This window comes from Muntiacus reevesi, chromosome 3 (genome assembly GCF_963930625.1).
Source record: "Muntiacus reevesi chromosome 3, mMunRee1.1, whole genome shotgun sequence".
Lineage (NCBI taxonomy): Eukaryota > Metazoa > Chordata > Mammalia > Artiodactyla > Cervidae > Muntiacus > Muntiacus reevesi.
In genome coordinates this window covers 193,979,970-194,052,058 of record NC_089251.1, presented here as the reverse complement: position 1 = coordinate 194,052,058, position 72,089 = coordinate 193,979,970, and the positions used below count along the sequence as shown (strand labels likewise).

Sequence of the window (72,089 nt, the reverse complement as noted above, 5' to 3'; positions counted from 1 at the left end):
AGATTCTACATTGCTCAGCACCTATTTTTCTGCATTTGTTCTGTTTCTAGGTGGATTAGTTAAATTCTGGATAAATGTGTGTATCTGACATAAATACATCTGCATTTTATAATTTTCAAAGTAAACTTTCTCATCTAATTTAAGTCTCACAGTTATTTAAACAGGGCTGATCATCTCTCAGTTTTATTGAGAAGGAACTGATGATTTCAGCCCAATGAACAGTCCAGGACTACATAGCTTTGCAATCAAAGAACAGGTCCTGAGTTTGGACATTCTGTACACTGGACATTCTTCAATAAACACTACCTTCCCTGAAATTGAAATGTTAGAAATGGTGGAGCTTGGAAGGTTATTATAAATAATATAGTTATTTCCCCAAAATTCAATGTGCTCACCTGCCAGGGAAGTCCTTAGTCACTTTTTCTTTTTTCCTTTTATTTTAATTTCTTTAAACTTTTTGATTTGTATTGAGGTATATCTGATTAACAAACAATGTAGTGATAGTTTTAGGTGAACAGAGAAGGACTCAGCCATACACATGCAAGTATCCATTCCCCCTCAAACTCTCCTCTCATCCAGGCAGCCACATAACATTACACAGAGTTCCCAGTGCTATACAGTAGGTCCTTGCTGATAATCCATTTTAAATACAGCAGTGTGTACATGTTCATCCCCAAATCCCATTCTCCTTCCCCCTACTTTTTTCCACTGGTAACCATTAGTTCATTCTCTAAGTCTGTACATCTCTTTCTGTTTTTTATAAGTTCATTTGTGTTAATTCTTTTTCAATTCTGCACAAAAAGGATGCCATATGATATTTCTCCTTCTCTGTCTGAATTACTTCACTCAGCATGACACTGTCTAGGTCCATGCTTCTGCAAATGGCATTATTTCATTATTTATAATGGTTGAGTAATATCATTAATTTTTATTTATTTTTTTAGAGATGGTGATTAGTTTGATTTATTAATGAAAGAGGATAACTCATGTACAATTCTTTAGTTTTAACTGAATGATACATGCTCCAACTGATGTCATATTGACAAATACCCCAGAGGAAGTACCACCTAGAAGGAGGTATAGAACTTAAATCAGGTGAGAGGACATGGGGAGATACTACAGCAAAGTAACTCTTGAAGTCATGAAACATATGAATATTTTGATGGAAATAATATATAGCTGTGGTCTTCAAACTTTAGAACACATGAGAATTACTGGTAGAGATCTTTAGAAATTCAATTCCAGCATCCTTTCCCACTTCTATAATATCTCTTTTTTCCTGTTTTTTAGTCACTGAGTCATGTCTCTGCAAGCCCATGGACTGTGGCAGCCAGGCTTCCCTGTCCGTCACTATCTCCCTGAGCTTGCTTTGATTCACGTCCATTGAGTCGGTGATACTATCTAACCGTCTAATCCTCTGCCACCCTCTTCTCCTTTTTCCTTCAGTCTTTTCCAGTGTCTCAGTCTTTTCCAGTGTCTCAGTCTTTTCCAATGAGCCAGCTCTTCTCATAAGATGGCCAAAGTACTGGAATTTCAGCTTCAGCATCAGTCCTTCAATGAATATTCAGGGTTGATTTCCTTTAGAATTGACTGGTTTGGTCTCTTTGCTGTCCAAGGGATCCTCAAGAGTTTTTTTAAGCACCACAATTTGAAAGCATCAATTCTTTAGCACTCAGCCTTCTTTATGGTCCAACTTTCACATCTGTACATGAGTACTGGAAAAACCGTAACTTTGACTATGGATTTTTGTCAGCAAAGTAATTATTTTATTTTTTAATATGCTGTCTAGGTTTGTCATAGCTTTCCTTGCAAGGAGCAAGCATCTTTTAATTTTAATAATCTTTCTAGACATCAGGATATCGAGGTAAGAGCCTGAAAATCTTTCTTTTTTTTTTTCACAAATAATCTAGATGATTTTGATGCAGGTGGCCCAGGACACCCTTTGAGATCTTTCAGAGACTATAAGAAGAGCCTAGTATGAAGTCAGAGAAATACTTAGAACTCTAAGCAGTAGGAAGGACTGTGGATCAAATCCCCAAAATTGTTAGGAAATGCAAAAATAAGATTATAGCATAATCAGAGCTAAGGACTCTGGTCCAAGAGCAAGGGGCTGGTAAGTGAAGGGCTGGAAAAAAATATTTCAAGCAAACGGAGACCAAAAGAAAGCAGGAGTCGCAATACTCATATCAGATAAAATAGACTTTCAAATAAAGGATGTGAAAAGAGACAAAGAAGGACACTACATAATGATCAAAGGATCAATCCAAGAAGAAGATATAACAATTATAAATACATATGCACCCAACATAGGAGCACCGCAATATGTACGCCAAATGCTAACAAGTATGAAAGAGGAAATTAATAGTAACACAATAATAGTGGGAGACTTTAATACCCCACTCACAACTATGGATAGATCAACTAAACAGAAAATCAATAAGGAAACACAAACCTTAAATGATACAATGGACCAGCTAGACCTAGTTGATATCTATAGGACATTTCACCCCAAAACAATCAAATTCACCTTTTTCTCAAGCGCACACGGAACCTTCTCCAGAATAGATCACATCCTGGGCCATAAATCTGGTCTTGGAAAATTCAAAAAAATTGAAATCATTCCAGTCATCTTTTCTGACCACAGTGCAGTAAGATTAGATCTCAATTACAGGAAAAAAATTGTTAAAAATTCAAACATATGGAGGCTAAATAACACGCTTCTGAATAACCAACAAATCATAGAAGAAATCAAAAAATGGATCAGATCATTATTTTTTAAACATTATTTTTTCTTCTCCCTTAAAGTCAGCCCTCTTATCTGCCTGAGTCTTTTCACTTGTGTATTGATAGTTGTTGATATCAATGCATTACCATAAGATAGGACAAACACTATAATATAAAAATCAGTTCAGCTTTAATTGATTTAATTTAATTCATCCATTCTTTAAAAATAAATAATATATAATTGTGCAAAATGTAATTCTGATTCCTAAGCATAGTCCAGTAATGGTGAGCTTTGTTTTAAGGATTGCTGTTGTTGCTTAGTTGCAAAGTTTTGTCCTACTCTTTTGTGACCCCGTGGATTGTAGCCCACCAGGCTTCTCTGTCTTTGCAGTTTCCCAGGCAAGAATACTGCATTGGGTTGCCATTTCCTTCTCCAGGCGTTCTTCCTGACCCAGAGATCAAACCCAGGTCTTCTGCATTGTCAGGCAGATTCTTTAACACTATCATGTGTCAAACATTAAGTTTTTGTTTCTGCTGTTGTTTCTGTTAGATATATTTTCAGAATTTAAAACCTGTATTACCCTAAGTATGTTTATCCTCAAAACATCAGTTTCTATATATAAAATAAGTGAGCTTCCCCAGTGGCTCAGAGAAGAAAAGTCTGCCTGCAATACAGGAGACCTAGGTTCGATCTCTAGGTTGGGAAGTTCCCCTGGAGAAGGAAATAGCAGTATTCTTGCCTGGCCAAACCCATGGACCAAGGAGTCTGGCAGATTATAGTCCATGGGATCTCAAAGAGTCAGACATAACTGAGCTGTGAGTAAAAAAAAAAAAAAAAAAAAAAAGTAAGATAAGCACTTAAACTCCCATCAAGTTCTAATAGCCTAGGATTAATGTAAGAACACTTACCAGATTATTATCTATTTCGTTCACCTTCTTTCTACACTGTTGTCAGTATCAGTTCACTTTTCACTGGAAAAAATCAATTTTAGCACTTAAGTATTTAAAAGGAAAAATTGATCCATTGTCTAATTTTTACAACACTTCTGTGTTCATAGAAGAAATCTGTGCCTTCCTTGGGAAGGCTGAAGTTCCTTAGGGTAATGCAAAACCTTTTATATGTTTCTTTGGAGCTTTTGAGATTAGCTTTGTAATCTCAGATCTCAGGATCACACACTCTCATATCCAAATCCCAATGAGAAAACTTACCTGAGCAATTAGAGTTCTACTGAAGAGTTGAGTAAACACAAAGGGAATGATGTAGTGTGTTTTTCTATATCTTAAGAATATCTCACACAAAAATATATTATGACTTTCAAAATGTTAGATTATTATACATAAAACTGGAGGAAGATACCTACTATCTGATTTAACCTGTTCAAAGCAATTTATCAGTTAATAGTTCTATGTGACAGAACAGTGGGATGAACTGAAATGAAGCCAAATGTACCTATACAGGCATTGAGAATTAGAAGGTTTTTAAGTAAACACTGTCAACTAGAAAATAACATAGTCACAACCTGAAGGTAGACTTTTTGATATTAGCTTTCTATTCTCAGATCTCAGGATCACACACTCTGATATCCAAATCCCAATGGGAACACTTACCTGAGCAATTAGAGTTTTACTGAGGAGTCAGGTAAACACAAAAGAAATGATGTAATGTGTTTCTCTATTTCTTAAGAACATCTCAAGCAAAAATATATTATGACTTTCAAAATGGTAGATTAATACACATAAAATTGATGGGAATGTTAAGGACTTGATGGGAATGTTAAGGACTCTAAGACCAGGAGGCACCATCTCAGTAGTCATGAGAAAACTGCTTCAAGGTGGCAGGAGGGGGAGTCAGGCTTTATACAAGTTTGCAACAAAGGGGACAGAGAATCTGAACATCAGAGATTATTGTGAGGTAGAGAAAATCAGATATCAAGTTAAGGAGCTTATCCTTCTTCTGCATACAGAAAGATGCAAACCGATGTGGCAGATGGCTGCTGCTTGCATTCCCGGAGCTCCTTGGCGAACACCTGTAGGGGTGGCAGCGTCAGCTGGCTCTCGGTTTTGGGAGCCCTCAGTCACATTTGGAGGCCAGAAATCACAGATGGCTGTGACATTTCTTGTTTATCAGTATGACAACAGGCATGTCATTTCACCGCATGTAGGTAGAAAGTCAACAATGAATGACATTGACTCCAGTATGTGTTATCTGTGCCTCACGTTCAAGTGGAATTTTGGCTGTCCAAGGCCAGGATTGACCGAGAATTTTAACTCAATGAAAACACTTACTCTATGTAGGCATGCTAGCTGGTACTCTGGGTACAAAACAGAGAAAGGGAGGATTAATTGAATCCATATGAAGAATTTGGCAAGCAGAGAAGAGTGAATGAGAGACAATACAGAAAAAAAATAAATAAATAAGAAATTGCATAGAGATTGAAAAATTCATGGATTGATATACAAGGCTTTAAATGTGATTTAGAGCAATGATGCCTGTGTGTGTGTGGGGTGGGGGTGGCTCCTTGATGGTTTAACGGTAAAGAATCTACTTGCCAATATAGGAGCCACAGGAGACAGGGGTTCGATCCTTCGTTTGGAAAGATCCTCTGGAGGAGGAAATGGCAACCCACTCCAGTATCCAATGGACAGAGGAGCCTGGTGGGCTGCAGTCCATGGGATCACAATCAGACACAACTGAGTGAGCACACACATACAGCAAAATGAAGCACAATAAAATTATAAGGGAATGAGAAATTCACATAAATTCCTACAATTTGCAGGTAAGAGAGTGGCCAGATGATTTATGCAAAGCCACTTAAAGAAATACAGAAGAACCTTTTTGTGTTTGCTTTTCAGATGAGTTGGAGGAGCAGTCAGTGTGCCCCCATTACTCCAGATGGGGTAGAGGGGAGCCTTGTACAGTGGATGGTGCCCTGTCTCTAAAACCAAACCTCAGCTCACCCATGGCAGTGAAACTACACTACAGAGAGGGTTCTGTCCACACAGATCAGTGGTGACATAGGCTTGGCAAATGCGGGCTTCCAGTGGGAAAGAAGGAAATGACAGCCCGAGGGTGATGAGAACCAAACGCTTTGTCTTAAACAGCAGAAGATGGTGTTAGCAATGCAAGTGTGTGCTTAGTTAATTGTTTTTCTCCTGCACTGGCAGGTAGAGATTCTTTACCTCCTTAGTCACACCAATATACATATGTATGCATATATATGTATATATGGGCTTAGCAGGAAACACTGATTTAATCCCTGCATCAGAAAGATCTCCTGAAGAAGGAAACGGCAGCCCATTCCAGTATCCTTGCCTGGGAAATCCCATGGACAAAAACACATGGCTATAGTCCATAGGGTCACGAAAGAGTCACACACGATTTAGTGATTACATAACAGCAAACGTATACAAAAAAAGTGATATGAATCACTTTGCTGTATACCTGAAACTAATAGAGCATTATAGCTATATTTCAATAAAAATAAAAAGATTTCCAAGAACCTAAAATTGTGTTTTATTTTTACAGCTGGATTAATTGCTAATTGGATACCAGAAAAACAGAACATTACAATTGTGTTCAGAATATTATTCCAATTTATTTATTTCATGGTGATATAGAGAGATTGTATAAATCATGACACATGAATGTTAATATACCTACGAATTTGTTCTCCCCTGCCTGCATCTATCCCCCACCACAAGGGACATACATTTTAACAACTCTTCCTTTACAATTTAAATTACATCAACAGAACATTCAGTTTCTTTCTTTCTTTCTTTTATTATTTTTTTATTTATATATATATATATATTTATTTATTATTTTTACTTTATTTAACTAGCATAATGCTATGAACCTACTGGGGTGATGAAAAAAGGCACAAACTAAAAGTTGAGAGTTAAATTTTATTTGGCAGATATTCTGAGGGCTTCAAGTCTGGGACACAGCATCACAATGCTAAGAAACTGTTCTGCAGAGGCAAGTTCTGAAGAATCAAGGGGGAGCCAGGAGAGATAGAAGATTTTGCAACAAAAGATCAGATAATCAGAACACCAAAATATTATCATTAATAAAAGAAAACCAGATAAACTAAAGAATTTAGCACTTTTTCTGTTTATGGGAAGGTGCAACAGTTTGGACTCACTGATATTATTCCTTTGACATGCACCTTAGATATCTTGAGAGTCCCTTGGACTGCAAGGACATTCAAACAGTCCATTCTAAAGGAAATCAGTCCTGAATATTCATTGGAAGGACTGATGTTGAAGCTGAAACTCCCATATTTGGCCACCTGATGCGAAGGACTCACTCATTGGAAAAGACCATGATGCTGGGAAAGATTGAAGGCAGGAGGAGAAGGGGACAACAGAGGATGATATGGTTAGATGGCATCACCGACTCAATGGACATGAGTTTCAGTAAGCTCCAGGAGTTGGTGATGGACAGGGAGGCCTGGCGTGCTGCAGTCGGTCGAAAAGAGTTGGACACGACTGAGTGACTGAACTGAACTGAACTGAACTGGACTGAACTGAACTGATCTTAGCTATCTGGGGCCAGCCTATCTTGAGAAAGCCTATTCTGTGCTTTCTCATCCTGAGTGTCCTCAGGGCTCACTGACCAGGCAGCTGTGTTATGACAGCTTCATGATTGCAACCTCCTTTTTTTACTGATGTGGCAGGAGGTAGTTTTCATTAACAAAGTCCTCTCCAGTGACTTCTAGAAAATCAGGGTATGTTTGATGATAATAACTGAAGCAGAATGAAGAGAAACTGAGCAGATTTCTACATCAAATAATTCCTATCCCAGATTCTCATTTTTGATTAAGGCAAAAGAAAACAAATGCAGATGGATTTCACCTAAAGTGAACACACTAGAATGAAATGAAGGAAATGATGATTTTTTTTAAATAAATTTACAAAGGTTCAACTTTCCTATTAGTTTTACAGGCTAATTCATTCATCTATTCAATAAATATTTGTGAATTGCATCCCAAGGCTAAGCGTTGTAAATGAGTAGACAACAGTGAATTAGACAGGAAGGACCAAATTTTTATGGAATATTTAGACAAGGAAGAGAGATTTCTCATTCCATCTTACTTACAAATTATTTGCTTCTAAGTGTTATGATGGAGCTTTGTTAGGGTGATATAAATACATGAAAAAGATAAAAATAAACCTAATTTGACCCACTAACACTCCTATCCAGCTCAGCAAGATTATAAAGCCTATTGTTAAAAATAAATAAATAAATAAATAGGAGCCTTTAGGAAGGTAAGTCAAATTAACATGGGTGAGGGGTTGCTCTGTGCATGACATCTCAATGAGACTTCTCCAAGAAAAGAAAAAAGAGGTGTAAAAAAAAATCCTCTCTGCAAAACAGAAAAGTGATCCTATTACTACTCTTCCTTAGTTTGGAGAGTTTAGTGTAATGACTGTTCCCTAAACTGATTTAGGTGACAATGTAAGTAGTGGAAAATATTCAGAAGCTGTACTAGAAAGACTATAAGAATCTATGTCAAAGTTCCTGCGCTTCTTCTCTTAGAATCTTTAAATACTTTCAGATGAAAGTACTGTATCACCCAGAACATAATTTAGTGCTGATTGCTTTTTTTAGGGCACCTTTTACATCCTTATTCCTTAAGCTGTAGATCAGTGGGTTTAACATGGGGATGACAACTGTGTAAAAGACAGAGGCCGTTTTGTCTGTGCCCATGGAGTAACTGGAGCTGGGTCTGAAATACATGAACAGGAGTGTGCCATGAAATATAGCCACAGCGGTTAAGTGGGAGGCACATGTAGAGAAGGCTTTGTGTCTCCCCTCGGCTGAGTTCATCCTAAGGATGGTTGTTATGATGTAACTGTAGGAGAGGAGGACAGTGATAATGCTGGTCCCCACAACACAGCCAATAAAAGTGAACATCACAATCTCATTGATGGATGTATCTGAGGAGGAGAGGGCTAGTAATGGTGGGATGTCACAGAAAAAGTGATTGATGATATTGGAATTGCAGAATGACAACCGAAATGTACAACAGGTGTGGACTGCTGAATCAACCAAGCCTACGATGTAGGCAATAACCACAAGCTGGGTACAGATTCCCCTGGACATGGCAATTGTATAAAGAAGTGGATTGCAAATGGCTATATAGCGGTCATAAGCCATGACAGCCAACATGAGACATTCCACATCTGCAAAGGCTCCAAAAAAGTACATCTGGATGGCACATACATCATATGGAATCCTTTTTTGCTCAGATAAGAAATCAGCCAGCATCTTGGGAGAGATAGTAGAAGAATAGCAGATGTCACAAAAGGACAGATTGCTCAGGAAATAATACATGGGTGTGTGCAGTCTGGGGTCCACCTTGATCAGCAGGATCATCCCGACATTGGCAACCACAGTCACACCATAAACCAGCAGGAAGAGCAGGAAGAGCCCCTGCTGCACATCTTGTCTACTGGAAAGTCCTAAGAATATGAAGTCAGTAAACACAGTGCAGTTCTCAGCAGTCATCCCTCACACATGAAAATTCCTGGTTATGAAAAAGGAAATGGAAGTGGAGGGTTAATATCATCTTACTGTCTTAATTGCTAAATTGCTATTTGTTTATATATTTCAGTAATTAGAAGAAGAGATAATGCTAAGATGCCTTGAAGTTAAATTGACCCTTGGGGAAATATTTCCAATTTGATATAACTGATAAAATGATAATAATAATGATACAATTGTAGTGTTTGCAGCAGAAATTCATCTAAGCTAAATCAGGCTATTTCCACATCAATTTGTATAGCATTTATGACCATTTTTGCTACTTCAATCTAATATTAAGAACTTTATGTCCTCAGATTGAAGGCAAGATTCTCACAATTAGTTGGTTCAGGTAACCCAAGTCTTTTGACAAGATCTCTGCTTTGCTTTGTTTCAATGGCGTATGGATGCTGTCATATCCTGTAATAGAGAAATATAGCTAATGAGTGATGTAGATAATGAATATATTGCTTTGCAATTTCTTCATCTGCCATGAGCGTGGATCAGGAAGAGCTGTGCAAGTTTCTGAACATAACAAGAACTAATTTCCCCATTAAACTCTCAGGTCTGTTCAACTTTAGTATATGAGAGATAGAGAGTTTGTGAAGACCCACTGGAGCAGAAAGGTGATAGCTTTTGGATAAGAGGGTGGAAGGGCGCCTATGTATTAGATGTTAGAGTGGAGAGGCAGTCATATTCCAGGACTGATATTCTCGCCTCTGAGAGCTGCTGTTACATAGGGGGGATGATGAAGAACGTCTGGAACCCACTTATAGAGATGCTGATAGCACAGATGACAGAAAGGCAGTGTGGTTTACTGTGTGGATCCTTCTGTCCTAGTCCATTCTACTTAACATGATATATTCAACACAAGATCAGTTATGTAAGACACATGATAAAAATACTCATATGTTCACAGTCCCAGAATCCCAGAGACAACCATGCATGAACTGTGTCCCCATCCCAGTCTCTAAAAATGTTGATAGTTTCATTCTTTTAATTGATCCATGTTTCTCTTGTATATCTCTGAGGCCAGTCATCCTTGATTTAGGAGTCACTTGTCTTGGGGGGGGGGGGGATTGAATTTTATATCCTCTTGTAATACTTTACCCTAACCAACTGTGTGATACACCATATCATACCCAACCTCTTACATTCTGTGAGAATGTAAGAAAAGTGGAGTTGAACGTAGGGCTTCCCAGGTGGCTCAGTGACATAGAATCTGCCTGCCAGTGCAGGAGACGCAGAAGACATGAGTTTGATCCCTGGGTCAGGCAGATCCCCTGGAGGAGGAAATGACAACTCACTCAATATTCTTGCCTGGGAAATCCAATGGACAGAGGAACCTGGCAGGCTAGAGTCCATGGGATCCAAAAGAGTTGGACTATGTATATGTATCTGTGTATATCTGAAAAATTGATACTTTCAAATTGTGGTGCTGAAGAAGACTCTTGAGAGTCCCTTGGACTGCAATGAGATCAAACCAGTTAATCCTAAAGGAAATCAACCCTCAATATTTTCTGAAAGGGCTGAAGCTGAAGCTACAATACTTTGGCCACTTGGTGCATAGAACCAACTCATTGGGGAAAAACTCAACACATTGGAAAAGACCCTGATGCCGGGAAAAATCAGTTAGGAAAAAGGAGAAAGGTCCAGCAGAGGATGAAGTGGTTAGCATCACCAACACAAGTTGGTGCAAATAAATTTGAGCAAACTCAAGGAGAGAATGAAGGGCTGGGAAGCCTGGTGTGGTACAATCCATGGGTTTGCAGAGTCAGATATGACTTATCAAACTAAACAGCAATAATAAATACATTGATTTGAAATAAACAGACTGGGAAAAGTAAGTAAAATAAAATTTTGTGTATATTTCATATTTCCCTTTGTTTATATAACATGCTTTCTATCAAAAAAGGCTTAAAAACCTAAAGAAATCTCAAACACATATCAAAGAAACAAGAAAGATATCAGTACCTGTCCCAGAACTCCTGACTTGCTTGTTGCATGCAGTTCTATCTGCTGGAGGATTCAGGATTGTCTCCTGCCTGACCTAGATCATATAACCATCTCTATGTCTGGTCCCTGGGTGGTGAACCCTTGGTCTCTCAGGAATAATTAACAGACATCAAGATGTAGTTTATCATCTGGCAGTTCATACAAGTAAGTTGATTGTGAATGGAATACCAATTAAAGTTAAATGATAACAATCAACAAGCATTCCTTATTTCCAGTCCACAAATCCCTATTCAGGCACTTTATTTCCATTTGATAAATTACAAAAGAAATGCACAGCCATTCACTCTCACATAATTACACAGACACACAGGCATCCCATTAAATACATCCACAAAGTAAAGATTTTGTAAAAACAGCAAAAATTGGAATGTATTTACACTACCTACAGAAAACTAGATTTTGTTTTCTACACTACTTGGCTTTTAATTTTTAAATAAAAATGATGTTACAATGAATTATGTAATGAATTATACATATACATATATATAACACCACTTAGTGTATATTCAGTCATTAATACCATAAAACCTATGATGTGAGGCAATTAAATATATATAGTTTATCATCTTTCTGCATTTTCATATTGTGTGGATCACAGCAAACTGTGGGAAATCCCTAAAGCGACGGGAATACCAGACTGCGTTACCTGCCTCAAAGGAAACTGTATGCATGTCAAGAGGCAACAGCTAGAACCAAACGTGGAGCAACAGACTAGTTCAAAATTGGGAAAGGAGTTATGTCAAGGCTATATATTATCACTGTGCTTATTAAGCTTATATACAGAGTACCTCATGTGAAATGCTGGGCTGGATGAAGCACAAGCTGGAATCAAGATTTCTGGTAGAAATATAAACAACCTTAGATATGAAGATGACCCCATCCTTCTGGCAGAAAGTGAAGAGGAACTAAAGGGCCTTTTGATGAAGGTGAAAGATCAAAGGGAAAAAGCTGATTTTCAACTTAACATTCAAAACACTAAGATCATGGCATACAGTCCCATAATTTCATGTCAAATAGATGGGGAAACAATGGAAAAAGTGACAGACTTTATTTTCTTGGGCTCTGAAATCACTGTAGTTGGTGACTGCAGCCATGAAATCAAAAGATGCTTTCTCCTTGAGAGAAAAGATATGACCAACCTAGGCAAAATATTAAAAAGCAGAGACATCACTTTGCTGACAAATGTCAGTATAGACAAAGCTATAGGTTTCCCAATAGTTACATATGAACGTGAGAGTTGGACCATAAAGAAAGCTGAGCATCAAAGAATTGATGCTTTTGAACCGTGATGTTGAAGACTCTTGAGAGTCCTTTGAACAGCAAGGAAATCAATCAGTCCATCCTAAAGGAAATCAGTCCTGAATATTCATTGAAAGGATTGATGCTGAGCCTGAAGCTTCAATATTTTGGCCACCTGATGGGAAGAGATGACTCATTAGAAATGACCCTGATGCTGAGAAAGATTGAAAGCAGGAGGAGAAGGGGATGACAGAGGATGAGATGATTGGATAGCATCACCGATTCGATGGACATGAGTTTGAGCAAACCCCAGGAGATGGTGAAGGACAGGGAAGCCTGGCACGCTGCAGCCCATGGGGTTGCGAAGAGTTGGACATGACTTAGCAACTGAACAACAACAACATAGTTTCTCAAAGTCGGGTATTTTTTATTTTTTCATTTATTTTTATTTATTTATTTATTTATTTTTCCCAATTATTTTTATTAGTTGGAAGCTAATTACTTTACAATATTGTAGTGGTTTTTGCCATACATTGACATGAATCAGCCATGGGTGTACATGTGCTCCCCATCCTGGACCCCCCTCCCACCTCCCTCCCCATCCCATCCCTCTGGGTCTTCCCAGTGCACCAGGCCCGAGCACTTGTCTCATGCATCCAACCTGGACTGGTGATCTGTTTCACACTTAATAATATACATGTTTCAATGTTGTTCTCTCAGATCATCCTACCCTCGCCTTCTCCCATAGAGTCCAAAAGTCCGTTCTATACATCTGTGTCTCTTTTTCTGTCTTGCATAGAGGGTTATTGTTACCATCTTTCTAAATTCCATATATGTGCATTAGTATACTGTATTGATGTTTATCTTTCTGGCTTACTTCACTCTGTATAATGGGCTCCAGTTTTATCTATCTCATTAGAACTGATTCAAATGTATTCTTTTTAATGGTTGAGTAATATTCCATTGTGTATATGTACCACAGCTTTCTTATCCATTCGTCTGCTGATGGGCATCTAGGTTGCTTCCATGTCCTGGCTATTATAAACAGTGCTGTGATGAACATTGGGGTACATGTGTCTCTTTCAAATCTTGTTTCCTCAGTGTGTATGCCCAGGAGTGGAATTGCTGGGTCATATGGCAGTCCTATTTCCATTTTTTAAGGAATTTCCACACTGTTCTCCATAGTGGCTGTACTAGTTTGCATTCCCACCAGAAGTGTAAGAGGGGTCCTCTCCAGCATTTATTACTTGTAGACTTTTGGATAGCAGCCATTCAAAGTCAGATATTTTTTAAAACAAATTCTATGTGGGAGCTTCCCTGGGGGTCCAGTAGTTAGTGCTCTGCACTTCCAACACAGAGGGTGAGGGTTCCAATTGGCACCCTGAGTGTGGGTTAAAATCCCTCATACCACATGGCAGGCCAATAAATAAATAAATAAAAATAAAATTATAGAAATAAATAAATTCTATAAATGATGTTTAGGGCAAAGAATATTAAAATGACTTAAAACTTACAATTTTTGCTTTTTCACCTATACTCATTTTATATTATCTAATTTTCACTGCATGTTATTATAGATTTGACATATTACCACATATGTCATGACCTAATAGCGTCATAATAAGAAACAGAAATTGAAGCCCAGAGGGAATAATATCCTGAAATTCTGTAGAAATTGTTTCTTTACTTCCATAGAAATATCTCAAAAATAGATTCCTGAATACAGCATAATGAAACAAATTTGTCTTTAATGCATAAGACAGGGTGCTCGGGGCTGGTGCACTGGGATGACCCAGAGGGATGGGATGGGGAGGGAGGTGGGAGGGGGGTTCAGGATGGGGAACACATGTACACCCATGGTGGATTCATGTCAATGTATGGGAAAACCAATACAATATTGTAAAGAAAATAAATAAATAAAACTGAAAAAAACAAAAAAAGACAGAAAACAAAAACAAAAACATAGCCCTGACCAACACCCTGACCACAGAGTTGTGAAACCCTGAGCAGAAAACACAGTTAAACTGTGCCTGAACTCTCAACCATAGAAACTGTGAGATAATAAATGGGTATTGTTTTATGCTGATAATTATATATATATGTATTATACACACACACACACACATACACACATAACTCCAAGTAGTCTCACAGATATTATGAGTTTTTTATGTTAAAGTGACACTTGAAAACTCAAAAAACAATGACGTATGGCTCCTAGATTTCTGAGAGAACAGATGGATCATACAAATCCCATTTCTAAACTAAGGAGAGATCTAGCCATGACCGAGAGCAGAGGAGGGCAACTAGGAAGCGCTGTCACACTGGGAGGGCGTCTGTTTTAGTTATATCACATGGACTCGAACATAATCAATGTTGGAGTGAAGAGAAAGTGATGTGGGGGACCACTTGGTTGCAGTTTCAGGAAGGAATAAGAAGTAAAGAAAGTTGTGTCCCTTGACATTGTACAACCTGACAGTTTTGAGGAGGTGATCTCTGCATTATCCATCTATTGCAATATTCTATCACATGTGTGAGTCATTACGGTATACTTTTGAGCACAGGTCGCTATTTGTTCTTTAGACACCTATAGTTGATAAATATTCTCCCCAAATGTATTATAATCATGTGTATTCCCTCTACAATTTCAGTCTTAATGCAGTTAATTTAATTGCCACAGATGTGTAAATGCAAAATGTGAACAAACAAGAGAAGATGTGCAAGGCATGTACCAGTTTATGCATTCCAGTAATTCAGTAAGTTTCAAATTTTTCTGAATCCTCAGTTCAGTTCAGTCGCTCAGTCGTGTCTGGCTCTGTGACCCCATGAACCACAGCACGCCAGGCCTCCCTGTCCATCACCAACTCCTAGAGTCCACCCAAACCTCTGTCCATTGAGTCGGTGATGCCATCCAACCATCTCATCCTCTGTCGTCCCCTTCTCATCCTCTGTCGTCCCCTTCTCCTCCTGCCCTCAATCAAAAAGACCTCAGGGTCGTTTCCAATGAGTCAGTTCTTTGCATGATGTGGCCAGAGTATTGGAGTTTCAGCTTCAACATCATCCCTTCCGATGAACACCCAGGACTGATCTCCTTTAGGATAGTCTGGTTGGATCACCTTGCAGTCCAATGAACTCTCAAGAGTCTTCTCCGACCCCACAGCTCAAAAACATCAATTTTTGGCACTCAACTTTCTTTATAGTCCAACTCTCACATCCATACATGACCACTGGAAAAACCACAGCTTTGACTAGACAGACCTTTGTTGGCAAAGTAATGTTTCTGCTTTTTAATAAGCTGTTCTAGGTTGGTCATAACATTCCTTCCAATGAATGCATATCTTTTAATTTCATGGCTGCAATCACTATCTGCAGTGATTTTGGAGCCCAGAAAAATAAAGTCAGCCACTGTTTCCACTGTTTCCCCATCTATTTGCCATGAAGTGATGGAACCAGATGCCATGATCTGAGTTTTCTGAATGTTCTGAATTCTAACTTGGAATAATACAAAACAAATGATTTTCAGTTATTTGTGTTTATGTCTTCATATTATTTACTGTTATAGCATTCCCCATTGGTGTTTATAAAGCTAGAATATTCTTCAGACAAAATTCAATTAAATTAATAATTTTCATAAAAGAGATTTCTGTTACTATTATTAATGCCTTTCATTAATGTATTTCTCTTCTTTCTGTGATGACCTCAATAACAAAATATCAAATGTACTTTTGTGGCAGATATCGGCAAGAAAAATCTCAAAAACCCTATATATTTACTAAAAGGATTTCAGCATGTTTGTACAGGAAAATGATATATTTGTGGTCATTAAGAATTTATTTCCATTTTCTATTTCTCTGGTGTGTATTTGGAGGGAGGGAAGTCAACCATCATCACCATAATCTGTTTTCTTTCCAGACATATTTTTCTCAGACGCTTCTCTTTCTCTAAAAATACTACATTCCCTCAGGTTACACTGTTTAGACAGAACTCCATCTTATCTTCATAAACCTGACTGCCCATCTGGGCCATGATGACTAATTCTTCCTAAATCTGTAACATGGATAGCAGTATGCTACTGACAATTAAATAATCTAAATTGCTTCCCCAAAGGTTTAGACATTAATAGAGAGTATCTTTTTGAATCATGAGGGCATGGAGAGAGAGATTGGAGGTGGGATATAAAGTGCAAGACTTTGAAGACAAACAATTGAGATAAAAATCTGTATCTAAACAAACTTCCTTGATGCCAATGATGTCCCTAAACATAATATTGCATAGGTATCTAGCTACTTAAAATTTTAAAATAAAACTTAGATTTAGTAAATATTCATATGGTTTTCTATAAAGTATGTCAATTCACACCTCACTATGACTATTGCACTCATAACTCTCTTTTGACCAGTGGAAAATGAGGCCCATGGTATAAGTGATTTGTAGAAGGTGACAGTTACTATGAGTTGAGTATTCTTACAGACACAATGTTGTTGAAACTGCTCCTCTAGTTCATAGCTTATTTCTAGAGAGGTTTTCAAGCTAAGCTAAATTTGCTGCCTCTGAAGAAGAAGCCACATACTTATCAATGATAGCTATTACACTTTGATTCAACACGCTCTGCTAACCAGCCTTTTACCAGTATGAGCTCATGGCTTCTATCATTCTGTATATGACCTAACTACCATTCCTGGTTATGGTTATTTGTGGTGATACCAATTGCAGAGTAGAAATAAGGAACTGTGAAAAAAGAACTGACCTAAGTTACAATCTCATTATGCATGGTTACTGAAGAAGGCCATGTAATGGGAGTCAGAGATGGTAAATTAAGCCTACAGTTGTTGGGATGATACCTTGATGAGAGGCTGACAAATTTCCTCAGAGAGGAAATAGGACTGGGCAATATAAAGAAAGTATTAAACTCAAAGTTGAGGTTGAGTAGTCAGGGAGACAGTGAACTAGCAAGAGAGAAGAAAGACTCCGGTAGTAAAAATGTATGCTGTATTATAAATTACATGAGAGTTGCATTTATTGCAGTGGAAACTATCTTTAACAGTAGTTTTTTCAGAGAAGGTGATAAGTTAGAAGGTTGAAATCAACATAAACACACTACTATATTTAAAATAGATAATCAACAAGGTCTTACTCTATAGTATAGGGAGCTAAATACTCTGTAATAACCTATATGGGATAATAATCTGAAAAAGAATAGATACATGGACTTGTATTACAAATCACTTTGCTGTACGACTGAAAATTGTTAATCAACTCTAATCCAAAATAAAATAGAAATTAAAAGGTAGAATTTTGTCAATTACAGATCATTATGAAGGTAAGGTGTGGGCAATGCTTGCTTCCGGTGGGGAAGAATGGAATGGTAGCCTGAAGGTGATGAGAATCAAGTGTCTTGTCGTAAATATGGGACAGGAAATGTCCTAAGTGCACGAGTTCATCACAGAAGATAGATATTGTTTCCTTTACAGTTAAATGTGCCATTTCAACCATGACCCTTGGGACAGGGCCTGGGAATTACATAAGAAAAGTACTCTGGGATTAATTAGCCAAATTACTTCTTGGCAAGGTGCAAGCAGGGAATTGCATCATTAGGGTTGTTTCAGGCATTTGGACTGATTTGGGAGTGGTGTGTCCAACATAGATCAGTGTGAAGTAACCTCTGCTCATCTCAGACAATGAATGAATGCAGGGTCTGGAAAAACCAGTCCTATGGGCAAAGAACTCCAAACATAATGTGATGATGGGATGTGTAGTGAGATCTGAGACATTGGATGACCTGCCTCTGAAGTGGATAAAGATGGATTCTGAAGATGCCCCCTCATGACCTGGTGTTGTGAATGATACCATCTCTTTTCAGGGCTCTTCCCTGAGGGACTTATTAATCTTTATATGATTGTGCAACCTTATGTAAAACAGGTAGTGAGTGGCAGGCTGCCACACAGCACAGGGAGCTCAATGTGGTACCTGTGGTGACCTAGAGGGGTGCAGTGCCAGAGCGGAGGGTGAGAGGGAGGGGGTGTATGCACACACGTAGGTGATTTGTTTAATGCACAGCAGAGTTAACACAGCATTGTAAAGCAACTGTACCCCACTTAAAAAAAAAAAATCCAGATTGAATACTCACCTCTCTCACATCTTAATCATTATGTTAAAACAAAAATTAGCATAAAAATGCAAAAAAATCCTGGTTCCTTTATCATATGTAGAGGCATTAATACAGTGTCACTAGATAAAAAGCTAAAGGAACAAAGCAAAGTCTATCTTTTTTTCCTTAAACATAGAGTGTGTAGATGGTAAAGAATCCATCTGAAATGAAGAAGACTAAGGTTCAGTCCCTGGTTAGAAAGATCTCCTGAAGAAGGAAATCCAGTATTTTACCCTGGAGAATTACATCGACAGAAGAAGCTCGTGGGCTATAGCCCATGGGCTCAGCAAAAGTCAGACACTACTGAGTGATTAAGCACATCAACACCTTATATGTAAATAATGGCCAGAGAATCCAATTTTACATAACACAAATTATTGTTAATAGGCATGGCTATCTTTAATAGGTTTTTAACAAAGTACATTGAATGTGGAAAGAATTTGGACAATAATTAAGAGGTACTGATATATAAGATATACTGAGAAAAAAAAATCCATTATTTGAGGTTGTGGGTCATGGAGAAAGCAAGGGAATTTCCAAAAAAACATCTGCTTCTGCTTCACTGGCTGTGCTATGGTCTTTGACTGTGTGGATCACAAAAATCTGTGGAAAAATGTTAGAAGTGATGGTGTTTTGCCAAAAGTTTTCACTTCTGTCTCAGGATCAAAGGATTTGTTAACAAAGCAAGCCACTTGTTATATACAAATAAATAATGCAGATATTTATTAGAGAATTATCTAGCTTACTTTCAAGACACTAACATTAAAAAAAAAGAAAAATAGAAGAGCAGAGAATACATCACCAAACTAGGTTTTGACCAACATCCAGACTTACACAAGGCTGGGAAGTCCCATGTCACAGTACATCTGGAGTCCCAATTGGGAAAAGTTCCCAGGCAGCACCTCCGCTCTGCTCTGTGGGTGAGAATTCAAAGACTGTCCTTCTGGTTTTGATTTACAATCCCAGGACAGACTCCCAGATACATTCATCAACCTGGGACCAAAATGCAAGCCTGGTTTCAAGATAATGCTGTTGACTTTGCCATGGAAAATTTGGAATGTGGTGAAGCCTGGGGCTTGGTTGGCCAGGCCCCCTCCAGGGGCTCAAATGTCTCAGGATTCCTCCCCCATCTTATCTATGATGCTGCAAGTCTTGCATTCACAGCAGTCAATCCCAGTCACTCCCAGTCAAGGCTGTGCCCAGGTAAGTTAGAAGCAAGGTCACAGGCCTGCTCTGCTTTGTCTCTGAAGCCTAAACAAGACTATTTATTTACTTTCTTTAACAGATGGGAGTACCAGATCACTTGACCTGTCTCCTGAGAAAACTGCCTGTGAGTCAAGAAGCAACAGTTAGAACTGGACATAGAACAAGTGACTGGTTCAAAATTGGGAAAGGGTTATGACAAGGCTGTATATTGTCATCCTGTTTATTTAACTTATATGCCGAGTACACCATAAGAAATGCTGGGCTGGATGAATCACAAGCTGGAATCAAAATTGCCAGGAGAAATATAAACAACCTTAGATGTACAGATGATAACACTCTGATGGCAGAAAGAGAAGAGGAACTAAAGAGCTTCTTAATGAAGATGAAAGAGGAGAGTGAAAAAGCTGGCTTACAACTCAACATTCAAAACACTAAGATCATGGCATCTAGTCCCAACGTTTCATGGCAAATTTTGTTGTTCACTCACTAAGTCATGTCTAACTCTTTGCAGCCCCATAGACTGCAGCACACCAGGCTTCCCTGTCCTTCATCATCTCCCAGAGTTTTCTCAAACTCATGTCTATTGAGTCAGCAAAGCCATCCAGCCATCTCATTCTCTGTTGTACCGTTTTCCTCCTGCCTTCAGTCATTCTGAAATTCAAGGTCTTTTCCAAACATTTGACTCTTTGGATCAGGTAACCAACATATTGGAGCTTCAGCTTCAGCATCGGTCTTTCAAATGAATATTCAGGGTTGATTTCTTTTAGGATTGACTGGTTTGATCTCCTTGTTGTTCAAGGAACTCTCAAGAGTCTTCTCCAGCACCACAGTTCAAAACCATCGATTCTTTGGACTCAGCCTTCTTTATGGTACAATTCTTACCTCTGTACATGATGACTGGAAAAGCCATATTTTGACTACACAGAACTTTGTAGGAAAAGTTATGTCACTGCTTTTTAATACTCTAAGATTGTCATAGCTTTTATTCCAAGGGGCAACCATCTTTTAATTTCATGACAGCAGTCACCATCCACAGTGGTTTTGGAACCCAATAAAATAAAGTCTGTCAGTTTCCATTTTTTCCCCATCTATTTGCCATGAAGTGATGGGGCCAGATGCCATGATCTTAGTTTTTTGAATGTTGAGTTTTCAGTTATTTGTTTCACTCTCTTCCTTCACCTTCATCAAGAGGCTCTTTAGCTCCTTGTCACTTTCTGCCATTAGGGGGATATTATCTGCATCTTCGAGGTTGTTGATATTTCTGCCAGCAATCTTGATTTCAGCTTATGATTTATCCAGCCCATCATTTAACATGATGTACACTGCATATAAGTTAAATAAGTGGGGTGACAATATACAGCCTTGACATACTCCTTGCCCAATTTTGAATCAATCCATTTTTCTATGTCTGGCTCTAACTGTTGCTGCTTGACCTGCATACAAACTTCTTAGGAGGCAGGTACGGTGATCTGCTATTTCCATCTCTTTAAGAATTTTCCACAGTTTGTTGTGATCCACACAGTCAAAGGCTTTAGTGTAGTCATTTAAGCAGATGTTTTTTGTTTGTTTGTTTGTTTTCTGAAATTCTCTTGTTTTTCCTGTGATGAAACAGATGTTGGGAATTTAATTTCTGGTTCCTCTGCATTTTCTAAATGCAGCTTGTACATCTGGACACTCTGTTCATGTACTGTTGAGACCTAGGTGAAACATTTTTAACATCACCTTGCTAGCATGTGAAATGAGTGCAGTTGTGTGGCAATTTGAAAATTATTTGGATTGCCCTTCCTTGGGATTGGAATATAAACTGCCCTTCATGACAAATAGAAGGGGATAAAGTGGAAGCAATGGCAGATTTTATTTTCCAGGGCTCCAAAATCACTGGGGACAGTGACTGCCGCCATGAAATCAAGAGATGCTTTTTCTTTGGAAGGAAAGTGATGACAAACCTGGACAGAGTATTAAAAAGCAGATACATCACTTTGTTGACAGAGACCTGTGTAGCCAAAGCTCTGGATTTTCCATTTGTCATGTATGGATATAAGAGTTGGACCATAAAGGAGGCTGAGTGATGAAGAATTGATGCTTTTGAACTGTGGTGCTGGAGAAGACTCTTGAGAGTTCCTTGGAAAGCAAGGGGATCAAAACAGTCAATACTAAAGGAAATCAACTCTGAATATTCATTGGAAGGACTGATGCTGAAGCTGAAGCTCCAAACCTTTGCCAACTTGACACAAAGAACTGACTCATTGTAAACAAAACAGAACAAAAACGTTGGTGCTGGGAAAGACTGTAAGCAGGAGTAGAAGAGGACGACAGAGGATGAGATGGTTAGACAGTGTCTCACTAAACGGACATGGATTTGAGCAAACTCTGAGAGATAGTAAAGGAAAGAGGAGCCTGGTGTGCTGTAGTTCTTGGGGTTCCAAAGAGTCAGACACAACTTAGCCACTGAACAACATGTTGCTCAGTGTTCCAGTACATGTCACAGATATACAGAGAGCCATTATCAATCATTGCAAATATAATACAATTCTTAACATTACCTTGTGTTTGTTTCTTATTTTCCTGTATACTTAAGATGATAACTTTCTCTTTCATTTAAAAGATAACATTTTTTTTTTAATATTAACTGAGATAATGGCTCACTGGTAAAGAATCAGCCTAATAATACAAATGATGAGGGTTTAATCCCTCAGTCAGGAATATCCCCTGGATTAGGAAATGGCAACCCACTCCAATACTCTTGCTTGGGAAATCCCATGGACAGAGCTGCCTGGTAGTCTATAATAGAGTCAGATACGACTTTGTGACTAAAAGCAATGACAGCAAAAGGCTAATGCTAGGAATACCTCATGAGGTGGAGTTGTCTTTTCCAGTGACCTTTAAAGAAGACCCAGGTTCTTCATCCCCCAACTTCCAATCATGAGTTTCTGTACCTCTGTGAAGAATACAGTATCTGTTCTCTGCAATATTGGGAGGAGAGAATAGGCACAGGATGATAACCAGTCTCTGGGGTGCAATAGCGATCTAGTACATATGATTCTAGGGTTACTTAGTGACATAATTGGGACAGAAATATAAGGAATAGGCTATTCAAGAAGTTCTGTCAATCCCTGTGATCCCTGTATCTGTTACTCATTCAACTGTGTCTGGAGGCATGAAACAGAGACATATTTCTTTTACAGTGAATGCACGTGTGTGTTAAGTCTCTTCAGTTGTGTCTGACTCATAATGACCCCATGGACTAAATCTCATCAGACGTGACTGCCTATCGGATTCTCCAGGCAATAATACTAGAGTGGGTTGCCATGTCCTCCTCTAGGGAATCTTCTCCACTAAGGGATCAAGCCCACATCTCTTATTTCTCCTGCACTGGCAGGTAGGTTCTTTACCATCTAGAAGACACAGTAAATATACTAGAATAAAGTGAAATAAAGGGAGGGGTTCTTGCTAGTGTATTTGGTAAATTTACAAGGACTCCTTTGCTTAACAATGCAAGGAGTCCTCATTCATTTATTCAATAAGTGTTTTTGAATGGCATTCTGAAGTCCAGCAAAATAAATATCAAAGTAGATAACGGGTGGACAAGAAAGGAAAGGAACTTGCATCTATCGAGGTTTGAATTACAACACATGGTTTTATGTTTATTTTTATTTATTTCTGAATTTATTTGTATATGAAAGTATTCACTGCCTCTGTAATTTTACATGCTATGATGACACAGTTATAGAGTGCTACAAGTACATAAAAAGTGTACAAAAAACTATTTGAATCACTAATATTCCCTTATTGCTGAGCAATTTTACTAAACCTATTGTTTAAATAATGTACTGGAATCATAGAATGGGAAGTTGAATTGACATAGGTGGAGGAATAGCTTGGTGAATGTTATCTCACAGGAGGCTTACCCAAGGAAGGAGGTATAAAAAAGACTCTCTCTGCAAAACGGCATATTGCTCCCCTTTTCTTAGTCTGGAGACAAATTGAGATCACCAATGATTACTTTCAACACTCAATTTAGGCACAAAAGTAAGTAATGGGTAATATCCAGAAGACTGTAATGATGAGACTACAAGAATCTATCAGTACCTGAACTTCAGCTTTCAGAATCTTTACATATGTAGTTTTGGTTGAAAACACTGTATCACTCAGAACACAATTTAGTACTGATTGCTTTTTCTATGGCAAATTTTACATCCTTATTCCTTAAGCTGCAGATGAGTGGGTTTAACATGGGGATGACAACTGTGTAGAAGACAGAGGCTATTTTGTCTGTGGCCATGGAGTAACTTGAGCTGGGTCTGAAATACATGAACAGTAGTGTGCCATGAAATACAGCCACAGCGGTTAAATGAGACATACACATAGAGAAAGCTTTGTCTCCCCTCGGCTGAGTTCATCCTAAGGATGGTTGCTATGATGTAGCTCTAGGAGAAGAGGACCATGATAATGCTGGTCCCCACAACACAGCTACTGGATATGAACAGCATTATCTCATGGATGGATGTATCTGAGGACAAGATGGGCTAGCAAGGCTGGGATGTCACAGATAAAGGGATTGGTGACTTTAGAACTGCAAAATGATAATTGAAATGTACAACAGGTGTGGATTGCTGAATTTACCAAATCTTCCAGGTAGATAACAGATATTAGCTGGGTACACAGTCTTCTGGACATGGAGACTGTATAGAGAAGTGGATTGCAAGAATATACAATGGAAAAAAGACAACCTCTTTAACAAGTGGTGCTGGGAAAACCGGTCAACCACTTGTAAAAGAATGAAACTAGAACACTTTCTAACACCATACACAAAAATAAACAAAATGGATTAAAGATCTAAATGTAAGACCAGAAACTATAAAACTCTTAGAGAGGAGAACATAGGCAAAACACTCTCCAACATAAATCACAGCAGAATCCTCTATGATCCACCTCCCAGAATATTGGAAATAAAAGCAAAAATAAACAAATGGGACCTAATGAAACTTAAAAGCTTTTGCACAACAAAGGAAACTATAAGCAAGGTGAAAAGACAGCCCTCAGATTGAGAGAAAATAATAGCAAACGAAGCAATAGACAAAGGATTAATCTCAAAAATATACAAGCAACTCCTGCAGCTCAATTCCAGGAAAGTAAATGACCCAATCAAAAAATGGGCCAAAGAACTAAACAGACATTTCTCCAAAGAAGACATACAGATGGCTAACAAACACATGAAAAGATGCTCAACATCACTCATTATCAGAGAAATGCAAACCAAAACCACAATGAGGTACCATTACACACCAGTCAGGATGGCTGCTATCCAAAAGTCTACAAGCAATAAATGCTGGAGAGGGTGTGGAGAAAAGGGAACCCTCTCACACTGTTGTTGGGAATGCAAACTAGGACAGCCGCTATGGAGAACAGTGTGGAGATTTCTTAAAAAACTGGAATTAGAACTGCCATATGACCCAGCAATCCCACTTCTGGGCACACACACCAAGGAAACCAGATCTGAAAGAGACACGTGTACCCCAGTGTTCATCGTAGCACTGTTTATAATAGCCAGGACATGGAAGCAACCTAGATGCCCATCAGCAGATGAATGGATAAGGAAGCTGTGGTACATATACACCATGGAATATTACTCAGCCATTAAAAACAATTCCTTTGAATCAGTTCTAATGAGATGGATGAAACTGGAGGCCATTATACAGAGTGAAGTAAGCCAGAAAGATAAAGTACCAATACATTATACTAACACATATATATGGAATTTAGAAAGATGGTAATGATAACCCTATATGCAAAACAGAAAAAGAGACACAGATGTACAGAACAGAATTTTGGACTCTATGGGAGAAGGCGAGGGTGGGATGTTTCGAGAGAACAGCATCAAAACATGTATATTATCTAGGGTGAAACAGATCACCAGCCCAGGCTGGATGCATGAGACAAGTGCTCGGGCCTGGTGCACTGGGAAGACCCAGAGGAATCAGGTGGAGAGGAAGGTGGGAGGGGAGATCGGGATGGGGAATACATGTAAATCCATGGCTGATTCATGTCAATGTATGGCAAAAACCACTACAATATTGTAAAGTAATTAGCCTCCAACTAATAAAAATAAAGGGGAAAAAAAAAGAAGTGGATTGCATAACGATCATAAGCCGTGACAGCCAACATGAGACATTCCACATCTGCAAATGTCCCCCAGAAAAACATCCGTATAGCACACAAGTCAAATGGAATCCTTTTATGCTCAGATAGGAAATCAGCCAGCATCTTGGGAGAGACAGCAGCGGAGTAATAAACATCACAGAAGGAAAGACTGCTCAGGAAATGATACATGGGTGTATTCAGTCTTGGGTTCACCTTGATCAGCAGGCTCATCCTTACATTGGCAACCACAGTTATGCCTTAGACCAGCAGGAAGAGCAGGAAAAGCCTCTGTTGCATGTCCCTTCTGCCTGAACGTCCTAGGAATGTGAAGTCAGTAGCCACACTGCAGTTCTCAACAGTCCTCATTCAGATCTGTTGGGAAATTCCTGATTGTGAAAGAGGAATTGGAAATGGAGGGTAAATATATCAATTTACTATCTTTATAGTTAAACCTCTGGTCCTTTTTAAGATTTCAGTAATCAGGAAAAGAAACAGACCTTCCCAGGACTACATGAGGCCAACAGACTCAGAAATATTCTCCAATTTTATATAAATGGAAAAAAAAAATGTTGACAACAATACATTTGCAAAGCACTGTATAGTTTTGCCGGAGAAGGCAATGGCACCCCACTTTGATACTCTTGCCTGGAAAATCCCATGGACGGAGGAGCCTGGTAGGCTGCAGTCCATGGGGTCGCTAAGAGTCAGACACGACTGAGCGACTTCACTTTCACTTTCCACTTTCATGCGCTGGAGAAGCAAATGGCAACCCACTCCAGTGTTCTTGCTTGGAGAATCCCAGGGTCGGGGGGACCTGGTGGGCTGCTATCTTTGGAGTCACACAGAGTCAGACACGACTGAAATGACAGCAGCAGCAGTATATTTTTGCAGCACCCTTTCATTCGAACTAAATCAGACTGTTTCCAATCCAACTTGTGTAGTATTTGCGGCCAGGTTTGTGGCTTTCCTGATGTCTGAGATGGTAGGGAATTTGCCTGCAATGCAGGAGACCTGGGTTTGATCCCTGGGTCGGGAGGATACCCTGGAGAAGGAAATGGCTATCCACTCCAGTATTCTTGCCTGGAGAATTCCATGAACAGAGGATCCTGGTGGGCCCTACAGTCCATGGGGTTGCAGAGTCAGACACGACTGAGTGACTAACACTTTGCTATTCTGTCTAATACTAATGAAAAGATATGCTCTGAGTAAAGCAAGGGTCTGACAATTGGGTGGTTCACATAACTTGTCTTTTGAGAAGACTGATGGGTTTTTTGGTTTGTTTTGTTTCTCAATGATGTAGAAACGTTGTTATACCCTGTGTTAGAGAAGAATGGTAAGTAAGAAGCAAAAGTGATTAATATATTGCTTTCTTATTCCCCTTATGGAGAGGGCGGAATTATAGCCAGTTTCTGAATATAAAAAGTCCTCACTTCCCCATTAACCTCTCAAGTCCATCAAACCTCAGCATAGGAGGGATAGATGATTCATGGTTCAGGACCCGCTGGGATAGAGAGGGTGGTGATATTTGGATAAGAGGGTGGAAGGGTCTCTATGAACTAGATGATGAATTGCACATAGAGTAACATGCCAGTGTGGACCATTCTCCTGTTTGGAAGTTTCAGTTATACTGGGAAGATGATGAGCGTTTGAGATCCAGTTGCAGAGATGCTGGTAGCAAGGGTCATAGAGGCAAGAAAGAAGGCTTGGTTTGCTGCGTGAGTCTTTTCTGCCCTAACCTACTCCTTCCACACTTTGTATTCTGCCATAATGGTTTCATAAGACACATAACATAAATATTCTCATGATCACACTTCTGTAACCTCAGAGACATTCACATCTGAGCTGAGGCCCCACTCCAATTCCCTAAAAATTTTAATATTGTTTGATTATTTTATTTGAGCCAGATTTCTCTTCAGTATCTCTGAGTTCTGCCTTTCTTTGGTTTAAGAATTACTTGTCTTTGGAAGGACAATGGAATTCTATGTCCCACTGTTATATTTTACCCAAACTAATTATGTGATATATAATGTCAACAGTTAGTCAATTCAGTCACTCAGTTGGGTCTGACTCTTTGGGACCCCATGGACTGCAGCATGCCAGGCTTCCCTGTCCATCACCAGCTCCCAGAGTTTGCTCAAACTCATGTCCACTGAGTCGAAGATGTCATCTAACCATCTCATTGTCTGTCATCCCCTTCTCCTCCACTTATCCTCTTATGTTCTAGGAGAATTTAAAAAACAGGAGTTGAATGTAGATGAGGGATAGAGAAGAGCATTGGAACAGTGGTCTAGTGATCACTGTGCAGGTTTTCAACCCTAAGACTTAACCTGTATATCTGCTTAGAAAGACATAATTAAGCAAAAATAATTTCCTTTAAAACTTAAAGCATTTATAGAAATATAATATGTATGTTATACATAATGTATAATATAACAGATACATTTTTAAAATAGTAAAAACATCTGACCATTTCCATAATGCATGTTTGCTCCTTTTATATTCCCTATTTATATGTATTTAAAATAAACAAGTTGTACAACTAACTAAAATAATAATGTGTGTATTATTCCATATGTTCCTTTGTTTATATATAATACCTTCTCTTTCAAAAAAGCATTAAAAAATAAGGAAATCTCAAATATAAATCAAAAAAACAACTAAGATATCAGTACTGTCCCAGAGCTCCTGACTTGTTTGTTGCATGCAGTTCTGTCTGCAGGAACATTCAGCATTGCCTCTTGCCTGACCCAGATTATATAATTATCTCTGAGTCTGGTCCCTGGGTGGTGGACACTTGGTCTCTCAGGAATAAGTAACAGATATGATGTAATTTATCATCTGATATTCATACAAGTAAGCTGACTGCAAATGAATATAGACCTTTAGAATAGTTTGCCATTGGTCCCCCTCTACCTTAATGCCCAATATTACACTTATTCAGAACAGTGAATGCCTCTCATCCGCAAGCATTCCTAATTCCCAGTTCACCAATCCTTATGTGGCCACTTTGTTTTCATTCAATATATTAGAAAACAAATGCATCCCTATTCACCCTCACACACTTACACAGACACACAAACACACTCTCCATTAAACATACTCATGAAACAAAGATTTTGTAAAAAACAGCAAAAACCTCAACATATTTATATTCCATAGGGATAACTAGATGTTTTCTATACAATTTGGCTTTTAGTTTTTAAATAAAAATGATGTTAGGATTATGTGTGTGTACAGGGAAGCCTGACGTGCTTAAATTCATGGGGTCGCAAAGAGTTGGACACCTTGACTAAACAACAGCAAGGCTTTTTATATTATGTCATAATTACAGTCTCTTAGAAATAATTTGAATAATTATTTAATTGACATTGGTCACTTCCATTATATGGCAAGATTCATTAGTAAATAAGCAGATGGGTTCACCATGAAATAAAGCCCACATAGAGGGCAACGGCAACTTAGAAAACACTAACTTTCAGAAAATTTAAAAAACAAAATTAACACATATAAATACTGAAGAAACACAAATTTGACAAATGAAGTGTCTGAAAACTTTCCACAAATAAGGAGTATTAAACAAAAGTTTAAGATATGAAAGGAAACCTGTGGCATTTAGGAAATCATACATACTGCTAGGAATGGAAGATAGTATAAATACAAACAGAATCATACAACATTAGTCACACCAATTTTGATTTTCATAAATTATTGTGTAATATTGGGAGGAAAATGTATACAAAAAAATTTTCAATGGAACCACTTTTTATTTTTACATTTCATCAGAGCCTCTTTCACATCTTTGTTCCGTAGGCTGTAAATTAGAGGGTTTAACATGGGAATCACAAGGGTATAAAACAAGGAGGTCATTTTATCTTCATCCAGAGAGTAGGAAGCACTTGGCCTGAAATACATGAAGAGCAGAGTTCCTTGGAAAATTGCCACAGCAGTTAGGTGGGAGGTGCAGGTGGAGAAAGCCTTGAACCTCCCTTCAGCAGAGCGAATCTTTATCACTGCTAGGATGATGTAACAGTAAGACACAAAAAGACCTGAAAGTGTAATCAGTTCAATGAAGCCAAAAATGATAAATATCACTAACTCATTGACCTGTGTATCTGAGCAAGATAGCAAGAGGAGAGGAGGAACATCACAGAAGAAATGGTTAATTTCATTTGACCCACAGAAACATAAGTGGAAAGTTAATATTGTAACTGTCAAAGCATCCGTAATTCCCACCATATAAACCCCAGCCATCAGCAGCGAGCACACCTTGCCAGACATCTTGACTGTATAAAGCAAGGGGTTGCTAATAGCCATGTACCGATCATAGGCCATGACTGCCAACAGTAGACATTCAGAATCTGCAAAGGTACAGAAGATCAGGAATTGCAGAGCACAGCCATAGAAGGAGATTGATTTGTTCTTGATGAGGAAGCCTACCAGCATCCTGGGTCCAATGGCTGTGGAACAGCAGAGGTCACTGAAGGAGAGGTGGCTGAGGAAAAAGTACATGGGTGTGTGCAGCTGGGGGTCTGTTCTAACTAAAATGATCATTCCAAGATTTGCAACGAGAATAATGATATAAACAACCAGAAACGTGGTAAATAGAGTCACTTTGATTACCGGGCTACTACTAATTCCCAAGAGAAGGAATTCTTTCAAGGAAGTGCAATTTTCCCCATCCATTCTTCTTTATTCTTCTCATAAAAATGCTCCAGAAATGACTGAGACAATGACAAATCAATGTTTTCACTCTTTTTGAGACAAACTATTATCTGTAAATCAGATATAATTCATTCCAGTACATTTTATTCTGAGAAAATAGCCCATACACATTTCTTCACTATTTGATTTTAAAAGGTTAAGTGTGGGATAGGAGTTTTGAGAAAGTCTGACTCTAAATTTGGATGTCATCTATGATGTATGTGACTAGTTGGAACCTTCACTGCTTTATCGCAGCAATCAGTTCTTTACTGAAAGCTCATTGCATGTCAAACATAATATGAAAGTAACACTTTTAATTAAAGACAAGGTTGGAGTATTCAACCTTATATTTTAGAGATACTTATCCAACTAAGAATACAAGTGATTACACCTCTTGAGTACTTAAGAATCATGATGTGTTTATTTCTCCATTTTCTTGTTCAATCGCTAAGACATGTGTGGCTCTTTCAACTCAATGTTGAAGCTTACCAGGCTCCTCTGTCCATGGGATTTACCAGGCAAGGACACTGGAGTGGGTTGCCATTCCCTTCTCCAGGGCATCTTCCCGAATCAGGGATAGAATCCCCATCTCCTGAACTGCAGGTGGATTCCTTACCACTGACCCACCTAGGGAGCCCAGTTTGCTTATTATTAAATAATAATAATTGCTTATTTGTTATTTATTAACAAATTATTTGTTGTTTATTAAATAATGACAGAATAAAATTCTGCTCTACTTTTTAATGTAGATGTTGAGCATTAGATATATTTTAGCAAAATTTTCTCTAGAAATATTTTACTGCTTTGTCACATTATTATTACTTACATGCAGGAGAAGTCTGGTGCCAAAGGACATGTCTCTTGACCAGATAAAGAAAAATTCTAGAAACAAGCAGAAACAAGAAACTTTAGCTAATGCATTTTCAGCCCTTTAGATTTTAACCTGGCTTGTTCATTAAAAATAGATGGGACAAAAGTAACAAACATATATTTGATATAAGCTTCTATTTGTGTGTATGTTTATATGTATGTGCATGTATGTGTTTGTGTGTGCATGCACTCTGTTGATATATGAGAATTGGAGTATGAATGATCAACTGATTTTCCTTTAGATGAGTAAATATGGTATGTGTTTTTTATGGATTGAATTTGCACAAATTATTAATAGCATTAGTATTGTAATAAGTCATTATGCACAGCAGCAAAGAATTTGCCTGCAATGCAGGAGACATGGGTTCAATTTGGGGCTCAGAAAGATCCCCTGGAGAAGGAAATAGCTCACTCTAGTGTTCTTGCTGGGAAAATCCCATGGACAGAGGAGCCTGTTGGGCTACAGTCCTTGCAGTTTCAAAAAGTCAGACATGACTGAGTAATTGAGCACACACAGCACAAACAACATGACACTTTTTACTGTTAAAATATTCCAAAAAAATCTTAAATCTTGGTTATACCTTTTCACAGTGCTTTAAAAAAATCCAACTTTCACCCTTAATTTTGTTTAAAATATACATATGTAAAATTGTTTGCTAATCAAAATAATCTGATTTGTCCTGCTTTAATAAGAAATACAATGGGGGACAGATATACACCCATGGTTGATTCATGTCAGTGTATGGCAAAACCACCACAATATTGCAAAGTAATTTAAAAAACTAGAAATACAATGTTTTTTCCATTAGATTACAAATTATTAACCAAAGGAAATAAGTAAATAAAGTGTTCATTTACAAGTCTCTAAATATTTGCTTCCTTAGTTTTTGAAATTTAAAGTTCTTATTCTTCATTCTTCAAATTTGGCAACTCAGAAACTCACCTGCGATGAGCAAGTTCTCCTGTGCTTGCCTCTGGAAGGTGAACAATATAGACAGATCACACTTAAGTTTTACTTAGTGACAGTTGGGAGTTAAATCTCTGAGGCATTTGCCCTCACTCTTCTGTGTTATGCAATCCTGTGATTAATTAGATTTCTAGTTTTGTATTTTCCCCCATGAATGTTGTAACAACTTTAGAAAAGGCCGAACTTTAATTATTCACACTTGAAGCAAATTGATCATATGAGATGGTTTTTATTTTTTAACTTGTTAATATGATGTATCACACTAATTTGCATCCTTATGATGGTTGCTTTGAAATTTTGTCAGATAATTGCTTATCACCACTTAAGTTAGTTATTCTTCAGAGGTTTTGTTGTTTTTTTTTTAATTTCTGTTTTATTATATATATTTTTTAATTATTTTTATTAGTTGGAGGCTAATTACTTCACAACATTGCAGTGGGTTTTGTCATACATTGACATGAATCAGCCATGGAGTTACACGTATTCCCCAACCCGATCCCCCCTCCCAACTCCCTCTCCACCCGATTCCTCTGGGTCTTCCCAGTGCACCAGGCCCGAGCAATTGTCTCATGCATCCCACCTGGGCTGCTGATCTGTTTCACCATAGATAATATACATGCTGTTCTCTCGAAACATCCCACCCTTGCCTTCTCCCACAGAGTCCAAAATTCTGTTCTGTACATCTGTGTCTCTTTTTCTGTTTTGCATATAGGGTTATCATTGCCATCTTTCTAAATTCCATATATATGTGTTAGTATGTTGTAATGATCTTTATCTTTCTGGCTTACTTCACTCTGTATAATGGGCTCCAGTTTCATCCATCTCATTAGAACTGATTCAAATGAATTCTTTTTAAAGGCTAAAAATATGGAACGCTTCACGAATTTGCATGTCATCCTTGCGCAGGGGCCATGCTAATCTTCTCTATATCGTTCCAATTTTAATAAATGTGCTGCCGAAGCGAGCACTCTTCTGAGGTTTTATTTTGTCCATTTGTTTGGAATTTATTTCTCGGCTTCCTCACTTTACCTGGAGTGAAGTGAAGTGAAAGTCACTCAATCATGTCTGACTCTTTGCGACCCGATGGATATACAGTCATGGGATTCTCCAGGCCAGAATACTGGAGTGGATAGCCATTCCATTCTACAGAGGATCTTCCCAACCCAGGGATTGAACCCAGGCCTCCCACATTGCAGGTGGATTCTTTACCAGCTGAGCCACCAGGGAAGCCCAAGAATGCTGGAGTGGATAGCCTATCCCTTCTCCAGGGTACCTTTCCGACCCAGGAATTGAACCGGGGTCTCCTAAAGTTCAGGCAGCTTCTTTACCCACTGAGTTATTTATATGTATTAGGTAAATCAGTTATGTTTCCTATCTCTCCCCCACATAGGGTTCCCTGTATGTGAGCTGCATGAGCCTTTCTGTTGTGATGGGGCCAGCTACTGCAGGAGCAGTCCTAGGCGAATTGCCCTCTGGCCAGTTTGGCTAAAAGGTTCTGCCTGATACAGTGGCTGCTGGCCCACTGTTGGGCAGGCTTATGTCCCAAGGTAACTGGCCACAGGCGTGGAGGGGCTAGGACTGTTCCAGGCCTGCTACTGGGACTGGACTGGGGTCCCTGTGGCTGGTCAGGGACTTGGAGAGGCTGGAGTTCATTTCAGCCCTTTGCTGGGAGAGCTCTGGTCCCTGGGTATCCAGCTGCAGCACCTGGGGCTCCTAGGTCTGATGGCAAGGATCTAGCGGATGAGTAAGCCCTTCGCACTAACAGACCAGAGCGAGGACTGGGCAATGCTGGCTGCCATGAGTGTCCTAGTGCCCAAATGAGCCTCAGAAGTGGCTGCTGCCAGCATCTGTGTTACCAAAGGAGTTCCACTTGGTTCCTGCTTCTACAAGAGGCTCTCCAAGACCAGCAAATGGATTTGATCTGGGCTCCCTTAAAATTAAGGCCTTTACACTCAGACTCAGAGTGCATGAGATTATGCATGCACCCTTTAAGAGCTGAAACAAGAAACTGCTGTTTCCTGCAGCCATCCAGCTCTCTCACAGGCAAACCTTTCCAGCTTTCAAAGCCAGACCTTCTGGGCTTGTTTTCCAGGGGAGGAGTCCTGGGCTAGGGAGTCCAGTGGGAGCTCAGACCCTTCACTCCTCTGGGGAGAGACCCTGCAGTTGTCTTCATCCTTCCATTTGTGAGTTGCCCACCTGGGCGTGTGGGTTTTGACCATACCATATCTCTACCCCTCCTACCCATTTCACAGTTGTCCTTCTTTTTATCCTTAGGTGTGGAAATCTTTTCTTCTAGTCTTCAGGTGTTATCATAAATAGTTTTTCTGTAAATAACCATCAACAGTGCTTGATATTTATATCATCATATAATTTTCTATGACATATGTCAATCCACACCTCCACTAACACTCTATCATTGTGAATCCTCTGGTTATTAAACATCAATACCAGTGATGTCTTTCATTTTAATTTTAGCTACTATGTATTTTTTTTTCCTCATGGCTAATATACTTTATTACCCATTTAAAAAAATGTAGGATGAAATAATGGTTTAATGGGTCCATCAAGGCATTAGGACTCCTGAAACACATGCTAACTATCTTATGATTGCCACTTTATCCAAGGTCTAACTGGCATGGGGATATCACATATTCTATTGTTATGAATATGCTTAAAAAGAAAAAAGCATGCACACCAATAGAATTGGCTATTGTCTTGAGAGGTTCATACCAATGTAGTTACAGAATGTGGTAGCAGGAATAGACAAGAAACATTAGTCAGACTAAGCCCATCTTTTAGCAGAGTAGACACTATGTCCCAAAGAGAAAAAGTGATTTGCTGGAGGTCACATTGCTGGTGAGCTGAAATACAAATTCAGACCCAATTCTGTTACTGTTTCTTCAGTTCATAGAATGCTGAAGAAGATGACTTCAAACTAAGTTAAATTTGCTGCCACTTAAGACAAGCCACACACTTACTGATTTAGTGAGTATTAATATACACAGCAGAATCATCATACATACACAGGCACAGATATATTTTCATACTTTATACTTTCATACACACTATATTTTCAAACTTTAAAAATGTCATTCAAATATTTTTTAGAAAATTACATTATACTTGATCTGACAGAGCATTGAGTGCTTACTGCTTCATAATTTTCTTAAAATTAAAGGCAAACAGAACCAGCAAATCCCATTAAAGCAGTCTTTAAGGAAAAGAGTTTTAAAAAAGGGGGGTAAAGAGATTAAGGGATGTCTCTTTATCTTAAACACTTATGTGAAAGATAGTCATTGAATCTAATTTTATGCAACACAAAAAGATTTAATTTTTATAGACATGAATATCTTTAGTATGCTTTTATTAGTAAATTGAGTGTGGAAGGAATTGGACTGTAATTAATTTCCTGATATGTGAAATATTCTATGAACAGCAAATATATTATCTGTAATATAAAATAAAATATTTTAGAGTAATGTATACTTTTGTGTTAAAACTCAATTCAATCAGTAATTGAAAGCAAATAACCTGCTGATAATTATGTTTTAATGTGTTGCTTTACGAAATAAGTCAGAAAGATAAATACCAATACAGTATACTAACACATATATATGGAATTTATTTTTATTTTTTTCCATTTATTTTTATTAGTTGGAGGCTAATTACTTACAATATTGTAGTGGTTTTTGCCATACATTGACATGAATCAGCCATGGATTTACATGTGTTCCCCATCCCGATCCCCCCTCCCACCTCCCTCCCCATCCCATCCCTCTGGATCTTCCCAGTGCACCAGTCCCGAGCACTTGCCTCATGCATCCCACCTGGGCTGCTGATCTGTTTCACCCTAGATAATATACATGTTTCGATGCTGTTCTCTCGAAACATCCCACCCTCGCCCTCTCCTACAGAGTCCAAAAGTCTGTTCTGTACATCTGTGTCTCTTTTTCTGTTTTGCATATAGGGTTATTGTTACCATCTTTTTACATTCCATGTATATTCATTAGTATACAGTATTGGTATTTATCTTTCTGGCTTACTTCATTCTGTATAAAGGGCTCCAGTTTCATCCATCTCATGAGAACTGATTCAAATGTATTCTTTTTAATGGTTGAGTAATATTCCATTGTGTATATGTACCACAGCTTTCTTATCCATTCATCTGCTGATGGGCATCTAGGTTGCCTCCATGTCCTGACTACTATAAATAATAACCCTATATTCTTATGATATTTTAAAGTGCACGATGTTCAGTACTTTTTATGCCTAATGAGATATATAGAATTAGAAAAGAAGTTAAATTGAAAACCTTGTATAACTCATCATCCCATCCTCCTGGAATCAGAGAAGAGTGACTCCATGTTCATTTTTGATGATGTAAAGTAAAATGAGTGGTCATGACAGCCTGATATAATGTTATGTTTTTCATAAATGGATTAACTGATAATTTATTGCTGTGAGAACAACATAAGTACTTAATTTAGTGTTACAAAGTGAGGATTACTTAATATCCTTCTACTTGGCAATCACCACTATTTAAATTGTTAAGAATATAGTTCCTGTTTATTTCACAAATACACAGAGAAAGAATATAAGTACTTACAAATGGGATACTAATGCAAATACTACTTTTTCCCCTTTGAACACAAATTTGTTAATAACCATTCCTTTACAACTGCAACTGTATTAACCAGGTTTTTATTCCCTAATTTTAAGAAGAATAATGCTATCAGCACATGAAAAGAGCTGGAGTCTTCTTTTCTAGTGAGTTTTAGAGATGGTCCTGGTACAATGCCCCCAACCCCCATTCATGTAATTACTATAGAGTTGTCCCCACTGATGTAATCAGGGCAGAATTATGAAGAATAGAAGATTGAGAAATTCTCTACATCTGATGATCCCTGCCTCTGATACATATTTAACCTATGCCAAAAGATAGAAGCATAAGTGAATTTTGTCTAAAATAGATATTCTGTAATAAACTATTAAAAATAGAATTTTTTTTAAATGTCAAAAATTGACAAAGCTCATTTTTGCATCAGTTTTTCAAGGGACACTTGTTTACTTATTCACTAAATGTTTCTGAATGGCATCATGAAACCAAGCGTTTTAAGCAGCAAAGTAGAAGTTCTGTGAACAAGACAGGCTAGGGTCTTGTACTTATGAAACTTTGAGTTAAGGTAGGAGGTTTTTCTTTAATTAATTAATTTATTTGTATTATTTAGATACTACTAAGTGTCATGATGGAACATGTGTAGGGTGTTACTGTTACACAGGAAAGGCAAAAACCTTTTAACCCACCAACTCTCACTTTTGAGGGAGAAAGTTTATTAATCCCATTGTTTAAAAAAAACTGGAATATTTGGACCATAAGTTGAATTGGTGTGGGAAGAAGGATTATTCTGCCCATGATATCTCTCTGAAGCATACACATGAACAGAGAAGAGATATATCTTTTCTAAAAAATAGCAAAGTGAACCCATTACTATTCTTCCTTAGTTTAGAGATACAATGAAGATAAATAATTTCTGACCCCTACATTCAATTTAGGCATAAAGATAAGCAATGGAAAATATCTAGAAGTTGTATTGGTGAGATTACCAGACTTAGTCAAAGTACCTGAGCATAAGCTATCAGAATCTTTAAATAAATCATTTTGGGTAAAAATGTGATTTAGTGCCAATTGCCCTTTTCAGTACAGTTTTCACATCCTGTTTCTTAAACTGTAGATCAGTGAATTTAACACTGGGATTAAAACTGTGTGGAAGACATAGGACATTTTGTCTGTGTCCATAAAGTAATGAGCTGGATCTGAGATATATAAGCAGGAGTGTGCCAAACAATGTAGCCACAGTGGCTAGCTGGGAGGCACATGTAGAGAAGGCTTTGCATCTCCCCTTGGCTGAGTTCATTCTAAGGATGGTTGTTATGATGTGGCTGTAGGAGAGGAAGACAATGATGATACTGCAACCCGGAACACAGCTGCTATAAGGGAACATCACAATTTCATTGATGGTTGTATCTGAGGACAAGAGGGCTAATATGGGTAGGAAGTTACAGAAAAAGTGATTGATGACACTGGAATTGCAGAATGACAGCTGAATTGTGCAATAGGTAAAAACAACTGGATAGATCAAAGCTTCTAAGTACACAAAAACTACAAGCTGAGTACAGAATCTCCTGGACATGATAACTGTATAAAGAAGTGGATTGCAAATGGGTACATAAAGTTCATAAGCCATGATAGTCAACATGAGACATTCCACATCTGCAAAGGTCCCAAAACAATACATCTGAATGGCACACAAATTAAATGAAATCTTCTTTAGTTCATGAGAAATCAGCCAGCATGCTGGGAGAGACAGTGGAGGAGTAGCGAGCGTCACAGGACACATTGCTCAAGAACTAATACACGGGTGTGTGGGGTCTGGGGTCCACCTTGAGCAGCAGGACCATCCCTACAGTGACAATCACAGTTACGCTGTGAACTATCAGGGGAAGAATGAGGAGAACCTGCTGCACATCCCATCTGCCAGGAAGTCCTGGCAGTACGAACTCAGGAAGCAGTGCGGTTCTCAGCAGTCATCACTCACATCTGAGAATCCCTGGTTATGAAAGAGGAGATGGAAGAGGAAGATAACATCATCTTATTACCTCAGTATTTTAGTTGCTGATCCTTTCTGTATTTCAGTGATTAAGAAAAGAGATAGTGCTAGGACTATGTGATGCAAACTGACTCCCTGTAAATTTATTTAATTTAGTATAACAACAATAATAATAATGATATCACTTCTATTTGCATAGCACTGGACTGTTTGTTTCATTGAGTTAAATAAGGTTGTGGTCTGTGTGATCATACTGGCTAGTGTTCTATGATTATGGTTTCAGTCTGTCTGCCTTCTGATGCCCTCTCGCAATACCTACTGTCTTACTTGGGTTTCTCTTACCTTGGACGTGGGGTATCTCTTTACAGCTGCTCCAGCAAAGCGCAGTCGCTGCTCCTTATCTTGGATGAGGGGTATCTCCTCACAGCCGCCCCTCCTGACCTTGAACGTCAGGAGGGGTGGCCTATCGGCCCTCCTGCACCCATGCAGCCGCCGCACTTGGACGTGGGGTTGCTCCTTGGGGCAGCAGCCCCTGACCTCAGGCATGGGGTAGCTCCTCTCGGCCACAATCTCGGGCGTGTGGTAGCTCCTCTCGGCCACTGCCCCGACCTTGGAGGTGGGGTAACTCCTCTTGACTGCTGCCCCTGACCTCGGAGGTGGGGTAGCTCATCTCGGCCGTGGCACCTGACCTCCGACGTGGGGTAGCTCCTCTCAACCCAGACCACAACCTTGTCTAACTCAGTGAAACTAAGCCATGCCATGTGGGGCCACCAAAGACGGACGGGTCATGGTGGAGAGGTCTGACAGAATGTGGTCCACTGGAGAAGGGAATGACAAACCACTTCAGTATTCTTGCCTTGAGAACCCCATGAACAGGATGTAAAGGCAAAATGACAGGATACTGAAAGAGGAACTCCCCAGGTCGGTAGGTGCCCATCATGCTACTGGAGATCAGTGGAGAAATAACTCCAGAAAGAATGAAGGGATAGAGCCAAAACAAAAACAATACCCAGTTGTGAATGGGCTGGTGATAGAAGCAAGGTCCAATGCTGTAAAGAGCAATATTGCATAGGAACCTGGAATGTTAGGTCAATGAATCAAGGCAAATTAGAAGTGGTCAAACAGGAGATGGTAAGAATGAATGTTGACATTCTAGGAATCAGCGAACTAAAATGGACTGAAATGGGTGAATTTAACTCAGATGACGATTATATCTACTATTGTGGGCAGGAATCCCTTAGAAGAAATGGAGTAGCCATCACGATCAACAAAAGAGTCTGAAATGCAGTACTTGGATGCAATCGCAAAAATGACAGAATGATGTCTGTTCGTTTCCAAGGCAAACCATTCAATGTTACAGTCATCCAAACCTATGTCCCAACCTGTAATGCTGAAGAAGCTGAAGTTGAACGTTTCTATGAAGACATACAAGAGCTTTTAGAACTAACACCCAAAAAAGATGTCCTTTTCATTATAGGGGACTGGAATGCAAAAGTAGGAAGTCAAGAAACACCTGGAGTAACAGGCAAATTTGGCCTTGGAGTTCAGAATGAAGCAGGGCAAAGGCTAACAGAGTTTTGCCATGAGAACGCACTGGTCATAGAAAACGCCCTCTTCCAACAACACAAGAGAAGACTCTGCACATGGCCATCACCAGATGGTCAACATGGAAATCAGATTGATTATAATCTTTGCAGCCAAAGATGGAGAAACTCTATACAGTCAGCAAAAACAAGACCAGGAGCTGACAGTGGCTCAGATCATGAACTCCTTATTGCAAAATTCAGACTTAAATTGAAGAAAGTGGGGAAAACCACTAGACCATTCAGGTATGACTTAAATCAAATCCCTTATGACTATACAGTGGAAGTGAGAAATAGATTTAAGGGACTAGATCTGATAGACAGAATGCCTGATGAACTATGGATGCAGGTTCGTGACATTGTACAGGAGACAGGAATCAAGATCATCCCCGTGGGAAAGAAATGCAAAAAGGCAGAATGGTTGTCTGAGGAGGCCTTACAAATAGCTGTGGAAAGAAGAGAAGTGAAAAGCAAAGGAGAAAGGGAAAGATATTCCCATTTGAATGCAGAGTTCCAAAGAAGAGCAAGGAGAGATAAGAACGACTTCCTCAGTGACCAGTGCAAAGAAATAGAGGAAAACAAAGAACGGGAAAGACTAGAGATCTCTTCAAGAAAATTAGAGATACCAAGGGAATATTTTATGGAAAGATGGGTTTGATAAACGACAGAAATATTATGGACAGAAGATATTAAGAAGAGGTGGTAAGAATACACTGGAGAACTGTACAAAAAAGGCCTTCACGACCCAGATAATCATGATGGTGTGATCACTCACCTAGAGCCAGACATCCTGGAACGTGAATTCAAGTGGGTCTTAGAAAGCATCACTATGAATAAAGCTAGTGGAGGTGATGGAATTCCAGTTGAGCTATTTCGAATTCTGAAAGATGATGCTGTGAAAGTGCTGCACTCAATATGCCAGCAAATTTGGAAAACTCAGCAGTGGCCACAGGACTGGAAATGGTCCGTTTTCATTCGAATTCCAAAGAAAGGCAAACCAAAAGAATGCTCAAACTATGCACAATTGCACTCATCTCACACACTAGTAAAGTAATGCTCAAAATTCTCCAAGCCAGGCTTCAGCAGTACATGAACCATGAACTTCCAGATGTTCAAGCTGGATTAAGAAAAGGCAGAGGAACCAGGGATCAAATTACCAACATCTGCTGGATCATCGAAAAGGCAAGAGAGTTCGAGAAAAAGATCTATTTCTGTTTTATTGACTATGCCAAAGCCTTTGACTGTGTGGATCACAATAAACTGTGGAAAATTCTGAAAGAGATGGAATACCAGACCACTTGACCTGCCTCTTAAGAAACTTATAATAAAGGTCAGGGAGCAACAATTAGAGCTGGACATGGAACAACAGACTGGTTCCAAAAAGGAAAAGGAGTACATCATTTGTATATTGTCACCCTGCTTATTTACTTATATGCAGAGTACATCATGAGAAACGCTGGGCTGGAAGAAGCACAATCTGTAATCAAGCTGGGAAAAATAGCAATAACCTCAAATATGCAGATGACACCACGACTATGGCAGAAAGTGAAGAGGAATTAAAAAGCCTCTTGATGAAAGTGAAAGAGGAGAGTGAAAAAGTTCACTCGGCTTAAAGCTGAACATTCAGAAAATTAAGATCATGGCATCTGGTCCCATTACTTCATGGGGAATAGATGGGAAGACAGTGGAAACAGTGTCAGACTTTATAGTTTGGGGCTCCAAAATCACTGCAGATGGTGATTGCAGCCATGAAATTAAAAGACACTTACTCCTTGGAAGGAAAGTTTTGACCAATCTAAATAGAATATTAAAAATCAGAGACATTACTTTGCCAACAAAGGTCCGTCTAGTCAAGGCTATGGTTTTTCCAGTGGTCATGTATGGATGTGAGAGTTGGACTGTGAAGAAAATTGAGCGCCAAAGAACTGATGCTTTTGAACTGTGGTGTTGGAGAAGACTCTTGAGAGAGCCTTGGACTCCAAGGAGATCCAACGAGTCCATCCTAAAGGAGATCAGTCCTGGCTGTTCATTGCAAGGACTGATGTTGAATCTGAAACTCCAGTACTTTGGCCACCTGATGCGAAGAGTTGACTCATTGGAAAATGAGCCACCCTGATGCTGGGAGGTATTGGGGGCAGGATAAGAAGTGGATGACAGAGGATGAGATGGCTGGATGGTATCACCAACTTGATGGACATGAGTTTGAATAAACTCCAGGAGTTGATGGACAGGGAGGCCTGGCGTGCTGCGAATTATGGGGTCGCAAAGAGTTGGACATGACTGAGCCACTGAACTGAACTGTACTATTTGTGGCATTCTGTCATCTAAATTATTGCCACATCAACCTTATTAGTATGTATGTCCATTTTTGCTACTTTTACTCATATTAAGAAATTGATGTCCTCAGATCTGAGGCAGTAATTCTTAAATTAATTGGTCCAGATAACCCACATAATCTGACAAGATAGTGGCTCTTTTCAATATTGCAGAAATATTGTTTTATCCTGAAATAGAGATGCATAGTTAATGAGTGATATAAATAATGAATGTGTCCCTCTACTATTTCCTCATCATGAACAATTATGGAATAGGAAGACCTATTCAATTTTCCTGGCTATAACATGCTCCAGTATCCCATAAGTCTTTTATTTTCTCCCCACCCAGTATACATTCTTACTGTTATTGTTGTTTAGTCACTAAGTTATTTCTGACTCTTTTGTGATCCCATGGACCGTAAGCTGCCAGGATCCCTGTCCATGGGATTTTCCAGGGAAGAATACTGGAGTGGGCTGCCATTTCCTTCTCAGGGCATCTTCCCTATCCAGGCATTGAAACCCGGTCTCCTGCATTGGCAGGCAGATCCTTCACCACTGAACCACCAGAGAAGTCCAATATCCAGTAACAAGTATCAGTTAATTGGAGCAGGGAGGGAACTGAAGAGGGTCGAACTGTCTCCATATGTTATATGCTGGAGAGCGCAGGTAGGAATATCCCAGGGCTGACCCCACTCCCCTAAATGTGAGCTGTTGCTCAGGGGACATTATGAAGAATGTTTGGGACTTAGCATAGAGCTCCTGGTAAGACAGGTGACACTGAGGCAAGAAAGGCAGCATGGTTTCCTGCATGCGTCATTCTGCCGTAATTAGCTAGAATCTACGTGATCTACTCACCAACAGATCAGATATGTAAGATGTTTGGTAAAATTACTCCTATGTCTTCAGTTCCACATATGCAAAAAGATTCACATATTAGTGAGGCCTTCATCCCAATCCCCCAGACACTGTAATATTGGTTAATTGTTTTCTTTGATCCTTATTCTACCTCTCTCTGGTTTAAAGGAGTTGATGTTTCCTCAATTCCCTGCCCCAGTCTTACATTCTACACAATAAGTTATGTTATATACAAAGTCACAAATATCTCCTCTGTTCTTTTACAATATTCAAAGAGTGGAGTTGCATGTGTATGCAATGTTGATATATAAAAACTTGGGTGTGGTCTGACTTTTATTCTTTCTAGACTTAAGTATTATGGTGAATTTCCCAGGTGGTTCAGAGGTAAAAAATCTTGGGTGGGGAAGATCCCTTGGAAAAGAAAATGGCAACCCACTCCAGTGTTTTTGCCAGGAAAAGTGCATGAACAGAGGAGTCTGGGGGGCTACAACCCATGGGGTAGTGAAAGGTTGTTGCTGAACGATAAGACGCAGGATTCTTGGCCTCTGGAGGAGACGAATTCAATCCGCGGCCAGAGACGAGGCTGGATCGCTCAGACCTTTTGTGTAATAAAGTTTTATTAAAGTATAAAGGAGATAGAGAAAGCTTCTGACATAGGCATCAGAAGGGGGCAAAAGAGTACCCCCTTCCTTGTCTTTAGCTATATGTTATATAGTCACTCACAGTCTGTTAGTGAAACGAAAGAAATGTCATAAAATTTAGAATGGCACCAGATAATTCATCCCTGGCCATAAAACGATTGACTTGAATCTTGTAGAAGGGCAGAATACCAACAAATAGTTCCGTTTACATAGATTAGGGGAACAATACCTGAGTAAGTTAGGCCGTTTGGCGGAACCAACTTGAAGATAGAGTCTGGGGTTCATTAACATAGCTTAAGACAACATTTCCATAAGAAAAAGAAATGTATTGGTTAACACAAGGTTTGAGAGTAGTTAGCTTTAGGTGAGACCAGGTGTCAAGGCAACACAGCATGTTAAGAGAAACCTCCTTTTAAATTTGTATAGAGAAGGAAAAACAGATCACTGGTTTGCTTCTTCCTGCCTCTTAAGAGAGAAAAAAATGTCTGGCACTTGCAGCCTCTTTCCTCCGTTTGGAGACCCCTGGCCTTCCTGCCTGTTACCCTCTCAGTAGCAAAGAGTTGGATATGACTTAGAGACTAAATAACAATAAAGAATTATGGCATTTGGATATCATAATTATTGTGTTATGGACTTGAATTTATACATATTGGTAGTTGTAATATGTTATTCTACTATTATTTTAAAAAGACAAGAGCAAATTTACCTGTACAATGACATTATGTGCAACAGTGAAAAATGGCTTGTATATCAACCTTGATTAAAATAAAAAAGCTAAAATATTTAATGTTCTTCTACAAATTATAAATGAGCTTGTCAAATTCACACAAGTTTAACAAGTAAGTATCTTTGTTTAGTTATTGCATTTTAGTGTTTATATAACTGAGCAAGCAAGTATAGTACTTCTTCACTTTTCTACAAAAGTAAGTCTCTCTGCCACTTTCCATATCCATTTAGAAACGTACCTGCAATGAACAAGTCTTCCGTCTTTTCACTCTGGTACATGTACCAGGGCAGATTGCTTTTTATTTCTGCCTGGCAACTGTCGGGACTTAAGTCTCTAAATCAACTTTTATATTTTTATGTTTTAAGAACATGGTCAATTAGATTTCTAGTTCTGTATTTTCCCCTATGGATGCGCAACAGCTTTAGCAAGGGTTGAGCTTTTAATACTTCCTTCTTTTCACAAAATTGATCACTGTCAGAAATTTATCAGAATTTATTTTAATACTATGCTTTATGGATACCAAAATCTACATTCTCCTCCCATGTAAAGAGATGCCTAATGAAATTAAAAAAGATTTTTCCACTAACGATTTTCATGTCTTTCTCATTGCTGATTCAGTTTCTTCTGTTTTTAAAGATTGCCTTCATTTCTCATTTATAGATATGACAATCTTACATGTTGCTTTATTCATTAGTCAGGGTCTGAGACCTTTTCCTCAAGGACATGTCAGTCACCCATATTTCATTTTTTTTTTTGATTGTGTGACTTCAGAATAATTTTCCTTTCTTCTAAGTTATGACTAGCCTAATAGTTAAATGAACATAAGACAGAGTAATAGGAGAAAAACAAATTTACTTTTCTACATATGGATGTCCCATAAAAAATATTGAGAATCAAAGTAACCAAAGCAGAAAGCTTTTATTCATTTTAGGCAAGAAAGCAGTAATTTGTGAGAAATTGACAGGACAAAAGTGTTTAGGCTTAGGACAGTAATTAGTAAGCATCTGGTCCCACCACTTCATGACAAATAAATGGGGAAAAATGGAAACAGTGGCAGAATATATTGTCTTCGACTCCAAAATCAGTGTAGACAGTGACTAAAGCATGAAATCAAAATATGCTTGCTTCTTGGAAGGAAAGCTATGACAAACCTAGAAAGTGAAAGAAAAGTGATGTCTCTCAGTCATGTCTGACTCTGTGCGACCCCATGGACTGTAGCCATCTAGGATCCTCTGTCCATGGGATTTTCCAGGCAAAAGTACTGGAGTGGGTTGCCATTTCCTTCTCTGGGGGAATCTTCCTGACCCAGGGATCAAACCCAGATCTCCCACATAATAGACAGATATTCTAGACAGTGTGTTAAAAAGCAGAGACTTCACTTTGTTGACAAAGATCTATACATTCAAAGCTGTAGTTTTTCCAGAAGCCATGTATGGACGTGACAATTGGACTATAAAGGTTGAGTACCAAATTGATGCTTTAGAAATGTGGTGCTCAAGAAGATTCTTGAGAGACCCTTGGACAACAAAGAGATTAAACCAGTCAATCCTAAAGGAAATCAACCTTGAATATTCACTGGAAGGACTTATGTCAAAGCTGACCGACCCTCCAATACTTTGGCCACCTGATGTGAAGAGCCAACTCACTATAAAAAAAAAATAAAAATTAAAATTAAAAAAAAAAAAAAACTGATGCTGGGAAAGATTGAGGGCAGGAGAAGGGGGTGACAGAGGATGAGATGGTTGGATGGCATCACCAACTCTATGGACAAGAGTTTGAACAAACTGCGTGAGATGGTGAAGGACAGGGATGCCTGGCGTGCTTCAGTCCATGGGGTCGCAAGAAATTGGACAGGACTGAGAGGCTGAACAACAGCAACAAGCAGTCAATAAAGAAGTAACAACGTTTGGTCATGCAGCCTTCTTGGCCCATAAACTCCCTGTTTCTTGTGACATAATTGCCTTCTACCCTCTGGTACAGGGAGGGGAACTTTCACTTGAGAGATTTATTTCCTGCTTTCAGGGCTACAAAGGAGAATCAGAGTATCCTTTTTCCACTGCTCTTTCTTAAGTAACTTTAATTTAAAGAATTAAAATACCAAGTAGCATATTTTGGGGTGATATAGTCTGCTCTCCTTCAACGGCATAATATCTATCACACACAGTTCACTGTTTATTGAATTTCCTATTCTATCTATATACAGATAGATCTCATTTTATCATTCTTCATTTTGTTGTTTTTTCAGCTGGTTGTATTTTTTTTTTTTTATAAGCTGAAGGTTTGTGGTCAATCTGTATCAACCAAGTCTGTCAGCACAGGTTTTCCAACAGAATTTATTCACTTCATGTCTCCATGTCACATGTTAATAATTCTCACAGTTTTTGAACTGTCTCATCATTAATCTATTTGTTCTGTTGATCTGTGATCAGTGATTTTTGACATTACTTTTACAGCTCATTGAAAACTCAGATGATTATTATCATTTCTTCTTTTTTTTTAGTGATCAAGTACTTTTAAATTATGGTATTTGCATTTTTTAGACATAATGCAACTGAACATTTAATAGACTGTGATATTATGTGAATGTAACTTTAACATACACTGGGAAACCAAGCATTTCTTTTGACTCTCTTTACTGTGATACTCACTTTATTGTGGTATCTCCAAGGTCTGTTTGTAGGTGTACATTCTTACAATGCATAAGAAGATGTCCATAAGTAATTGTTCCATGAATGTGTGTTTTTAAATAGTTTCCTGTTGTTATGCTGGTGAATGTTCTTTATCTCTGGTGATATAAGGCTGGTAGATGTTCAACAACAATTAAAAATAAACAGCATTTGAAGGTTTTTTCCTACTAATACAGTTCATATGAACAAAGGTAATATTTATTAAAAACACATGCTGGGATACTTCTGTCAAAAAAAAAAAAAACTAATGCCCATTTGTTTCTAAAATAGCCTTTGTGTGTTACTCATAGGAACAGAGAGAGAATGATGGTTACCAGGAGATGGGAGTGGGGGACTGAGAATATGCTGGTTAAATTGTACACAATTGCATTGTAGGAGAAATTAGTTCTTCATTTTATGTACAGCATTGGGATTAAAGCTACAATAGTTATTGTATATTGTAAAGTGTCTAGGATACTAGATCATAATTATCCCTCAACAAAAATGAACAAGAATTATATGACTGATGCAGGTTTTAGTTAAAGGTATAATGGTAATCCTGTTCTAATACATAGATTACTAAATAAATACTGTACTACACAATTTCATGAAGCAAAGGAAATAACTAAAGTATTGTCCCTGAAGTTGTGCAGCATAGCAGCCTTAGAGGATATGCTCTTTATTTTTCATGTTCAGCATGATAATATATGAATCATTTCAGGATGCTGACAAGCATATATTCTTATGTATTCATTAAATTCTTCTCCTGAATGTAACATAAAATAAAGTCTTCTTACTGTGAGTTTTGCTTATCACAATTAATTTATTTCTTTACCACAAAAAAGGCAAATGCAAAATTTTTGTATATGGAAAGTAATTTATGAAGATAAATATAAGCCAGTATATGTTTACAAATACTCCAGGGGATTTTCTCCTCTGAAACCTCACTGAGAACTAGATAGAGACCTAGGTTTATTTTAGGGTCCTATAAACCTAGAACCCACTGTAAACTAAAATCATTAAAATAAAATATTATTGATATGTGATCAAGAGTGTCTGAATAATGTGTTAATTGTTACCTTATTGTAACTATTAGAGTGATGATGTCTATTTAAATATACTTAACTTACACTATAGGAGATATTGCTGAGGACAAGCATAAGCAAAGTACTTATAATAATTTGCTACATACTAAACTGAAGGTGTTTGCGTCACTCAAGAGCTTTACTACCATTATCTAGTTACATATTTGAAGGTTGGAGTTTGTCCTTGCTTACTTCATTATGATTCCTTTGCAAAATCACTTTTCCCGTCAGGCACTTCACTATCTCCTAGGATATAAAATCTCTTAGGATTTCACTCTGTTGAGATAGGACTTAAATTTAGCTTCCTAAACAAGGCTGTCTCTGCAGACCATTTAGTATAACTTCCTGCCATTATGAGGAAATGAGCTGTTGTGGCTACATTATTATTAAAAATTGGATAATTAGCTTAACAAAGGGTTTTACATTTAATTGAAGCTGACTTTCTTACATTACAGAAGAAAATCACAGTTAAAATTTAATACATCAGAGGCAAGCAATTGAGAAAGAAATATGAGTCCCCTGTGCCACTATACCTCTATTTGTAATACCCTATAGGAACAGTTTATTTATTAATACAAACACTTGCCTTTAGAAAATAATTGTGTACCACTGAGTCATGGGCCAATGCGTGTAAGTTCAGTGTACCAAAGAGGGTACCAAGAGGGGTACCAAGGAGTACAAGATTCATTAAGTCTCTTTGTTGCTGGGAAAAGTATTAGAAGTACACATGGATTTAAAAGGGGGCTAAATAAGACATTTTTGCATTACTAAATAATCTATGAAGATTGTACTCTTTATTTCACAAAAATATACTGCACTGTTATGTATATCAAGAATTTCTAGGGATACAAATTTATAATAATAATTCTGAAGTTTCTGGTAATGGTAAACAGGCTTTACTTTTGGAAAATGTTTTTGATGTGCAATGAACGAATCAGTTCAGTCAGTCTTTGCAACCCCATGGGCTGCAGCATGCCAGGCTTCCCTGTCCATCACCAATTCCAGGAGCTTGCTCAAACTCATGCTATATAGAGAACACTTAAATAATAACTATATAGATAAACATTTTTCCAAAAGGTTACCTGTTGACCTAGGTAAGTATAGACCAAGAATTAACAATTTCCACAATTAACAAAGCCTTTTATAAACTCCCTCCTAAATGGCTAATCTCTTACCTCCAAAGAGTAGATACTTTCTTGACTTTTACTGCGACAGATCAGTTTTGTTTTTTTTTTTAAACCGGACATAACTGGATGTCTATAGCATGCAGTATTTTGCTCAATTACATGCAATCTATCCATGCTGTTGCATGCAGTTTCAGTACATTCATTGCCATTGAAATATCTTAATTTTTTGTGCATATGCATCATTTATTTATCTATGTTAATGTTGATGAACAATCATATTTGCCACCAATTGGTAGTGACTATACTATGAAAGGCATACAAATTAAATATATAGAAAGTGAAGGAAATGATTAGAATTGGAATTAAATCATGTAAGACAAAATATTTTGATGCTAACTTTCCCTTTCTATGGAAAATCAAACCAGAAATCTCTTACAAGTCCTTAGCTCAAGCCCCTATTTGAATCATAAATTCTGTGGGGTGTTCACATTAAGTGACTATTTATCCTCCACATTCCAGAGATCTCACACATTGTACAAGTCAATCAATTTAAGACACCCTTTATTGAGGTTAAAATTCTTCATTTAATATGCAACATTTTATTTTCTTCAGTTCACTCATTAGCCTTAGATTTGCTCATAAGGGCTAAATGCAGATGAAATTTGATTTTAGACACATTAGCATTTCATGTTTTTTTTTTCTTTTTTAAGAGAGTAATGTGCTAACTGTATAATATTTATACTTCTGAGACTGACACCCATCTTTGTGTCAGGCTTCATTCTGAATCAATCTCACTTCTGCCATGCTGCTGTTCAATATAGTATCTAGAAGGTAGAGAAACATTCCAAGAGAAGGAAATGGCAACCCACTCCAGTATTCTTGCCTGGAATATCCCATGGACGGAGGAGCCTGGTAGGCTACAGTCTATGGGATCACGAAGAGTCAAACACAACTGAGCGACTTCACTTTCACTTTTCACTTTCATGCATTGAAGGAAATGGCAACCCACTCCAGAATTCTTGCCTGGAGAATCCCAGGGACAGAGGAGCCTGGTGGGCTGCCATCTATGGGGTCGCACAGAGTCAGACATGACTGAAGAGACTTAGCAGCAGCAGCAGATAAATATTTCAAAAGGTAATAACATTAAAAAAGGATTGAGAAAATATTATAAATACAAGAAACACCCCCTCATTTTTCTATACATCAACACATCCCCCTACCTGTCTCAGAATCCTAGAAAAGCTTTTAACCTGGAGTCTACTACCTATTCTCCTACTTGGGCTTTAATCTAAAATGTTTTCACTCAAAGGTGTCTTACAAAGGCACTTGGATACACTTAGGTATCAAATTATTTTTGGCTTGTTTTATTATAGAAAACACTCAAGAATCCACTTGATTCTTATAGGGTCCTTCAAATGAATGCTTATGTCTCCGTCTACTAAATAGGCCACTTTCAGCATTTCAATCAGCAGCAAACTAGAGTAGAGCTATGTGAAGTTTTCAAATATCTTCTAGCCAGAGAAGCATTCTTTGGTTTAATTATTTAAAAAAAATTCATCTGTATGTCTTTAACTTCCCATTACTTTTAGTATTCACAACCAGTTTATGTACTTAGATATAAGATGTGTGTATATATGTGTGAGTTTGTGCTCAGTCCTGTCTGACTCTTTGTGACCCCTAGGCTATAGCCTGCCAGTTCCTTTGTCCAGTGAATTATCCAGGTAGGAATACTGGAGTGAGTTCCCTTTCCCTTCTCGAGGGGATCTTCCTGACTCAGGGATCAAACCTGCACTTCCTGCATCTCCTGCATTGGCAGGTATATTCTTCACCACCATACCATCTGGGAAGCAGATATAAGGTACAAAACATGTGTTTAAGGCACATGCATTTAAAGCTATCAGTAATTTTTTTGCTTTATTATGAATAAATTTTCAATAAAATTAGCTTATTTCTTTCTCCTTTTCTCTCTTTCTCATTCTTTCATTTACCCACTTGCTATATATCTCCTGGGTAACAGTCCTTAAGATCAGAATGTTCATAACCCCACATTGAAGGAAATAATTTAGAAAACAGATACAGCAATGATCTGAAGCACAGGCTGGTGTGTGAATCAAGCTTAGAGCTTGCAGGAGAGACATAAAATTCCTGGAGGAGGTGACTGGCTTGTAAATTGCAGCCCTCCAACCTGGACACACTGTTTCCTTAAATGACACGGTCTTATCCACCTCACGGTCACCCTAACTGTCCAACCATCTTCACAAAATGTTTTCTCTGCTGACTTGCATCTCTCAGTTACTTCCTACTTATCTCTTAGATACCAAACTAGTTGTGTTTGTTTTCAGGGAGCAATTTTTAACTTTCTTCACTATATTTGAACAATGTGTTTTGAGTTTATGTTGTCCAGTCTTTACACTATTGTGCAAATATAGTTAATTATAAATACTGTGAATAATTATCTAATTAACACCTATCACTTCCATTAGAAAAGATTTATTTGTGTAAAAACTGCTAGATTTACCATTAAATTCAGAAGAAGCAAAAACTTGGCAAACTAACAGTTCAGAACTTTTCCACAAATAGGGAGCCTTAAATATAAGTTCAAGACATAAAATGGAAGTATGGAGTATATAAGAAACAACACATTTTGGAAAGACTTGAATATACTTATTGATCAAACCAGAGGAATCAAAACAATTTTGACTTAAATCGTAGTGTAAGAGTAGGAGAAAAACATATACCTACAGCTTTACAATGGAACCACTTTCCATTTTTAGGCTTCTTCAGAGCCTCTTTCACATGCTTGTTTCTTAAGCTATAAATCAGGGTGTTTAACATGGGAATCACAAGGGTATAAAACAAGGAGGTCATTTTGTCTTAGTCTAGAGAGTAGGATGAACTTGGCCGGAAATACATGAAGAGCAGAGTTCCCTGGAAAATTGCCACAGCAGTTAGGTGGGAGGTGCAGGTGGAGAAAGCCTTGAACCTGCCTTCAGCAGAGTGGCTCTTTATCACTGCTAGGATAATATAACAGCAAGACACAAAAAGACCTGAAAGCATAATCAGTTCAATGAAGCCCAAAATGATAAATATCACTAACTCATTGGCCTGTGCATGTGAGCAAAATAGTGAAAGTAGAGGAGGGACATCACAGAATAAATGATTAATCTCTTTTGACTCACAGAAACACAGGCAGAATATTAATATTGCATTAATTAAAGCATCCACAATGCTGGTCATGTAAATCTCAACCATGAGCAGGGAGCACGCCCTGCTGGACATGCTGACCGCATAGAGCAAGGGGCTGCTGACAGCCTTGTACCGGCCATGGGCCATCACTGCCAGCAGGAGACACTCCCAATCTATGAAGGTATAGAGCACCAATAATTGCAGAGCACAGCCATAGAAGGGAATTGACTTATTCTTAGCAAATAGGTCCACCAGCATCTTGGGGCCAACTGCTATGGAAATGCTGAGGTCACTGAAGGAGAGGTGGCTGAGGAAAAATTACATGGGTGTGTGCATCTGGGGATCCATTCTGATCAGGGTTATCATTCCAGGATTTGCCAGAAGAGTAATGAGATAAACAAGGAGAAATATGGTTAATAGGATCATTTTGTTCACAGCATTATCAGTAATTCCCAAGAAAATGAATTCAGTTATGGAGGAACAATTCCCTCTATCCATTCCTGTCAGTTCTTATGTAAACTTTTGAGACAATGATCAAGAAAAGGACACTTGCATGTGTAACACTTTTCGGCATCTACAAAATGTCATAAGACAGAATATATTTTTCTATAAATGCCTTTTTATACTTAGAAAAGTATTCAGTCATGCACCCACTCTTTAAAGAGGCATAGCTGTCAATTCTTCAATAATAAAAAAGTATCTGAGAAAGACCTTTGAGAAATTGGATGTAAACCTAGATGTTCATGAGGTTTGTTACTTTCTACAAGCTCTTCTCTGAGTGTTAGTTTCTTCATCCCAGGGAGTAGATTTAGAGAAATTTAACTCTTTACCTCTTGAGAAAAACCTAGAAGAGACACCTGTGTTAGACACAGACTGTAAGACATAGGACTGAGCATTTATGATGACTGAAAATAGTCACTTATATACAAAAAATGAAAGCAATTTTTATGTTTCTCAAAAAAGCATGATTGGTTTCAGAGAATTTGATTTTGTTCCAGAAACAGTCAGTATACCAACGACTAATAATAAATAAAAAAAAAAAAATTACATTTCTTGTTTTAGTTTATTTTATGGTCAGTATTTGCTGAGACATGAATTAAGTATTATTGACCTGATTTTCTAGAAATTTATTCTTGCTTTCCCACAATGCTCATTACCTCTTTGTGTAGCGGCAGTTGTCAAAAGGTGAATTTCTTAACGAGTGGAAAAAAAGAACTAAAAGGAAGTGAAAACAACAAAATTTATTGTATGATTTGCATCATTTTAGATTTTAAATGGCCTGTTAGTTATTAAATTGGCAATAAGATGAGGGACAATAATATTTCTAAAATTCATAGACTTTCCTCTATGTGTATAGGTGTTAATGTTTATAAGAATAGAATGTAAGCAATGAACTTTTTTTCCCTCAGAACTAAGTAAACATGGCATGTGGTTCATGAATTTGTACATGTTTTTATTTTAATTGTGGTACCTAATCTATTTTAATAGAACAAAACATGCTTTAAATTCATGTATACATTTTTCCAAAAATAAAAAGAGTAAATATTTCCTGTGAGTAAAGAGCAAAATAAAACAAACAGTTTCATTGTGGATATTAACAAGTTCAGATTCTTGTGATTCTGAGGTTGAAATATTTTTAGCCATTGATTTCAGATTTTAATGAGTAAACCAGCACAAAATGGCTCATTTACAATTTGTTTCCTCAAAATCTTAAGTATTCTCTTCCAAATTCTTTAAGTGGAACTGGAAACCTACCTGAGATGAGCAGGTCTTGGCTAGTTGAGCAACAAGCAGATGACCTCGTATTTTGCCAGGTACATTGGAACTTAAATCCCTGTGCTACTGCCCCTCTGCTTTGATGTTATGCAAACATTTCATTAATTATATTTCTGCTTCTGTATTTCCCCCTGAGAATTCAAAAGCTACTTAGCACAGGCTGAGTTTTCATGCTTTCCTACTGTCATCAAATTGAGCTAAGGTAAAAAGAAAACTACGATTTTTTTTGTTGTTGTTTTTGTATGATGTGCTTCACAGTTATCCTGAAATGGTTTTCTCCTTCTTTAGTTAAAGAGTAAACCTACTGAAACTCAAAAAAGATCCTCCCTCCATTATTTCCATTTCCTTAGATTTGTTCATAGTGTTTTAAAGTCTCCCTCACATCTCATTTAAGGATATTACCACACTTTGTTCATGTTTTGTTTTTTACTGAAATGTAATGTGTACATCATAGAATCCACCTTCTAATGTATACAGTTGTTTGTTTTTACTATATTTTTAAGGTTTTTAGGCTATCACCAGTATTTACTTCCACATTTTCATCACTATGATAAGAAATCCTTTAGTCTTATTTATGAGATATTTATTAGCTGCTGCTTTCCCTTCCTTCTTTCCTTCCTGAGCCCTGGTAACTACCAATTTACTTTCTGATTCTTTGTGCTTTCCAATTCTTGATCTCCTTTTAAATAGAATTATGCAACATACTTTTTTGCTTGTTTGTTTGTTTGGTTGGTTGCTACTGTTATTCTTTTAATCAGCCTTATCTTCACTGAAATATTTTCAAGGTTCATCTATATTGCATGCATTGTGTATTCATCCTTCTTTGAATTTTTGCCATACTTCTTTTGTTTTGACAAACAAAATTAGCAGAAATACTGTGAGTCATTTCTGGACCTTGTCTTGAAGAAGACAGTATGTAAAAGCCATGAATTACCATGTAGAAATTCCAACTAGTCATCTGAATTAACAATATGGCACATTCTGAGATTACATGAACTGAAAGGGGAGAATTTGGGTCCATCTTTCTAGACATTCTCATCTAGTGTCAATTATTAAAGAACTTGCAACCTAGCCTACCTTTCCACTGAATATTTCCTGCAATCTCAGTAAACACGAGAAAGAACAAAATAAGGAGTCAGTGGTCATTCTCTTAAGTTATCTAGTTTTGAAATACAGTTTATGTAGGAACAGATAACTAGAACAGTGTGCAAAAACAAATCAGACAAACAAGCTTTTGAGTATATATGATTGCGTGTATATTCAAGGGTTTCTCAGGTGGCTCAGTAGAAAAGAATCAGATTGTCTAGCAGGAGATATGAGTTCAATCCTTGGGTAGGGAAGAGCCCCTGGAGTGGAAAATGGCAACCCACTCCAGTATTCTTGCCTGGAAAATTTCTTGGAGAGAGGAGCCTGGCAGGTTACAGTCCATGGGGTCACAAAGAGCCAGACATTACTGAGCACACATGGTCAGTGGTCATTCTCTTAAGTTATCTAGTTTTGAAATGCAATTTATGTAGCAAGAGGTAAGTGGAACAGTGTGCAAAAAGAAATCAGAGAAGCAAGTTTTTGAATATATATATATATATATATATAAATGCATGTATATTCAAAGACTGAGGAAAAATGTTTGAAAACCATATATGTATAGATAGATAGATAGATAGATAGAAATATGACAAACAACTTGTAGCCAAAGTAAATGAAGAATCCTCACAGACAGTAAGACAGCAAACAACCTAATAAAAATTGAACAAAGAATTTGAACAAATTAAGTATCATCAAGAAGATATATACAAAGAAACCCACTTCAGACCCAGAGACACATACAGACTGAAAATGAGGGGATTTAAGAAAATATTCCATACAAATGAAAATCAAAAGAAAGCTGGAAAAATAATACTCATATCAGACAAGATAGACTTTAAAATAACGAATGTTAAAAGAGACAAGGAAAGACATTACACAATGACTAAGGGATCAGTCCATGAAGAAGACATAACAATTGTAAATATATATGGACCCAACACAGGAACACTTCAATATACAAGGCAAATGCTAATATCTATAAAAGGGGAAATTGGCAGTAACACAATAGTGGGGAACTTTAACACTCAAATTACAGTGGATGAGCCAATGGATAGCTCACCCAGACAGAAAATTAATAAGTAAACCAATCCTTAAATGACACAATAGACCAGATAGATTTGATATTTATAGGACATTCCATCTGAAAGAAGCAGAATACACTTTCATCTCAAGTAAACATGGAATATTTTCCACAACAGATCATATCATGGATCACAAACCAAGACCTGGTGAATTTTTAAAAGTTGAAATAGTAAGAAGCATCTGTTTCCAGTGACAATATGAGAAATCCATTACAAGATAAAGCTGTAAAAAACACAAACATATGGAGGCTAAATAATATGTGACTAAACAACCAGTATCACTGAAGAAAAGAAAGAGGAAATAAAAAAAGAAAATACCTAGAGACAAATGACAACAAAAACATGACAATCCAGAACCTAAGGTTCTCAGCAAAACAGCTCTAAGAAGGAATCTTATTGCAATAAAACTTACCTCAGGGAACAAGAAAAATCACAAAGAAACAACTGTACATTACACCGAGACCAACCAGAGAAAGAATAAACAAAACCCAAAGTTAATAGAAGGAACCAAAACATAAAGGTCAGAGCATAAATAAATGAAAAATATAAAGAAAATAATAGCACAGGCCAATGAATCTAAAAGCTGGTTCTTTGAGAATATAAAGTTGATAAGCCTTCAGTCAGACTCATCAAGAGAAGCAAAGAGAAGATTCAAGTCAATAAAATTAGAAATTAAAGATGAGAAGTAACAACTGACATTACAGATATTTTCCATCAGTCATCAGTGATGTGTAAGAAGGATGTGCTATGGAAAGAAAAAGGAAAGTTAGTGATGAGGACTGAAGTAGACAACCTAGAATACATCAGTCTTTTGATATGCTGTTCCCTATTTTTGTGGAATTTCAAGAATTTTTGTGGAATAGAAGAGTATCTTCATGCCATTGCTGCAGCTTTGATTTGAATTGCAAATTTCCTAAAAAAAATACTCAGTTCTTCTTTAAGTTATCCAATTCCAGATAAGGAAGCCTATTTTAATCAAATGTTGTCTGCTGCAGCACTATTTTTGACTTCCATTTAAGGGGCTTAATTTTTTTTCTTTCTTTTTCATATCATATTTATTAAATCCAATAAAATGGACTGATATGTAGGTCAAATCAGTCTTTAGATGCTTAATATACATCACACACTTGAATGGAGACAAATTAACTAGATTACATATTTATTTACTGCACAATACCTGCCAATCCACTGATGCCCTGTTTGTCTTAGACTTTAATTTTCAGACAATATTTTCAGTTAGGCTGCCTTTTATGAGCAACAGTTCCAAAAGAGTTTGGTGAATTGATAAAATATGGTAGAAATGGAAACCTATATATCTTTTGTGTAAAAATAATAATTTTATAAGTTTGTAGCTTTTTCCACAATGAAAAGTTTTCCAACATGCCATAATGTCTCACAAATGCCCTTAAATTTTTTTATCCCATGATGATTGTGTGGCTCATTTATTACTAAACTGCTTAGTTCATTTATGTCTTCTAGTAGTACCAGCTTAAATTCATTAGTATAGAATGTGTAAGATGTACTATAAAATATACAAAACCTGAGTTCTGAAAGATTGCTCAGTAAATCTTTGATTTACTTTAAGTCAAAACCTTTAAGACATTGTATAATGTTTTAGTGAGACTGAAATAGTGTTTGAATGACAAATGAACCAAAAATTAGCATAAGTAGAGAAGTCAAAATGTTCTTCAAAAACAGTAAGTGCCATATATAAATCCTGCCCACATACTAAGCATGATATCTGAGGAAACCTGCAATATTTCTTAACAGTGAAGCTGTGCTTAGTTACACAGTCATGTCTGACTCTTTGCGACCCCATGGATTGTAGCCCACCAGGCTCTTCTCTCTATAGGGATTCTCCAGCAAGAATACTGGAATGGGTAGCCATTTCCTCTTCCAGTCTTTACAGTGGAGTTTAATACAAATAATTATTCACTTAGGAACATGAGAAAATTGTTTCTCCTGTGTCATGCCATAAAATTTTAATCACACAATTACTATATGTGTGTGGTTGTGTGCATATATGCATAATACAGATATTTAAAGATATAGTTTAGCTTTCAATTTTACTAATGCCTCTTTTACATCTTTGTTCCATAGGCTAAATATTAGAGGATTTAGCAGGGGAATCACAAGAGTGTAAAGCAAAGAAATAATTTTGTCTTCATCTAGAGAGTAGGATGAACTTGGCCTGAAATACATAAAGAGCATAGCTCCCTGGAAAATTGACACTGCAGTTAAGTGGAAAGTGCAGGTGGTAAAATCTTCGACTTTCCCCTTAGCAAAGTGGATCTTCAGGATTGAAAAGATGATATAAAAATAAGAGCAAGGGCTCCTGAAATAGTGCTCAGTTCAATAAAATCCAAAGCAGTGAATATCACTAACTCAATGACCTGTGTTTCTGAGCAGGACAGGGAAAAAAAAAAAAAAAAACAGGTGTAAATCACAGAAAAAATGGTTAATCACATTTGACCCACAGAAGCATAAATGGAATGCTAAGGCCATGTGTATCTGAGAAACTGTTACCCCCATGAGGAAAACCCCAGCCATGAGCAGGGAGCACACCCTGCTGGACATGCTGACTGCATAGAGCAAGGGGCTGCTGACGTCCTTGTGTCAGTCATAGGCCATCACTGACAGCAGGAGACACTCACAATCTGCAAAGATAAAGAAGACCAAGAATGGCAGAGCACAACCATAGATAGAAATTGACTTGTTCTTGGCAAATAGGGAGAAATATCAATAACCTCAGATATGCAGATGACACCACCCTTATGGCAGAAAGTGAACTAGAAATAAAGAGCCTCTTGAGAAAAGTGAAAAATTTGGCTTAAAGCTCAACATTCAGAAAACTAAGATCATGGCATCTGGCCCCATCACTTCATGGCAAAGAGATGGGGAAACAGTGGCTGACTTTATTTTCTTGGGCTCCAAAATCACTGCAGATGGTGATTGCAGCCAAGAAATTAAAAGACCCTTGCTCCTTGGAAGAAAAGCTATGATCAACCTAGACAGCATATTAAAAAGCAGAGACATTACTTTGCCAACAAAGGTCTATCTAGTCAAGGCTATGGTTTTTCCAGTAGTCATGTATGGATGTGAGATTTGGACTATAAAGGAAGCTGAGAACCAAAGCGTTGATGCTTTTAACTGTGGTGTTGGAGAAGACTCTTGAGAGTCCCCTGGCCTGCATGGAGATCCAATCAGTCCATCCTAAAGGAAATCAATCCTGAGTGTTCATTGGAAGGACTGATGCTTAAGCTGAAACTCCAGTACTTTGGCCACATGACAGGAAGAATTGACTCATTAGAAAAGACTCATGCTGGGAAAGATTGAAGGCAGGAGGAGAAGAGATGACAAAGGATGAGATGGTTGGATGGCACTACTGACTCAATGGATATGTGTTTGGGTAAACTCTGGGAGTTGGTGATGGATATGGAGGCCTGGCATGCTGCAGTCCATGGGGTTTCAAAGAGTCAGACACAACTGAGTGACTGAACTGACCTGAACTGGCAAATAGGTCCACCAGCATCTTGGAGCCAATGGCTTTGGAAAACAGAGGTCAGAGAAGGAGAGGTGACTGAGGAAAAAGTACAAGGGTATATGCAGCTAGGGATCCATCCTAATTAAAATAATCTTTTCAAGATTTGCCAGAATGTTAATGAGATAAACAACAAAAAACATGATAAATAGGATCACTTTAATCCAAGACTTATCAGTAATTCCCCTAAATATGAATTCAGTTAAGAATGAGCAATTTTCTTTTTCCAATCTTTGGTGTTCTTGTCTAAAGTTTTGAAGAAATGACGGAGAAAATTATACATATATGTGAACCACTCCTGGACATTCACCACATATTTATAAGAAAGTATAATTTATTTGTTCTATTTTCTTTTTACATTCCAAAAAGTCTTGATTAAAAGGCACTCTTTGAAGAGATATTGCTATTTATCTGATTATAATAAAAATATCTGAGATAGGCAGTTGAAAAACGTCTGTCTGAATCTACATGCCATTCCTGAAGTATAATACTGTCTATAAACTCTTTCCCAATAACCTCAGATATGCAGATAACACCACCCTTATGGCATAAAGTGAAGAAGAACTAAAGAGCCTCTTGATGAAAATGAAAGAGAAGAGTAAAAAATTTGGCTTAAAATTCAACAGTCAAAAAACTAAGATCATGGCATCCTATCCCAACACTTCATGGCAAATAGATGTGGAAACAATGGAAACGTGTTGACAGGCATTACTTTCTTGGGCCCCAAAATCACTGTGGACAGTGACTGCAGTCATGAAATTAAAACACCCTTGCTCCTTGGAAGAAAAGCTATGACCAACCTAGACAGCATATTCAGAGACATTACTTTGTCTGCTGCTGCTGCTAAGTCACTTCAGTCGTGTCCGACTCTGTGCGACCCCATAGACGGCAGCCCACCAGGCTCCCCCTGTCCCTGGAATTCTCCGGGCAAGAACACTGGAGTGGGTTACCATTTCCTTTTCCAATGCATGAAAGTGAAAAGTGAAAGAGAAGTCGCTCAGTCATGTCCAACTCTTAGCGACCTGATGGACTGCAGTCTACCAGGCTCCTCCACCCATGGGATTCTCCAGGCAAGAGTACTGGAGTGGGGTGCCATGAACTTCTCCGCTACTTTGTCTACAATGGTCCATCTAGCCAAAGCTATGGTTTTTGCAGTAGTCATGTATGGATATGAGAGTTGGACAAAAAGAACGCTGAGCACCGAAGAATTGATGCTGTTGAAGTATGGTGTTGGGGAAGATTCTTGAGAGTTCCTTGGACAGCAAGAGACCCAACCAGTCAATCCTAAAGGAAATCAGTCCTGCATATTCATTGGAAGAACTTATGCTGAAGTGAAGCTCCAATAGTTTGGCCACCTGATGCAAAGAACTGACTCATTGGAAAAGACTCTGATGCTGTGAAAGATTAAAGGCAGGAGGAGAAGGGGACTGTAGAGGATGAGATGGTTGGATGACATCACCAACTCGATGCACATGAGTTTGAGCAAGCTTTGGGAGTTGGTGATGGACAGGGAAGCCTGGCGTGCTGCATCCATGGAGTCCCAAAGAGTCAGATGCGATTGAGCAACTGAACTGAACTGAATTTTGGACTAGTGTTTATGTAGCAAAAGATTGTCCTTCGCTGGTGACATAGATGGTAAAGAATTCTCCTGCAATGCGGGAGAGCTAGGTTCAATATCTGGGTCTGGAAGATCCCCTGTAGAAGGGAACGGCAATCCAATCCAGTGTACTGGCTTGGGAAATCCCATGGATAGAGGAGCTTGGGGGCTACAGTTATGGGTCACAAAGATTCAGACATGACTGAGCAACTTTCACTCACTCACAACAAAAAATAAATATAATCAGAGAGAAATATTTCCATAAAATAGAAAATATTTCAAAACCATTTATCCATATATATGACAAAGAACTTGTATCCACAATATACTAATAGCTCTCCTCATTGAAAAAAAAAAGAAAAAGACTTAAAAAATGCCCCCCCAAAAAATAAAAATTAACAGAAATGTTCAAAAAGAAAATACATAAGCAAGTATTTAATGCATGAGAGCTTGCTCAGAACCATTAGTTATTAAAGCAATGAGGATAAAGTCATAACACAATAACATAACACAAATGTCAAATGGACTGAAATTAATATACTCAGCATAACAAATTTCCTAATTCACCAGAAATCTCATCTGGGAACTATCAGAGACAGACCTTCTTATCAGTTTGGGTGTTTTTCTTTGTTCTTTTCATTTGTTTGTTTTTCTACTTCTATTTTCTACAAATCCAGGAAATCACTTAGCTTAAATCCATATAATTATTTAATATTTAATTTTGGAAATGTGATTTTTTTTTTTGAAATGAGATTCTTAATGGCAACTTTTGATGCCTTTTTATATGTCATTGTTATTCTTGGATGTGAGGATCTCAACACTGAAATACCAATTGTACTACTGTGGAACTATCAGTGAGGCAAAGTTCAAACCAAAATTATTGCTAATATTTTCCCAGTAAAATCAAGAAATTGATGGATTTGTGTTTCAGAAGAATTTTACTGTCATTGCACTTCTCTGTTGCACATATGGTGTATGTAGAATTGTTTTGGTCGCATAATTATGGTGGTTAGTCACTCAGTTCTGTCCGACTCTTTGCTACCCTGTGGACTCTATTTGCCAGGCTCCTCTGTCCATGGGATTCTCCAGGCAAGAATACTTGAGTGAGTTGCCATTCCCTTCTCCAGGGGATCTTCCTGACTCAGGGATCAAACCCAGGTCTCCTATATTACAGGAAAATTCTTTAATGTCTGAGCCACCAAGGAAGCTCTAATTATACTCCAATGCAAATTAATTTTTACCTCAGGAATCCCCGTTTTCTGGGATGTAACTATTTGTTGCAACAACTAGTTTGTTCAGCCAGAACCCAGTTTTAGCTTTGTAACAGGACTGCTCCTCAAACACATGCAGATTAACTTCCTTTCAATATTCCCCCACCTAACAATTTAACTGAGCATGGGTAACTACATTGTTCTTGCAAGTTGGGTAACCTAAGGGGGGAAAAATCTTCCAATGGGGTTTGTGTTTCATTAAAAACGGAGATCTTAAATAACTGTAAAACATCTCTTAAAGAGAAAGTGTATTCCTCAGATATAAGCAAGTGAGAGAAAGGCTCTATATTTAGAGTTTTCCTGGTGCTTTTCAGACACTAAAACAATTTTAGGCAGACCATACTACCCAGACGATCTTCTTCAAAATACAGTTTTCTGTTCTTCAAACCTATTATGACATGGAGTTCATTGCGGGGTATGGTACTGAAGTATTTTATAGCTCACAGGTTCTGTGAAAATGAGGGGGGATCCAGTGGGTGGATAAAGAAAGTGTTGTTCTGCAGGCAAGGTGGCACTTTTACTAACATAAAGATTAATAAGGTACTGAGATACTGAGAGGGTAACAGGCAGGAAGGCCAGGGGTCTCCAAACAGAGGAAATAGGCTGCAAGTGCCAGACAACTTTATCTCTCTTAAGCGGCAGGAGGAAACAAACCTTTTTCTTCTCTATACAAATTTAAAAGGAGGTTTCTCTTAAAATGCTGTGTTGCCATGACACCTGGTTTCACCTGAAGCTAACTACTCTCAAACCTTGAGTTAACCAATACATTTCTTTTTCTTATGGAAATGTTGTCTTAAGCTATGTTAATATACCCCAGACTCTATCTTCAAGTTGGTTCCGCCAAAAGGCCTAAACTACTTACTCAGATATTGTTCCCTAATCTATGTAAATGAAACTATTTGTTGGTAATCTGCCCTTCTACAAGAATCAAGTCAATCGTTTTATGGCCAGGGATGGATTATCTGGTGCCATTCTAAATTCTAAGACATTCCTTTCTTTTCATTAACAGACTGTGAGTGACTATATAATTTACAGCTAAAGACTAGGAGGGGGGTACTCTTTCGCCCCCTTCTGATGCCTATGTCGGAAGCTTTCTCTATCTCCTTTATACTTAAATAAGACTTTATTACACAAAAGCTCTGAGCGATCCAGCCTCGTCTCTGGCCCTGGATTGAATTCATCTCCTCTGGAGGCCAAGAATCTTGGTGTCTTATCGTTCAGCAACAACCTTTCAATACTCTAGAAAGTATGCACTATATCCATTACATAAACATATAATAAACCCTTTACAAGAGACTTTTAGAATTAAAAATAAAAATCAATACTTTCCTACAATCTCATAGTGAAGGTACTGTGTTTATGGAATGCCATTTTAGATTGTAATATACACATAGAAAGTTTTCATCTAAATCAGTACTATTTTTGGAATTACATTTAATGAGCTTAAAATTCCCTTCTCTTTACATCATTCCCACTAGATCTAATAAAAAGAGCTGATATTTGCAATGCAGCCTTAAGTTGCTGAAATAAATATATATAATAAGCATGAAGAATGGTTAATGAATGGAAATTAATTAATGGAAATCCATCAACTCCATTTTGCTTGACTTTAATATATTCCAATCAATTTTTTCTGCCATGTTTCTCCTCATAAGCAACAATTCAAAAGACATTTGGCTGAGTTGATAAAATATACCAGGAGTAGAAAATTTCAACCTTTTATACTATACAATTATTCTAAGGTTTTTCCACCATGAAAACTCTTTTCAACATGCTATAGTGTTTCACAAATACCACTCTGAATAACAAAAGAATTTTGTAGGCTTTATTTTTTCATTCTGAAATATTTTCACATAAGGATATTTTACAATGACATCTAGAAAATTTAAGACTATCAGAGGTCTTTTAACCTTACACTTTTAATGGATAAATAAGAAGTGTTCTTCAGTACTTTATGGTATTTCAAATATATGTTTGTATCCTCACTTTCTGTGCTTTAGCCTTCAGAAAACAGATTCAAGGTATATGAAGCATCAAATATCAAGAACTTATAATTTCTTACATTTAATTCAATTAATAAATATGTATGTCTTTATAAAAATCTGTTATTTTTTTCCCACAATCACTTCTGCACCTTCCCAAAGCTGTTGTTATATGCATACAATAGTTATAGTATATTGTGATATATAGGGCTTCCCTGGGGGCTCAGCTGGTAAAGAATCCACCTGCATATTTTGATATATATATATGGCACTTAGAAAACTCTCAGTTAATTTTGTGTTTCTGAGATATAAGTAATAGCCAAAAAAGGTTGTCTAGTATTTTTAGGTTAATATATATTTGCTTATTTTATGGTTCAGGCAACTTTCAGTGCTTTGGTTAACAAGGATGGAATGCTTTGTTCTTTACCAAAGAATGAGCACAAACTGTGATATAAAACAATGCTTTAGGTAAGTGGTTGTTTGTGAACCACAAAGAGACAAAAAAGTGGCACTTAGGGCTGAGAATGAAGGAAGGAAAAGTATATTGGGAGAAGTGCAAAAGAATTGATAATTGATAGCAAAAACACAATATTGCATTTTAACAAGTCATTTTCTATACTTTCCATAGGGCTTTATAATCTAATATTTAGACTTCTTTCCTTCTCATTTTTAACATAGCTACTTCAAATGTAATTGATAGATACCACATATAGTTATAAGGTATACAATGTGATGAAGTGATATATGTATACTTTGTGAAATGATTATCACAGTAAGGTTAATTAATACATCCATAACCTCATATAATTACCATTTTGAGTGTGTGTATGGTGAGGACAGTTAAAATCTACTCTTTTAGCAAATTTCAAGTTTATACTACAGTATTGTTAAGTGGAGTATCATGTAGATTAAATCCCCTAAACTTGTTCAATAAATGATAGAAAATTTGTGCACTTTGACCAACATCACCCTTTTCTCCTGTCTTTCAGCTCCTAGCAACAACTAATCTATTCTCCACTTCTATGAAATTTATATTTTACTTAGGCTGCAACCCAAGGCTTACTTGGGTTCCCTGACCAGGGGTCAAACTCAGGCCTGGACATTGAAAGCACCAAGTCCTGTTCACTGGACTTCCAGGGAACTCCTGAGTTTTACCTTTTAGGCTCTATCTATATGTGAGATCATGCAGTATCTATCTTCCTCTGTATGAGCTATTTCACTTAGTATGTTGCCTTCACGGTTCTTCCATGTTATAGCAAATATGACTTCTTCTAACAAACATGGACTTGTATATTTCACAACCTGAATAACTGTCAAATCCTCTATCTACTATTATTTCATCTCTTAAATTGAGTCTTATTTAGATTTGACTGAATATCTCTATTCAAAGATGATTTTATTTTGGACTGGATTTAGATATTTTTGTTTTGGAATTATAGCCCTGTATGTATTATTTCATGATGAATTTGAAGTTATAATGAGTTACTTGACCATTTAGTTAATATGTTATTTGTTTTAGCTTATATTTAGTAGTATTTAAACTGCAAGATGCACTACAGTATATAAAAAATCTACATGCTCAAAGATCACTGAGTAAATGCACAGTAAGTCTCAGCATAATTGAAACAATGTTTGAATAAGAACTAAACAAAATTAGCATAATGGAAAACTCAGAAGTGTTTTTCATTTAAACTAAATGCCATGTAAAAATTCTGGAAAAATAATTAAACATGACAAGTGAGAGGAACAATAATAGATTTAAGATTGAGATTTAGTGTAATACTACCTTAAGAAATTGAAAAATTTTGTTTGTCATGTATTCTACCATATAATTTTAATAAATCATTTGTCACTATATGTGTGTGGATGTATGTTTATTCACATATGCCTAACGTAAATATTTAAAGCCATTTATTTTTCAATTTTTCTAGGGCCTCTTTCACATCCTTGTTTTGTAGACTGTAAATCAGAGGGTTTAACATAGGAATCACAAGGGTGTAAAACAGCGAGGTCATTTTGCTTGACCTAGATAATAGGAAGAACTTGATCTGAAATACATAAAGAGGATAGTTCCCTGGAAAATTGCCACAGCAGTTAGGTGGGAGGTGCAGGAAGAGAGAGAGTTGAATCTCCCCTCAGGAGAGTGGATCTTCAAGACTGATAGGATGATATAACAATAAGAGACAAGGACCCCTGAAATGGTACTCAGTTCAATGAGGTCAAAAATCATGAATATCACTAACTCATTGACCTGTGTGTCTGAGCAAGATATCAACAAGAGAGGAGGAGCATCACAAAAAAAGTGGTTAATCTCATTTGACCCACAGAAACATAAGCAGAAGACTAATGCCGTGTGTATCAGAGCATCTGTCATTCCCACCAGTTTAACCCCAGCCATGAGCAGGGAGCAGGCCCTGCTGGACATGCTGACCGCATAGAGCAAGGGGCTGCTGACGTCCTTGTACCGACCATGGACCATCACAGCCAGCAGGAGACACTCACAATCTGCAAATATACAGAAGACCAAGAATTGCACAGCAACAGACATAAAAAGGGATATAGGTCTTGGAATCTTGGAAAATCGGTCTAAGAGCATCTTGGGGTGAATTGCAGTGGAATAGCAGAGGACATATAAAGAGAGGTGACTGAAGAAAGAGTACATGGGTGTGTGGAGCTGCAGATCCATCTTAATCAGCAATAGCAACTCAAGATTTGCCAAGTGGCCAATGAGATAAACAGTTAGAACCATGGTAAATATGGTCACTTTGTCCTCCGTGTTATCAGTAATACCAAGAAAATGAATCCAGTCATGGAGGAGAAATTCCCTCCATTCATTTTTCTTTTCTTTGTTCTTGTCTAAGCTTTTAGAAAATGATCAAGAAAAGGACACATGGATGTGTAACACTTGTGCACATCTGCAGTATATCATAAGATAGAACACAGTTCTATCTGCAATTGTCTTTATATTCAAAAAATTATACATTCATGCACCCACTCTTTAAAAAGGCAGAACTTTTATTACTCAATAAAAACAAGCACCTGGAACAGAACGTTGAGAAACTGAACCTAATCTAAATGTCATTTGTGAGTCATGCTACTTTCTACAAGCTTGTCTCTGGGCCTCCCTTTCTTTACTTCAGAGAATACATTTGATGAATTTACCTGTCTTCTCCTCTTCAAAATAATGTGGATGAGACTCTAATGTTAGAGATACCTGGCTGTAAGAGTCAGGAGTAAACATTTTCTTCGAATATTCATGTGGATACAAAACAAGATAGCGATTTTAATATTTCTCAAAACCATGATTGTTTTAAGAGTATCTGTATCAGTTCCAGAAATAGCAAGCATATCATGGATTGATCATAATAAAATAATTATGTTTCTGGTTTTGGTTTATGTTATGTTCAGTATTTGGTGAGACATAAGCAGGTACTAATGAGCAGTTCTCTAGATGTGTGTTTTTGTTTTGTCATAATATTAATTACCTTTTTGTGGGAATTGTCTCTTGTCAAAGAAAGAATCTCTTTACTCATTGAAGGGAAACATCTCTACAAACTTATTTAACACATGTATTTTTATCTCTTGAGTTACGATGTATCTCAGCTGGTAAAGAATACAGGTCTCCTAAAAAAAAAAAAAAAAAAAAAAGAATACAGGTCTCCTGCAATACAGGAGACCCTGGTTCAATTCCTGTGCCAGGAAGATCGCTGGAGAATGGGTAGGCTAGCCACTCCAATACTCTTGTGCTTCCCTGGTGTCTCAGATGATAAAGATTCTACCTGCAAAATGGGAGGCCTGGGTTCGATCCCTGGGTTGGGAAGATCTCCTGGAGAAAAGAACAGCTACCCACTCCAGTGAAATATAAAAAACTCTTTTTCTTTATAAAATGGAAATGAGATGAGTGATAATAAACGCTGTGGGCTTGCTTTGTAGCTCAGTGGGTAAAGAATCTGCCTGCAATGAGGGAGACCTGGGTTTGATCCCTGGGCTTAGAATGAGCTCTTGGAGAAAGAAAGAGCTACCCACTCCAGTATTCTAGCCTGGAGAATTCCATGGACTGTATAGTTCAAGGGGTCACAAAGAGTCAAACACGACTGAGTGACTTTCACTTTCAGTTGTTTCTGAAATGTATAGACTTCTCTCCATTGAGTTTGCACGCATTTATGTGTGTGTCACATGTTTGCATGTGTGTGTGTCTTGGATAATATGTGAAAATTGGAATGTGAGTGATGTGTATATATTTTAGACCTAAACAATATGACATATTGTTCACATGAAGTTCATTTTTTCACAAGTTGTTATTTGTAAGATGGAATCTCAACTACTTTTGAAATAAAGCAACAAGAATCTTTTTTTTTCATTTATTTTTATTAGTTGGAGGCTAATTACTTTACAATATTGTCCTGTGTTTTGTCATACATTGACACGAATCAGCCATGGATTTACATGTATTCCCCATCCCTATCCCCCCTCCCACCTCCCTCTCTACCCGATCCCTCTGGGTCTTCCCAGTGCACCAGGCCCGAGCACTTGTCTCATGCATCCAACCTGGGCTGGTGATCTGTTTCACTATAGATAATATACATGTTTCATTGCTGTTCTCTCAAAACATCCCACCCTCGCCTTCTCCCACAGAGTCCAAAAGTCTGTTCTGTACATCTGTGTATCTTTCTCTGTTTTGCATATAGGGTTATCATTACCACTTTCTAAATTCCATATATATGTGTTAGTATGTTACAATGTTCTTTATCTTTCTGGCTTACTTCACTCTGTATAATGGGTTCCAGTTTCATCCATCTCATTAGAACTGATTCAAATGAATTCTTTTTAACGGCTGAGTAATATTCCATTGTGTATATGTACCACAGCTTCCTTATCCATTCATCTGCTGATGGCCATCTAGGTTGCTTCCATGTCCTGGCTATTATAAACAGTGCTGCGATGAACACTGGGGTACACGTGTCTCTTTCAGATCTGGTTTCCTCAGTGTGTATGCCCAGAAGTGGGATTGCTGGGTCATATGGCAGTTCTATTTCCAGTTTTTAAAGAAATCTCCACACTGTGCTCCATAGCGGCTGTCCTAGTTTGCATTCCCAACAACAGTGTGAGAGGGTTCCCTTTTCTCCACATCCTCTCCAGCATTTATTGCTTGTAGACTTTTGGATAGCAGCCATCCTGACTGGCGTGTAATGGTACTTCATTGCTGTTTTGATTTGCATTTCTCTGATGATGAGTGATGTTGAGCATCTTTTCATGTGTTTGTTAGCCATCTGTCTGTCTTCTTTGGAGAAATGTCTGTTTAGTTCTTTGGCCCATTTTTTGATTGGGTCATTTATTTTTCTGGAATTGAGCTTCAGGAGTTGCTTGTATATTTTTGAGATTAGTCCTGTGTCTGTTGCTTCGTTTGCTATTATTATCTCCCAATCTGAGGGCTGTCTGCAACAAGAATCTTTAAACTAATGTTTATACTTGGTTGTTGTTGTTGTTTAGTCACTAAGTCACGCTTGACTCTTTAGCAACCCCTGGACTGTAGCCCATTGGGCTCCTCTGCCCATGGGATGCTGTATGGTTTGATACCATCTGATCATGGTCAACATGAAGAATAACAGAATACAGCCCAGTTATTTAACCTGTGCCCTTTTAAGATAGTGTTTATATAGCAAAAGAAAACTGAAGCAGTATGAATAGAATATAAGCAGAGAGGGGAAATGTTTTGTTGATTATTAACTATTCCTGTTACATAATTTTATGAAATCATTTTTAATGTTTTGTATTATTAGGTAATGTTATGTATTATTATGTAATATAGATAGATGTTAGATTTATAGATGAAGAAAATATTTGCAAAACATTTTTGCAACAAAGAATTTGTAGCTAGACTATACAAAAATGTTTATAAATAATAAAAACACAATCCAGTTAAAAATAGGGACATGATTTGAACAGATATCTCACCAATAGATATATAAGTGGCAATTAAATAATGATATAATAAATAGTAATGATGAAAATAATAATAAATAGCAAAAACATAAGTTATAGAAATATATTTTGCAATTATACATGTCCTTTTATGTCCAGGCTTCAAGTAAATGTTCACTGCGGTGCTTCCCAATGTCACGTCACTTGGCCGGCTATTGAAAACACAGGTTATACGCTCAGTGGCTCATTGTGTTTCTGAGATACCAGAGAAGGATGTTCCACACTTTCAGTAATACTTTCAAACCTAAAAAATAAAAGATAGGGAGGAAAACAAATACTTTGCTTGCAATTTAAGCTTTAGTCTACAGGATGCCACCTAGAAAAAAGTTTTCAAATTAATTAGGATTAGGTCGGGTATAGAAGGTTCTTGACTTGTTATTGGACAGCACTTAAGAAAAGATACTTGATTTTGTATTATTGCTTTCCTAGCACCTGCCT

General features: G+C 37.7%; 2 protein-coding genes, 1 non-coding gene and 2 pseudogenes across 3 annotated transcripts; all 5 read right to left on the bottom strand.

The window, feature by feature from the left end:
* Positions 1–8,299: 8,299 nt before the first annotated feature.
* LOC136164205 (olfactory receptor 5W2-like) lies at positions 8,300–9,238 on the bottom strand. Its single transcript, XM_065928982.1, has one exon. It carries the CDS (start codon positions 9,236–9,238, stop codon positions 8,300–8,302), a length of 939 nt encoding a protein of 312 aa, XP_065785054.1.
* Positions 9,239–24,006: 14,768 nt separating this feature from the next.
* On the bottom strand, positions 24,007–26,369 carry LOC136164204 (olfactory receptor 5AP2-like; annotated as a pseudogene).
* Positions 26,370–29,750: 3,381 nt separating this feature from the next.
* On the bottom strand, positions 29,751–30,686 carry LOC136163377 (olfactory receptor-like protein OLF2). The gene has a single exon (XM_065927807.1). It carries the CDS (start codon positions 30,684–30,686, stop codon positions 29,751–29,753), a length of 936 nt encoding a protein of 311 aa, XP_065783879.1.
* Positions 30,687–33,402: 2,716 nt separating this feature from the next.
* LOC136165622 (U6 spliceosomal RNA) lies at positions 33,403–33,509 on the bottom strand. Its single transcript, XR_010662628.1, has one exon. It is a non-coding gene; the product is annotated as a U6 spliceosomal RNA (small nuclear RNA).
* A 5,375-nt stretch (positions 33,510–38,884) lies between these two features.
* Positions 38,885–53,832, bottom strand: LOC136164203 (olfactory receptor-like protein OLF2; annotated as a pseudogene).
* Between the last annotated feature and the right edge of the window lie 18,257 nt (positions 53,833–72,089).

Bases quoted from the DNA above. Each gene is read 5' to 3' on its own strand.
- LOC136164205 (XM_065928982.1), bottom strand. From the start codon at position 9,238: ATGACTGCTGAGAACTGCACTGTGTTTACTGACTTCATATTCTTAGGA.
- LOC136163377 (XM_065927807.1), bottom strand. From the start codon at position 30,686: ATGGATGGGGAAAATTGCACTTCCTTGAAAGAATTCCTTCTCTTGGGA.